The 72,089-nt window shown below is 35.7% G+C and overlaps 6 protein-coding genes across 8 annotated transcripts; 4 read left to right on the top strand and 2 right to left on the bottom strand.

The window, feature by feature from the left end:
• The first annotated feature begins 21,170 nt into the window (after positions 1 to 21,170).
• LOC107813650 (zinc finger A20 and AN1 domain-containing stress-associated protein 5) lies at positions 21,171 to 21,924 on the top strand. The gene is made up of 2 exons (XM_075221308.1): positions 21,171 to 21,620; positions 21,838 to 21,924. Exons 1-2 carry the CDS (start codon positions 21,171 to 21,173, stop codon positions 21,922 to 21,924), a joined length of 537 nt encoding a protein of 178 aa, XP_075077409.1.
• Positions 21,925 to 24,673: 2,749 nt separating this feature from the next.
• On the top strand, positions 24,674 to 27,694 carry LOC107813648 (uncharacterized). The gene is made up of 2 exons (XM_016638931.2): positions 24,674 to 24,813; positions 26,954 to 27,694. Exon 2 carries the CDS (start codon positions 26,977 to 26,979, stop codon positions 27,532 to 27,534), a length of 558 nt encoding a protein of 185 aa, XP_016494417.1. The 5' UTR covers positions 24,674 to 24,813; positions 26,954 to 26,976; the 3' UTR covers positions 27,535 to 27,694.
• An 866-nt stretch (positions 27,695 to 28,560) lies between these two features.
• On the bottom strand, positions 28,561 to 31,651 carry LOC107813647 (zinc finger A20 and AN1 domain-containing stress-associated protein 8-like). Of its 2 annotated transcripts, XM_075222196.1 has the most exons (3): positions 31,440 to 31,651; positions 30,340 to 30,392; positions 28,561 to 29,420 (listed from the first exon to the last, which is right to left on the bottom strand). In XM_075222196.1, the coding sequence occupies exon 3, from the start codon at positions 29,405 to 29,407 to the stop codon at positions 28,889 to 28,891; it is 519 nt and encodes a 172-aa protein (XP_075078297.1). In that variant the 5' UTR covers positions 29,408 to 29,420; positions 30,340 to 30,392; positions 31,440 to 31,651; the 3' UTR covers positions 28,561 to 28,888. The 2 variants fall into 2 exon arrangements, with proteins under 2 accessions (XP_075078297.1, XP_016494414.1); XM_016638928.2 differs by lacking the exon at positions 30,340 to 30,392 and having other exon boundaries at positions 31,440 to 31,647.
• A 1,838-nt stretch (positions 31,652 to 33,489) lies between these two features.
• Positions 33,490 to 33,828, top strand: LOC142164125 (uncharacterized). The gene has a single exon (XM_075221307.1). The coding sequence runs from the start codon at positions 33,490 to 33,492 to the stop codon at positions 33,826 to 33,828; it is 339 nt and encodes a 112-aa protein (XP_075077408.1).
• Positions 33,829 to 45,945: 12,117 nt separating this feature from the next.
• Positions 45,946 to 54,519, top strand: LOC107813646 (serine/threonine-protein kinase Nek6-like). Of its 2 annotated transcripts, XM_016638926.2 has the most exons (14): positions 45,946 to 46,087; positions 46,393 to 46,549; positions 47,220 to 47,286; positions 51,052 to 51,117; positions 51,232 to 51,278; positions 51,369 to 51,414; positions 51,575 to 51,655; positions 51,817 to 51,859; positions 51,949 to 51,998; positions 52,785 to 52,866; positions 53,079 to 53,128; positions 53,216 to 53,289; positions 53,384 to 53,435; positions 53,531 to 54,519. In XM_016638926.2, exons 2-14 carry the CDS (start codon positions 46,428 to 46,430, stop codon positions 54,428 to 54,430), a joined length of 1,680 nt encoding a protein of 559 aa, XP_016494412.2. In that variant the 5' UTR covers positions 45,946 to 46,087; positions 46,393 to 46,427; the 3' UTR covers positions 54,431 to 54,519. The 2 variants fall into 2 exon arrangements, with proteins under 2 accessions (XP_016494412.2, XP_075078296.1); XM_075222195.1 differs by lacking the exon at positions 45,946 to 46,087 and having other exon boundaries at positions 46,127 to 46,549.
• LOC107813645 (uncharacterized) lies at positions 54,369 to 58,269 on the bottom strand. Its single transcript, XM_016638924.2, has 3 exons — positions 57,569 to 58,269; positions 56,404 to 56,616; positions 54,369 to 56,309 (listed from the first exon to the last, which is right to left on the bottom strand). The coding sequence occupies exons 1-3, from the start codon at positions 58,170 to 58,172 to the stop codon at positions 55,885 to 55,887; spliced, it is 1,242 nt and encodes a 413-aa protein (XP_016494410.2). The 5' UTR covers positions 58,173 to 58,269; the 3' UTR covers positions 54,369 to 55,884.
• Positions 58,270 to 72,089: the final 13,820 nt, after the last annotated feature.

Genomic DNA, 72,089 nt, shown 5'->3' with positions numbered 1-72,089 from the left:
ATTATATACGCACCACCACCTGATCAGCTGATATACGATAATGATTTTGCCCACAGTGGCCGAGATGATATAATGGGATACCCTCAGAGGCTTGATGATGTTATGTACGTACAGACCTATGCATTATATGACATTTATACGTATATGTATGACATTATAAATATTTCATAATTTACAAAGCTATCCAGACTTACAGGTTGGGTCCTTTATTCCATGTTTCTTCCATGTCCTTTATATACTGATTTATATGCCTTACATACTCAGTACATTATTCGTACTGACGTCCTATTTCTCGGGGCCTGCGTTTCATGCTTGCAGGTGCAGGTAGACAAGCTGACGGTCCCCCTTCTTAGGATCCTTGATCAGCGAGAGTTGGCGTGCTCCATTTGATCCGGAGCTGCTTTTGATTTTGGTACGATATGCTTGTATACATATATGGGTATGGCATGGCCCAGTCCCGTCCTTTTACAGTTGTATATTCTATTAGAGGTCTGTAGACAGTATGTATAGTTGGATAGTATGTGGCCTTGCCGGCTTCCAGTTTTGGGTATATAGTTGTCTATAGCGGCCTTGTCGGCTCGCCCTACGTATTCTGCACGTAAATGTACATATGTCTTTTGGGCAGATTTCCCTCATGTATGTTATTTTCGTAATTCAGCAGATGTTATCCATGTTTACATCTTATATGCATGCTCAGAGGTGTTCGACAGGCAGGACTCGGGCACCCCTCGCGGCCCATCGGTTTGGGTCGTGACAAGAGTGGTATTAGAGCAGTTGTGTCCTAGGAAGTCTACAAAGCCGTTCCTAGTAGAGTCTCACTTATGGGTGTGTTGCGCGCCACATTTATAATTGAGAGGCTATAGGGTATTTAGGAAATATTACCCTTTTTTTGTTTCCAGATCGTGCCATAGATCTAAGTCGTAAGAAGTTAGTATGAAGCTTCCACCGGATTTTATATGCACCAGAGGTGCAGGTATCATAGTAGAGCTTTAAGGCGTAGATGTAATTTCTACCTAAGTGGAAAGGAGGTTATGAAAGTGACAGAAGATACGATGCGAGATTGAAAGGTAAGTAAGGTAAATGTGAAGAAGATATGACATACTCATGTACAAAAGGTTGTGAATAGTCCAGACTCCAGATAGAGATTGTGTTTTAGATTAGTTTACAAAGGAGACCTTAGCAATAATTTTGTAAATCTCTAAGAGTTAACATTCGAGGACGAATGTTTCTAAAGGGGGGAAGGATGTTACATCCCGTACTTTTCTACGTTGGATTTGTCATGAGATAATTGACATAAGTTCAATGACAAGACTATTTTTGAGGTTATAAGTGCTTATGATATTTATATCAAGTGATAAGTAAGTGTTATCAAGGTCAGGGGGTAAACGAATCGAAGAAAGCGAGTTTCGTTGATGTTTGATATTTTGGGGTAAAATATGGTCCAAGCTATAATACTCTGTATTTATGAACTAGTGCCATACAAGGTACCACACGATCATGATAGTAAGGTATATGAACTATATTAGTATTTAAGTGAATCGAGACCTAGAAATTATTGTGTGAATAATTGGTTAATTGTTGGTATAAAGTCATAGAATATGGAATTAGTTATAAGTGGATAAGTGTCATTCGTATAAATCCATGTGGAATCATGAGGATAAGGAGGACTCATGACTAATCAACTTTATAAGGATTAAGGTGGCAGCAAGTAGGGAATTCAATATTAACTAGGCAAGTCTTGGAGTTAGGTGCCAAGATTAGGGAGTTTTGGTGGCTTAGTAATCAAATTATTGGGGTGGATAAGTAATTATAATTTTTGGATAGGCATGACTTGACAAGCCTCCCAACGTGGCAGTCAAGAAAAGCCCAATAAATGACTCTTAATTCATAGAGCAAGATAGCACATTTAGGAAATTGGAAGATTATAGTGTAAGACTAGAAATTTATTAGGACTATTGAATAAGTGGTACGTGGACATAATCCATGTGGGATGTGGACAAGTGGAAGTAAGTGTTATATATCCATACATGCAAAATATGTGGTGTCGTCATGTAATGAAAGGTTGACCAAGGGATGACACATGTAAAGAGGAACTTTAATGGGCTGCCACATGGCATTAATTTGGCCAAGGGTAGCACTAAGTGTGCATATATGAGTCATAGCACTTAAAGTGCATGGTTTACACGTGTAAAGTCTGGTGATGAGTCATTAGGTGTGTACCTAGAGGATTACACGTGTAGAATGGAAAGGGGGTCTCTAGTGTATGTATTAATTTTATATAGTACCATGATTTATTATTTTAATAGTAGTACTTTTGGATAAGGGGAAGATACTTGGTAAAGGTGCCATATACGTGTATGTATATTAGTATCACTTCCTATGAATCATCCACTCAAAAGGGTTATTAAATTAAGTGGATAAGGATGGTTAAGAGGCTGCCACATGGCATTAAGTTAGGCCAAGGGTGGGACCAATGTGCACATGAGTCATAGCACTTGATGTGCTTTGCTTACACGTGAAAGGCAAGCCTTAAGCTTTCATGCTATTCTTTGGCAATTTGAGAGATAGAAAGGAGATTGCAATCTTTCCTTCCATTGTTGGAGTGGATAAGCATTTACGTGGCAGCTTTTGCCTTGGAAACATTGTGACTCTTCTATTCATTAAAATAGGTGGCATGAATCAAAATGAGACTTTGATAAGGGATAGTTGGCGGTGGCAGTATTTAAAGGAAGGGAACATAGGAGTTAATTCCAATCCCTTCCATTCACTTTAAATTTGAGGAACATCTTTTGAAGAAGGGAGATATTGTATTTTCTTGGGTGATCCGCAAAAACTAAGAGCAGACTCGTATCTATCTGCGGATTTCAACAATAGTGAGCCATAAATATTGAGATACTATTCGTGATGACGGAGCTAGTAGCTGACAAGTTCGTCTGAGCATTCAAGGTTAGATGTTTATCAAAAGGATTTACTAGTCATAGTCATTAAAAGAGAGAATTAAGGTAAGTTAAGGTTATCCCTTCTTTTCTTTTGGCATGATCCCTATGATGAAACGAGCAAACACACAACTTTCATAAACGACTCTATTCATAGAAGTACTAGAGTTGCCTATGTTCTTAATTCCCTATATGTCCTACTATTATATCGTCTGTTCATGGGTCTCATGACATTCCAAGTGATCTTATTGACTTACTTCATTATGCATTGCATTCATTTATACATATGCATTTACCCACGACCAGATGGCATTATATACGCATATATTATATGTATATGGGGTATGGGGAAAAAGGTTACGGCGTTATATACGCATCACCACCTGATCAGCTGGTATACGATGATGATTTTGCCCACAGTGGCCGAGATGATATGATGGGATGCCCTCAGAGACTTGATGATGTTATGTACATACAGACTTATGCATTATATGATATTTATACGCATATGCATGACATTATAAATATTTCATAATTTACAAAGCTATCTAGACTTATAGGTTGAGTCCTTTATTCCATGTTTCTTTCATGTCCTTTATATACTGATTTACATGCTTTACATACTCAGTACATTATTCGTACTGACGTCCTTTTGTTGTGGACAATGCACTCGTGCCTGCAGTTATATATAATTAGTTTGACGAGTCCTCATAGTAGACGAGGTTAACATCCAGCGTAGGATCGGTAAGACTCCACTTTATTCGGAGTGCAGCCGAGTCTATAAGTCATCATGTCAGAGTTTTGCTATAGACTTATGGGTAGGTCGGGTCTCTGTCCCGACCATGTTTTGATGTCGAATAATATTAGAAGCTTTGTAGACACACAGAGATTCATTTTATACAGTATGTCAGAGTCCTTGACAGCCTATATGTATTTACGTTATTGATACAACGTTTGCCCACTTATAGTTATACATTACGAGCCATAGCCATGTTGGCCCATGATAGTTGCAGAAGAAAAAGAAATGAGTTACAGAGTGGTTCGCTCGGGCCAGTATAGCACCGCGTGCTAGCCACCCCTCCCCAGGTTTGGGGCATAACAGATCATACGATCGATATTAGGCAAAGGAAAAGAATTCTTAAGGCATGCTTTATTCAGGTCTTTATAATCTATATATATTCTAAGCTTGTTCCCCTTTTTAGGGACTACCACTACATTTGCTAGCCATTCGGGGCACTTTACTTCCCGAATGGACCCTATTTTAAGAAGTTTTGTTACCTCGTCTTTGATGAAGGCGTGTTTGACCTCGGACTAGGGTCTTCTTTTTTTGTTTTATCGGGTGAAATCTTGGGTCCAAGCTTAGCTTATGAGTGGTGATTCCCGATGGGATCCCTGTCATGTCAAGATGGGACCAAGCAAAACAGTCTATGTTAGCTATAAGAAATTGAATAAGCTTTTTTCTGAGCTCGGGATCTAACCCCGTGCCCAGGTATACCTTTCGTTCTGGCAGATATTCGATTAGTATAACTTGTTCTAGTTCTTCGATTGTTGATTGGGTGGCGTCGGAATCATCAGGAGCCACGAAAGATCGAGGGATCCCGTGCTCATCATCTTCGTCAGCATTCTGATTCTCTAATTGGGTCGAAGCTGACGTTTTTGGTATTTCGTTCCTCCTTCGAATCCGATCCTTTTCCTGATGATGATATCAGAATTACTTCATCGATGGCAAACATTTCTTTTGCAGCCGGTTGCTCCCTGTAGACCGTTTTGATTCCCTGTGATATTGGGAACTTCAAAACCTAGTGGAGGGTCAAGGGTACAACCCTCATATTGTGGATCCACGGCCTTCCAAACAGGGCGTTGTATCTCATATCGCCTTCAATTATGTGGAACTTCGTATCTTGGATGGTTCCGGACACATTAACTGGCAGGATTATTTTGCCCTTAGTAGTTTCACATGCCATATTGAATCCGTTTAGTACCAAGGTTGCGGGCACGACCTGGTCCTGTAGACCGAGTTGCTCTACGACCCTCGACCGAATGATGTTGGCCGAACTACCTGGATCAATTAACACACGTTTAACTTGAGTTCTATTCATAAGTACAGATATTACTAGTGCATCGTTATGTGGTTGCATGATTACTTTCGCGTCTTCGTTATTAAAGGACAAGGTTCCTTCAGGGGTGTAATCCTGAGTCTGGGATCGCTTTTCTCTTACAATCGACATCTTAGTGCATTTAAGCACCAGTCCCTGGGGGGTATCGATCCCACTCATGATCATGTGGATGATGTGTTTTGGCTCTTCTTGTTCGTTTTGTCTACCAAAATCCCTGTTTTTGAAATGATTTTTGGCCCTGTCACTTAAAAATTCTCGATGATGCCCTTTATTGAATAACCGGGCTACCTCCTCTCTTAGTTGCCTGCAATCTTCCGTTCTGTGACCATGAGTGCCATGATATTCGCATATTTGATTGGGATTCCTCTGGGCAGGATCGATCTGCATAGGTCGAGGCCATTTAGTATCTTTGATGCGTTCGATAGCTGACATGATAGCGGATGCATCGATGTTGAAGTTATACTCCAATAACTGAGGTGCTTCCTTGGGTCCGGTATGCCTGTCAAACCCATTTCTGTTCACCAGCCCCTGAGACCCTTGGCCTCGATTATTTCTCTTTTCATCTCGTACGGGGTTGCGTAAAGGTTCGCTACCCCTAGGATCTCCGTTATACAGCCGATATCGATCCTTGTTTGACCTTGGTTCTCGACTTCGACTTTGTTATACAGCCGATATCGTCTTTGACTCTTATTTTGGATTGATACCAATTGTGCACATCGGCCCAGGTAATATCTGGGTACTCAATCAGGTTATGCTTCAGCTGCTGTGAAGCCATCGAGCTTCGTTCGTTTAGACCTTGAGAGAAAGGTTGAACAACCCAATCGTCTGTAACTGGTGGTAGATCCATTCGTTACATTTGGAAACGAGATACGAATTCTCTTAGCATCTCATTATCCTTTTGTCTTACCTTGAATAGGCCAGACTTCCTGGTCTCAACCTTTATGGCCCCAGCATGTGCTTTTACGAAGAATCTGCAAGCATAGCAAAAGAATCTATATATATAAACAGTAAATTATGATACCATATTATTGCTCCCTTTGACAGGGTTTCACCGATTTTTTTCAATAATACATATTCGATCTCATCGTCCTCTAGATCGTTTCCTTTGATGGCACATGTGTAAGAGGTGACGTTTTCATTGGGATCGATCGTTCCATTATATTTAGGAATCTCAGGCATGCGAAACTTCTTTGGGATTGGTTTAGGAGCCGCGTTGTTACACCCTGTGCGTTCCAAGGTGACCTATAATGAGTATGAGACTTATTAATCATGATTTGAATGATTTTAAAGTCATATCATGACTATATATAATGTTTGGATAAAACATATAAAGTTTGGGAAAAATCGGATTAAAGTTGCGGAAAAATCAACCAAGGATTTGCCCTGTAACAGAGCTTTTTGAGAAATACATTTCGTGTGTTATATGAGATCTTTTTGGGACATATTGTATACCAAATTGAATTTCTTGGAATATAATTTCCAACTCTCTTAACTTTTTTTTAATACGACATCCGGATAAAACGATATAAGCGTCGGAAGATGGGCGAATGAGAGGGTGCCAAGCTAGCACCTCTTTGACTTTTCAAAAGTTGATATATATGTTTTAACTCATCTCTCTCCCTTCATTTTTACATAGAATCTGACCAGAGGACACCATAAAAATGGTCCTTGAGCTCTTTAATAGTGCTTTAAATAATACTAACATCCCGGGTACAAAATCGAGAAGCGATAACATCATAATGATCCCTATGACGTAAGTATCGAAATGTCACTTCTCTTTTTTTTGTAGTTTGAGTTTTGGAATGTATTTAAAAGTTAATAAAATTTCTAATTTCTGTATTTAAGCTTTAAAATATCAAGAAAAGTTGATAAATTCGTTTCCTAATAGTTAGACCTCATGGGACGGTGATCGGAAGCCGTGAGTTCGAGTTATTTGACTGGTAGTGGACTGTTTTGTGGGCTGTTTCGTGTTGCTTTTGGGCTGTCTATTGTGCTGCTGATTTATGGAGTTTGGAAGGATAAAAAGGGCATGGATAAATGCCACATGTGGTAGGGTAGTAGATTGGTCACTCATCATTGTAGTTACAGGCTAATTGATAACTTGTTGATTGGGTGTATTATGGTATATTTGGGGATTTTGTTGTATTGAAGGCCCCGAATTGTAATTAGGTTGGTTTTGAGTTGCTTATTGTATTATGTTTGTATCTCGCCTATAATATGCTTGAGGGAGCAGTAAAATCAGGGGAAATACTGCCCGTTTTATTTTAGAATCGAGTTATCATTTGATATACGTAATATACTACCTCCATCTAAATTGTACACGTATTTATTTGTTATAGGGTTGGCGCGCTAGTTTCCATAAGCTTTTTGTTGATTTGCATTGACGACTTGAGGTATGTTAAGGCTATTCCTTCTTTCCTTTTGGCATGATACATACGATACAAACAAAACGAGTAAACGCACAACTTTCATAAATGACTCTATTCATAGAAATACTAGAGATGCTTATGTTCTTGATTTTCTATGTGAATTATTATTATATTTTCTGTTTATGGGTCTCAGAAAAATACGTAGTTAATAAAGTTTATCCGAAGGACATATTGATTTTATAACATTCCGAGAAATCTTATTAACGTATTTCTTATGCATTTCATTCATTTAGTACATTGACCCATGACTAGATGGCATTATATACGCGTATATTATATGTATATAGGATATGGGAAAAGGTTACGGCGTTATATACGCACCACCACCTGATCAGCTGGTATATGTTGATGATTTTGCCCACAGTGGCCGAGATGATATAATGGGATGCCCTTAGAGGCTTGATGATGTTATGTACACATATACCTATGCATGATACGATATTTACATGCACGTGCATGACATTATAAATGTTTCAGGATTCACAAAGTTTTTTAGACTCACGGGTGGAGTTCTTTACCTCATGTTTCATCTATGTCTTTTATGTACTGATTTTCATGCCTTACATACTCAGTACATTATTCATACTTACGTCCCTTTTGCTAGGGGACACTGTGTTTCATGCCCGCAGGTGCAGGTAGACAGGCTGACGGTCCCCCTTCTTAGGATCCTTGATCAACGAGAGTTGGTGTGCTCTATTTGATCTGGAGCTGCTTTGAGTTTCGGTACGATGTGTTTGCATACATATATGGGTACGATGGGGCCCAGTCCCGTCCTTTATATAGTTGTACAGTCTAATAGAGGTCTATAGAAAGTCATGTATAGTTAGATAGTATGTGGCCTTGTCGGCTTGCCCTACCATATAGTATATATATATATATATATATATATATATATATATATATATATATATATATATATATATATATATATATATATATATATATATATATATATATATATATATATATATATATATATATATATATATACCACATAGGTTGTTCTTATGAATTAATAGTTTATTTTCAGATGTTATGCATGACCTACACTTATTTCATGTTTATATCTTAGACGAATTCTTAGGGGTGTTCCAAGCTAGCACCTCTTTGACTTTTCAAATAGAATATGTTTTAACTCGTCTCTCTCCCTTTGATATATATGTTTTAACTCGTCTCTCTCCCTTCATTTTTACATAGAATCTGACCAGAGGACACAATAAAAACGGTCCGTGAGCTCTCTAATAGTGCTTCAAATAATACTAACATCCCGGGTACAAAATCGAGAAGCGATAACATCATAACGATCCTTACGACGTAAGTATCGCTATATCACCTCTCTTTTTCTTTGTAGTTTGAGTTTTGGAATGTACTTAATAGTTAATACAATTCCTAATTTCTGTATTTTAAGCTTTAAAATATCAAGAAAAGTTGATAAATTCGTTTCCTAATAGTTAGACCTCACGGGACGGTGATCGGAAGCCGTGAGTTCGAGTTATTTAACTTGTAGTGGACTGTTTTGTGGGCTATTTCGTGTTGTTTTGGGGCTGTTTATTGTGCTGCTGATTTATGGGGTTTGGAAGGATAAAAATGGCGTGGAGAAATACCATATGTGGTAGGGTAGTAGGTTAGTCACTCGTCGTTGTAATTACAGGCTAATTGATAACTTGTTGATTGGGTGTATTATGGTATATTTGGGGGTTTTGTTGTATTGAAGGTCCCGAATTGTAATTAGAATGGTTTTGAGTAGCTGATTGTATTATGTTTGTATCTCGCCTATAGTAGGCTTGAGGGAGCAGTAAAATTAGGGGAAATGCTGCCCGTTTTATTTTAGAATCGAGTTATCGTTTGAGATACGTAATATACTACTGCCATCTAAATTGTACACGTATTTCTTTGTTATAGGGTTGGCGCGCTAGTTGTCATAAGCTTGTTGTTGAGTTGCATTGACGACTTAAGGTATGTTAAGGTTATCCCTTCTTTTTTTTTTGGCATAATACATACGATACAAACGAAACGAGTAAACACACAACTTTCATAAATGACTCTATTCATAGAAATACTAGAGATGCTTATGTTCTTGATTCCCTATGTGAATTATTATTATATCTTCTGTTCATGGGTCTCAGAAAAATACGTAGTTGATAAAGTTTATCCGAAGGGCATATTGATCTTATAATATTCCGAGAAATCTTATTAACGTATTTCTTATGCATTTTATTCATTTATACATGTATATTGACCCATGACCAGATGGCGTTATATACGCATATATTATATGTATATGGGATATGGAAAAATATTACGACGTTATATATGCACCACCACCTGATCAGCTGGTATATGTTGATGATTTTGCCCACAGTGGCCGAGATGTTATGATAGGATGCCCTCAGAGGCTTGATGATGTTATGTACACCTATACCTATGCATGATACGACATTTATACGCAAATGCATGACATTATAAATGTTTCAGGATTCACAAAGTTATTTAGACTCACAGATGAAATTATTTACCCCATGTTTCATCTATGTCTTTTATGTACTAATTTTCATTCCTTACATACTCAGCACATTATTCGTACTGACGTCCCTTTTGCCTGGGGACGCTGCGTTTCATGCCCGTAGGTGCAGGTAGACAGGCTGACGGCCCCCCTTCTTAGAGTTAGTGTGCTCCATTTGATCCGGAGCTGCTTTGAGTTTTGGTACGATGTGTTTGCATACATATATGGGTACGACGGGGCCCAGTCCCGTCCTTTATACAGTTGTACACTCTAATAGAGGTCTGTAGACAGTCATGTATAGTTAGATAGTATGTGGCCTTGTCGGCTATGTGTGTGTGTGTGTGTGTGTGTGTGTATATATATATATATATATATATATATATATATATATATATCTTTTGGGCATGTTTTCCCACATAGGTTGTTCTTATGAATTAATAGTTTATTTTCAGATGTTATGCATGACCTACACTTATTTCATGTTTATATCTTAGACGAATTCTTAGGGGTGTTCTATAGGTAGAACTCGAGCACTCGTCACGGCCTATCGGTTTGGGTCGTGACAAAAGTGGTATCAAATCAGTTCTATCCTAGGGTTGTCTACAGACCGTGTCTAGTAGAGTCTTGTTTATGGGTGTGTTGTGCACCACACTTATAGACAGGAGGCTACAAGATATTTAGGATGGTTACTTTTCTTTCTTATCTTAGATCATGCGATATAAGAATTCATTTTCCTAACGATATGTTATGTTTTCAGCGATGCCCAAGAAGGCTATAACCACCCAGAAGGGCAAGTCCGTGGATGATGAGACTACAAGTAGAGCGCCACGAGTTACCAGGTCTCGGGGAGAATCGCATAGTGAGACTCCATCTCAGACATCACATACCCTGCCCTCTCCAGAGGAGATCTGAGGGGCACCAACTCCAGCACCCGCTCCAGTACCCCCAGCTCTTCATCTAGATGCATCGGGTCAGGAGATAAGAGATGTTATTCAGCTATTGACTCGATTAGAGGTCGCACAGGCTCGGTGCCGGGAGGTAGGTATTGGTCATGCAGATAGGGATATTAGTGCGAGGGTTCGTGATTTCATTAATTTGGACCCTACGATATTCACTGGAGCAGATCCAAACAAGGACCCTCAGGTATTTATCGATAGGATGCAGAGGAATTTGAGGGTAATGAAGGCCACTACGATTTAGTCAGTTGAGCTAGCTTCCTATAGACTTCGGTATATTGCAATTAATTGGTACGAGTCGTGGGAGTTATCCAGAGGTGAGGATGCCCTTCCAGCAATATGGCAGGATTTTACAGAGGCTTTTCTTCGTCATTATTTGCCACCAGAGCTTAGACGGGCCAGAGTTGATAGGTTCTTGACCCTTCGACAGGGTAATATGAGTGTTCGGGAGTATAGCCTTCAGTTTGATTCTTTGGCTAGGTATGCTCCCACTATTGTAGCTAAGATAGAGGATCGGGTTCACCGGTTCGTGATGGGGTTGGAGCCGCACCTGCTCAATGACTGTATGTCGGTCTCACTTCATCCAAGCATTGATATTTCTCATATTCAGGCATACGCTCAGGGTGTAGAGGAGCGTAAGCAGAAGTAGAGGGCCGATCGTGAGCATGATAGGAGCCAGAGTAAGAGAGTGAGATCTTCAGGTCCTTCTGGTGATTTCGAGGTGGTCAGAGACAGCAGTACCCGAGGTATCCAGCTCAGCCATCGGCTAGTACACCCCATCAGTTTTTCGGTAGGAGATTTGATCGTTCCATATATTCAGCGCCCAGTCAGAGTTCCAGGGCCTCTCATTCTCAGTATAGGGGTGAGTCAAGTCAGATGAGGCCATCTTTGCCACGATATGCTCAGTGTGGTAAGCATCATGTCAGGCAGTGCCTTGTGGGGTTGGGTGTTTGTTATACTTGTGGTTATCCATGCCACGTTATGAGAGATTGTCCGATGAGAGGTGGTGCAGGTATAGTTCAGCCAGCGGGATCTATAGCTAGTTTGTCATCATTAGTACGCGCCCCTAGGCAAGGATCACAAGCACCAGTCAGCTGTGGTAGAGGCAGTTCTTAGTCGTTCTACAGTAGCAGACCTGATTGAGCTAGATATGGTAGAATTTGATGTTATAATGGGTATGGATTGGTTGGCTTCTTGTTATGCTAACGTTGATTATAGATCAAAGATGGTTCGGTTCCAGTGTCCAGGGGAGCCAGTTCTAGAGTGGAAAGGTAATACTGCATCGCCGAGAGGTAGGTTTATTTCCTATCTCAAGGCAAAGGAGATGATCAAAAAGGGCTATATTTATCACTTAGTTTGGGTACAGGATGTGAAAGCAGAGTCGCCAACCCTTCAATCTATCCCAGTGGTTAATGAGTTTCCCAATGTTTTTCTCGATGAGCTTCCAGGCCTTCCGCAAGAGCGGGAGATTGAGTTTGCTATTGACACATTACCATATACTCAGCTGATATTTATTCCTCCTTATATAGTGGCACCTGCAGAGCTGAGAAAGTTGAAAGAACAATTGAGGGATTTGCTTGAAAAAGGCTTTATTAGACCCAGTACATCACCGTGGGGAGCACCTGCGTTATTTGTGAGAAAGAAAGATGGTTCCTTGCGGATGTGTATTGATTATACACAGTTGAATAAGGAGACGATCAAGAATAAGTACCCGCTCCCGAGGATTGATGATTTATTTGATCAGTTACAGTGTGCCAGGTGTTTCTCAAAGATAGACTTGAGGTCGGGGTACCTCAGGTAAGGGTTAGAGAGAAGGATATTCCGAAGACAGCATTCAGGGCCAGATACAGGCACTTTGAGTTTGGTGTTATGTCGTTCGTTTTGACCAATGCCCCAACGATATTCATGGACTTGATGAACCGTGTGTTTAGACCCCTTTCTAGATCTGTTCATGATTGTATTTATAGATGATATTTTGGTTTATTCTTGTTCAGAGGCTGAGCATGCAGATCATTTGCGTATTGTGCTCAGAGATCTACAAGAAAGGAAGTTGTATGCAAAATTCTCTAAATGCGAATTCTGGTTGAATTCTGTAGCTTTCCTTGGTCATATTATTTCGGGTGAGGGTATCCGGGTCGATACACAAAAGATTGAGGAAGTGAAGACTTGGCCTAGACCTACGACACCGACAGAGGTTCATAGCTTCCTGAGTTTAGCAGGTTATTACAAGAGATTTGTAGAGGGGTTTTCTTCCCTCTCAGCATAATTGACAAAGTTGAATCAGAAGGCAACTAAATTTCAGTGGACTGATGCTTGTGAGCAGAGTTTCCAAGCATTGAAGGATAGATTGACGTCAGCACCAGTTCTGACACTTCCAGAAGGGACCGATGGTTATGTTATCTATTGTGACACTTCGGGCATTGGATTGGGTTGTATACTGATGCAGCATGGTAAGGTTGTAGCTTATGCTTCTAGACAACTAAGAAACCACGAGAAGAATTACCCGACCCACGATTTAGAGTTAGCCACGGTGATTCATGCACTAAAGATGTGGAGGCACTATTTGTATGGCATTCATGTTGATATCTATACAGACCATAAGAGCCTTCAGTATATATTCAAGCAAAAGGAATTGAATTTACGATAGAGGCGATGGTTGGAGCTACTAAAAGACTATGATGTTGATATTTTATACCATCCAGGAAAGGCTAATGTAGTAGTCGATGCCCTCAGCCGTAGATCTATGGGTAGATTATCATATTTATAGCCAGAGAAGAGTGAGATAGCTTGTGAGATTCATCAGCTAGCTAATCTTGGAGTTTGATTACTAGATTCAGGTGGTACCGGAGTTACTATGCAGGACACGGCAACATCCTCTCTAATAACTGAAGTGAAGGAATGTCAGTATGAAGATCTTGTGCCAACTCACTACAGAGATACAACCCCTCAAAAGGAGAAGACATCATTGGATATTACAAGAGATGGAGTCCTCAGATATCGAGGTCGATTATGTGTTCCTAATGTAGCAGGGTTGCGCCAACAGGTTATGGGAGAAGCTCACTATTCTCGTTATTCCATTCATCCAGGAGCGACGAAGATGTATCATGATATCAGGGGAATATACTGGTGGGACGGAATGAAGAAGGATATAGCAGAGTTTGTTGCTCAGTGCCCTAATTGTCAGCAGGTTAAGATTGAGCATCAGAAACCTGGTGGATTATTGCAGGCTATAGAGATTCCGACTTGGAAATGGGAAGTGATTAACATGGATTTCATCATAGGCTTACCTCGTACCCAGCGTAAGTTCGATTCTGTTTGGGTTATTATTGATAGACTTACAAAATCAGCCCATTTTCTGCTTGTCAGGACTACATATTAAGCAGAGAATTATGCAAGGATTTACATTAAGGAGATAGTACGACTTCATAGTGTCCCTATATCTATTATCTCAGATAGAGGTGCTCAGTTTACAGCTAATTTTTGGAGGTCTTTCCAAAAAGGATTGGGGACTCAAGTAATTCTTAGTACAATATTTCATCAACAAACAAACGGTCAGGCTGAGCGTACTATTCAGACACTGGAGGATATGCTACAGGCTTGTGTGATGGACTTCAGGGGTAACTGGGATGATCATCTTCCACTTATTGAGTTCGCATATAATAATAGTTATCATTCCAGTATTCAGATAGCTTCATACGAAGCTCTTTACGGACAGAAGTGTAGGTCACCTATCAGTTGGTTCGAGGTTGGGGAAACTAAGTTAGTAGGACCAGAGTTGGTACAACAGGCAGTTGAGAAGATTAAGCTTATACGGGAAAGGCTATTAGCATCTCAGAGTCATCAGAAGTCATATGCAGATAATCGACGACGAGACTTGGAGTTTCAGGTAGATGACTAGGTATTCCTAAAGGTATCACCGATGAAAGGCATTATGAGATTCGGTAAGAAAGTAAATCTTATCCCTCGGTACATTGGACCTTATAAGATCATATGCAGAGTAGGCCAGGTAGCATATGAGTTAGACTTGTCTTCCAACTTGGAGTCAGCACATCCAGTTTTTCACGTGTCTATGCTCCGCAAGTGTATTGGAGATATTTCTAGAGTCGTTCCAGTTGATGGTGTTCAGGTCACAGAGCATCTATCATATGAGGAAGCTCCCATTGCTATACTAGATTAACAGGTTCGGAGATTGAGAACTAAAGACGTATCTTCGGTAAAAGTACTTTGGAGGCACAATAATGTGGAGGAGATGACTTGGGAAGCTGAAGAAGATATGAAGTCTAGGTATCCTCACTTGTTTCCACTTCCGGAGGAGGATCAGACTAAGACATCACAACCTTAGGTACGTATATGGTATTGATTCTTATGTTAGTTATTGTCATTGGTCGTGTGAGACCATTGGTGTTATTGATGATTGTGGCTCTGTGTGGCTTTGTATTGTTGGGTTTTCTGTCTGACAGGTTAATAGTTGTACCATTATAGAGGAGACTCTCCCAAAATTTCTATAAATATCTGGGAGTTTAACATTCGAGGACGAATGTTTCTAAGGAGGGAAGATTGTTACACCCCGTGCGTCCCAAGGTGACGTATAATGAGCATGAGACTTGTTAATCATGATTTAAATGAGTTTAAAGTCATAACATTACTATATATGATTTTTGGATAAAACATATAAAGTTTGGAAAAAATCGGATTAAAGTTGCGGAAAAACCAACTAAGGATTTGCCCTGTAACAGAGTTTTTTGAGAAATAAATTTTATGTGCTATATGAGGTATTTTGGGACATATTATATACAAAATTGAAGGTCTTGGAATGTAGTTTCCAACGCTCTTAATCGTTCATTCATATGATATCCGGATAAAAAGATATAAGCATCTGAAGATGGGTGAATGAGAGGGTGCCAAGCTAGCACCTCTTTGACTTTTCAAATAGAATATGTTTTAACTCGTCTCTCTCCCTTTGATATATATGTTTTAACTCGTCTATCTCCCTTCATTTTTACATAGAATCTGACCATAGGACACCATAAAAATGGTCCTTGAGCTCTTTAATGTGCTTTAAATAATACTAACATCCCGGGTACAAAATCGAGAAGCGATAACATCAGAACGATCCCTATGACGTAAGTATCGCTATGTCGCTTCTCTTTTTTTTTTGTAGTTTGAGTTTTGGAATGTATTTAAAAGTTAATAAAATTTCTAATGTCTGTATTTAAGCTTTAAAATATCAAGAAAAATTGATAAAGTCATTTCCTAATAGTTAGACCTCACGGGACGGTGATCGGAAGCCGTGAGTTCGAGTTATTTGACTGGTAGTGGACTGTTTTGTGGGTTGTTTCGTGTTGCTTTTGGGCTATCTATTGTGCTGCTGATTTATGGAGTTTGGAAGGATAAAAAGGGCGTGGATAAATGCCACATGTGGTAGGGTAGTAGGTTGGTCACTCATCATTGTAGTTACATGCTAATTGATAACTTGTTGATTGGGTGTATTATGGTATATTTGGGGGTTTTGTTGTATTGAAGGTCCCGAATTGTAATTAGGTTGGTTTTGAGTTGCTTATTGTATTATGTTTGTATCTCGCCTATAATAGGCTTGAGGGAGCAGTAAAATCAGGGGAAATGCTGCTCGTTTTATTTTAGAATCGAGTTATCATTTGATATACATAATATACTACCTCCATCTAAATTGTACACATATTTATTTGTTATAGGGTTGGCGCGCTAGTTGCCATAAGCTTGTTGTTGATTTGCATTGACGACTTGAGGTATGTTAAGGCTATTCCTTCTTTCCTTTTGGCATGATACATACGATACAAACGAAACGAGTAAACGCACAACTTTCATAAATGACTCTATTTATAGAAATACTAGAGATGCTTATGTTCTTGATTTCCTATGTGAATTATTATTATATTTTCTGTTTATGGGTCTCAGAAAAATACGTAGTTAATAAAGTTTATCCGAAGGGCATATTGATTTTATAACATTCCGAGAAATCTTATTAACGTATTTCTTATGCATTTCATTCATTTAGTACATTGAACCATGACCAGATGGCGTTATATACGCGTATATTATATGTATATAGGATATGGAAAAAGGTTACGGCGTTATATACGCACCACCACCTGATCAGCTGGTATATGTTGATGATTTTGCCCACAATGGCCGAGATGATATAATGGGATGCCCTTAGAGGCTTGATGAAGTTATGTACACATATACCTATGCATGACACGACATTTACACGTACGTGCATGACATTATAAATGTTTCAGGATTTACAAAGTTTTTTAGACTCACGGGTGAAGTTCTTTACCTCATATTTCATCTATGTCTTTTATGTACTGATTTTCATGCCTTACATACTCAGTACATTATTCATACTGACGTCCCTTTGCTTGGGGACGCTGTGTTTCATGCCCGCAGGTGCAGGTAGACAGGCTGACGGTCCCCCTTCTTAGGATCCTTGATCAACGAGAGTTGGTGTGCTCTATTTGATCTCGAGCTGCTTTGAGTTTCGGTACGATGTGTTTGCATACATATATGGGTACGATGGGGCCCAGTCCCGTCCTTTATACAGTTGTACACTCTAATAGAGGTCTGTAGAAAGTCATGTATATTTTTCCACGTAGGTTGTTCATATTAATTAAGAGTTTATTTCCAGACGTAATGCATGACCTACACTTATTTCATGTTTATATCCCAGACAAATGCTTATGGGTGTTCGATAGGTAGAACTCGAGCACTCGTCACGACCTATCGGTTTGGGTCGTGACACACGCTCGGGGGGAAAGGCTTTTGTATGAATTTTTTGGAATCTAGACCGTCAGCAGGTAGATAGGCTGACGGTCCCCCTTCTTAGGATCCTTGATCAACAAGAGTTGGTGTGCTCTATTTGATCCGGAGCTGCTTTGAGTTTTGGTACGATGTGTTTGCATACATATATGGGTACGACGGGGCTCAGTCCCGTCCTTTATACAATTTTACACTCTATTAGAGATCTGTAGATAGTCATGTATGTGTGTGTGTGTGTGTGTGTGTGTGTGTGTGTGTGTGTGTGTGTGTGTGTGTGTGTGTGTGTATATATATATATATATATATATATATATATATATATATATATATATATATATATAATAGAGGTCTGTAGAAAGTCATGTATATTTTTCCACGTAGGTTGTTCATATTAATTAAGAGTTTATTTCCAGACGTAATGCATGACCTACACTTATTTCATGTTTATATCCCAGACAAATGCTTATGGGTGTTCGATAGGCAGAACTCGGGCACTCGTCACGGCCTATCGGTTTGGGTCGTGACACACGCTCAGGGGGAAAGGCTTTTGTATGAATTTTTTAAAATCTAATCCCTTCAATATCGGTGGTGCCCCCGGGATCTGATCAACCCTGGAGTTATATGTTTCCATTTTTTTGTCGTTTGCCTCGATCCTCCTTTCTCCTAACTCTATTCGTTTTGTCAGTTCTTCGAGCATCTTAATAATTTTGGGATTAGTCCCCGATTCTTGCTCATTTGACCTTACTATAGCTGGACCCGTTTTGTGGGTGACTTCTCGGGATGAACTGGGCTCGAGTCTGGTCGGTGCTTGGGTTTGGTTCTACAACTGGGCTATTGCTACTTGTTGAGCTTGTAACATCTCAAAGATCATACGCAAACTGATTCCGTTTTCCTCAGCATTTTGGGTATTTCGAGCAGCAGACCGAGTTCCACCATGAATGCTATTTTTAGGGTCGGAACGTTTGTTCGCCTCGATGGCCGCATGTGAATTGACGTCTATTGGCTCTTCGACCCGAGCTCCAACAGGATAGACGAGTGGCCTTCCACCCCCGGGGGTTAAGTTGTTGTTCTCATCTTGAAGGCCAGCTTCGTTGTCGATAGGTAGGGCCATTAATTGAGAATTCGTCGTTTTCAACCTAAAATCAAATATACTCCCAAGAGCAAGTATAAAATTGTGTATTTTGTAGAGATTCGTACCAAACAGCCACTGTTATCCTTAGCCCCACGGTGGGCGCCAAACTGTTTACCCGAAAAATGGATAGAGTTAAATTTATACGTAGTTCTAAGGATACGTGGTATAACTTGGCACAAATCGGAAAGTAAATAGAAATATATTGAGTATTGACTATATAAAGAATGAAATACAAACAAAACTGAGTGAAAAATATTTTATAAACAAGCAAGATGAATCAATATACTAAGCCCCAAAAGGGATAATCTCTATATGAATAACAGTATGTTTTTCTCTGTGCATATCAATAATATGAGAGTATATGAATGCCTTGATGTCCCCCCTCTACAGAAATAATAACTATTCCTCTTATAGTGGAGGGATCCTGCTTTAGATATAATTAAAAATACATAGTGGAGATCCCATGATAGATTAGCTTTTCTCTAATTTTCGCCGAGATTCTCTCCCTTAGTGCGGCTGTAACGGCTCTTGTCTCTTGGCTCGATTTTGATCGGACTTGGTATTGATCGATTTCCAGGTTTAGAGCTCGATATTGGCTCGAGTTCGATATTGGCTCGGGGCCCGGTATTGACTTTGGCTCGATATTGGTCGGTCTCTGGCTCTTAAGCTCGATAACACCGCCTCACATCATAGTTCGATTTGGAATCGAGCTCGGTATTGACTTCAAGCTCGGTACTTAATTGGTCCCCGAAACTTGAGCTTGGTAACCTGCCTACGGATCTCATTTCTATATTATGAAGACGACCTTCGGTCCATTACGTTCCAATCATGACTAATCATTCGAAGGTCGAAAACCGGTTTTGACTGTATACAATATGTGATTGATTTATATAAATGAATTAAAACTTAAATTTGGATATGATTAAACATCAACTATAAAATAGAGTTGAACTTAATAAAGTCAAGGTTTTTAACTAAGATCAGACTAAGCAGATATAAATAAAAATACAAAAGGTTCACCTTATTATAAGCTAGCGTTTGGCCATAGATTCCCAAATTTATTTTGAAAAATTTGATTTGGGTGAAGTTTGGTTTGAAGATGAAAATGTGTCTGGACATTAGTTTTCAAAACATATTTCCCAAATTTATTTTGGAAAAACATGAAACATGACTTATACCTACAAGTTCTAAAAACTATCACAAATACCCAACAGTAACATTATCAATAACATTCATTATATTATCGCAAACCATAGTCCTGAACATAAATAAATTTGATACAAAATTATCATTTTTATAATGAACTACATGATACACTATCACATGACCGAGAAGACGAAGCAACATTGTTATAAAATAATAAATGGTGAGTTCTTTTATAAAATACAAAAGTTTGGGGCAATTTTTAAAAAATGTAATAGTGATATTTTGGCCCAAAACCAGCTTAATAGGATTTTGCCAAAATGTAGGTAAAATATATGGCCAAACATGTATTTGTCAAATAAAATACAAATTTATTTTGGCAAAATCTATGGCCAAACGGTCCTAACTTTGATCAAAGAGTATCATCGTTAATTCAGCCACAAACGCGTGTATGCCACGTTCCTTTCAAGGCCGCGTGCTCCCCCTGACCATTAGAAAAGCCGAAATCATTCATTCTATAAATAAATATAAGAGCAAGTTATATTTTGTATATACGTAATATACTTATTGCCATATATTATAGTTATGGAAATGTCATAATATATTTAAAATTATATATTTTAATAATTTTTTTATATGTGCTAAATTATTTTATACAATCACACGAAATCATTAAATCATGATCAAGTTGATATATATTTTCAATTTAGTATAAGAAAAATGACATTGTATAGTTGTTCTGAAAATAATAACTGAAAATATATATATTTTTTGTGTATATATACATTATGTATGTTATATATAAAAATTATACAAATTTTATATACTTTTTTTAGTTACTGAACGTAAATAGTTTCTGGCGCGGTCTAAAAAGTAAAAAAAAGTGATTTAATTTATGATTTGAAAATTAAGTATTTGATTTAAGTTAAATATTGATTAAATTTAAGTATGTCAGTAAAAGCGTAGTATATGAAGATTGAATTTTTGTACTATCTCTTTCTTAATCTAATTTCTCTATCTCTAATAACCCAACCAAACACGCCTTATCTTTCTCACCCATTCCTCTCTCTCTATTTTCTATTTTCATTTCCATTTCCATTTCGTCAACTCCAATCTTTTCCATTGAGCAAAAAGCTCAAAATCTCTCTCAAACATCATGGCGCAGAAGAGAGAAAAAGAAGAAACTGAGCTGAAGGTTCCACAATCCATACCTCTACCAAATCTACCAGTATCCTCACAACCTCACGCCGATAACCAGAAACCGACATCGCCGTCGACCAGTTCCGTTAAAACGCCGGAGATTTCAGATCTAAAACTCTCTGGAAGCGATGATTCGAGATCTAGCTCCGGAGCTATATCGCCGGAAAAATCGGATCTGGAGGAGATTAGACGGTCGGTGAAGAGACCGAGGGAGGCGAATCGGTGCTCAGGTATAGGATGCCGGAGGAAAGTAGGATTGATCGGATTCCGCTGCCGGTGCGGCGATGTTTTCTGCTCGGAGCATCGGTATTCCGATCGCCATGGCTGTAGCTACGATTATAAAGCAGTTGGTCGTGAAGCGATTGCGAGGGAAAATCCTGTTGTTAGAGCTGCTAAAATTCTTAAGGTCTGAGCGCTGGGGGCGGGGGGGTAAATGGGGGTGGGTGGTTGATTTTAGGTAGTTTTTACTTTTCTTTGCTTATTATTCTGGGATGGGGACTGAGGGTATTGTGTTGTAAATTTGATAAGCATACAAGGGTATTGTTGTCATTGGAACTATTACCATAAGTTAGTGAAAAGTCTTTTTTTGTTTTTTTTTGGTTTTGTGTTTTGGGAATTTTTAGTTGTACTTTTGCTATTATGACGGTAACCCCATGGGGTTGTATGTCACAGTCAGTGGTGGACCTAGTGGTAATGGTCACAACTTATGACTTTAGCCATTGTTTATTTTAAGTAGTATCTAATTATTTAGCTGTCATTTGGACAACATTTGATTGAAGTTAAAAGAAAAAAAGTTTTTGAAGTTGTATTTAGTTTGAATTTTACTTTAAAAAAATTGAAGATTATAATTATTTTATTTGATACATTCCTCAAATAAATGTTTTAAATATTTCACCTGAATTTTGATAATAACATTTCAATATGGAATATTGGTGGTTATCTATTTACAAATTTTGAATTTTAGTATTCAAATGAGTATTATTTGTGGATGATTGTATCATTTTTTACTCCCCCAATTAAGTAGCAAGAGTGGGCATACTAGTTTTAAATTTATGCGAAGATAGCAAAAAACATCTTTAATTGTAGTGGATATTCCTTTATAAAAAGTTATTATTTGTGTTATAGAGTAAGAAAAACATTTATTGGTAGGTGTAAAGTTTTGGAAGGTTGTCTTAACTCTTATGGTGTATGATTCAAAATTAACCTTTTTTTTTAAGCAACTATACCACTCGGTAGCACTTGTCTAGTGGCTAATATATAAATAAAATTCTAAAATGGGTCTAAAGCTTACAAGATGCCCAAACCAAAATAAGAGTTGCATGAAGCTACTAGCTATTCAAAATTACCTTTAGATTTTCCCCTCACAAGAATATTTTTTGAAAAGATTTAACCAAACAATTACACTAGAGCTTTTCAATTATTCTTCGAAATACTTCACGGTGGGATACGAAAATAATACAACAACAACAAACTCATGAAATACCACAAAGTGAGATTTGGAGAGGGTAATGTGTACGCAAATCTTATCTCTATCTTGTGCGGATAGAGAGGTTATTTCCGAAAAATTTACGACTCAAATAAGCATAGTTGTAGCAATAAACAAAAAAAATAAAGTAACGAATGCTTGGATAAGTGGTATTATATATATTGATTATTGGTTAAGCTGTGTTCATGAATGTCTTAAAATCTTGTACCTAACTAAAATGGTATTCCCTCCCGTCCACAATAAGTGGTCATTTCATATTTTTGGCACATCCATTAAGAAAATACGAATTCCTAGATAAAAAGAGATGTATTCACTAAATTAATCTTAATTAATTGTTACATTGACACATTGAAATATGTAAATAAGGGCAAATTTCGAAAAAATAAAATTAATTCCTTCTTGATCTTCAACATATCGCGTTTCACTTTAGCAATATTTTATTTTATATGATACGCTTATTATTTGAGAATCAAGAAATCTTTTTAGGTATGATTTAAATGTTTTTAATTATTATTACGCAATAAAAACATCTTTTATTATAAAACATTATAAATTTTATTGCATTTGTTGTCATTTCTAATTATCTAATATTTATGTTAAAAGGAAAATAAATATATATTTAATTGAGATATCAGAAAAATTTAGCTCAAAAATCATTTTTCAGTAGTTATATTTAACCGCCACACGTGTCCGTATTCTATTGGATAATTCTCTACGGTGTACATACTCCGGTGTCATAAACTGCCCTCCTTTTTCTTTTTCTAAACGGAAAAGGTCCAAATATGCCCTTATATTATACGAATTTGAGCATATTTGCCATTCGTTAATACTTTAGCTCAAATATGCCCTTACCGTCACATAGTCGGTCCATATATGCCCTTAGAGTAACACAGTTGGTCATATATGCCTTTTTCGAAACGGAATCCACCCAAACTAATTAGCTCTTTCGTTAATTGTATTAAATTATATTACAAACACTATTTTCTTTTTATTAGTACTTTTTTTTTCTTTACTTTTCTCTTTTCTTTCTTCTTTTTTCTTTTCTTCTCTTTTTTTTTTCCTTTTTCTTTCTCCCTTATCCGATTTCCTCCATTACTGATGTCTTCTCCATTTTCATCACCAATTTTACTTGACAAAACTCATAAATTCCAATTACTAAGAAAATTTTCCCATAAGAATATTTTTATAGATCATATGTTTTTCAATTTTTTAATTTTTACTGAATATATATTTAGTTCTAAAAAATTTAACAAAGTAAGATTGAAATAATATTTATGTAATAAAAAATCCGAAAATCAAGCAAAATCGAACAATCCAAACCGATATAATTGGTTTGGTTTGATTTTGATAAAAATCGAACCAACCCGTTCCATGTACACCCCTAATTTATATAGTTAATAAAAAAAATAGAAAATGTCCAGCTGAAAAAAGACTAACAATTCAAATTTATAACACTACAACTTGAACTCCAGGCTTTTAATCATTAAATTATCTTTTTGGAAACAATTTAAAATTTTTGGTCTTTTGAGTATTGTTAAAGGTTGAGATAATTTTTTTATTTTAAAGTTTAAACCATAATTTTTGGAATAATTTAATTTCATTTATTTAGAGGGCTAGTGAAATTGGAACTTGATTAGGAGAATTTTCTTAGTAATTGGAATTCATGAGTTTTGTCAAGTGAAATTGATGACGAAAATGGAGAAGACATCGGTAATGGAGGAAACGGATAAGGGAGAAAGAAAAAGGAAAAAAAAAGAGAAGAAAAGAAAAAAGAAGAAAGGAAAGAGAAAGATAAAAAAAAGTACTAATAAAAAGAAAATAGTGTTTGTAATATAATTTAATACAATTAAAGAAAGAGCTAATTAGTTTGGGTGAATTCCGTTTCGAAAAGGCATATATGGGCCAACTGTGTAACTCTAAGGGCATATATAGACCAACTATGTGACGGTAAGAGCATATTTGAGCTAAAATATTAACGAAGGGCAAATGTGCTCAATTTTCTATAGTACAAGGACATATTTGGACCTTTGCCAGCATATTACATATTACAGATATTAATACAGTTATTGGGTACAAGGCGGCTTTACAACTTGTGCAACAAGAAAGTTGATCGGTTAGCCCCTTTTTTTTTTTAAATAAAATTTAAATTGATTATTTTTTTTGAATTGTCAATTTATGTTTGTATCAATTGTTTGCTTCAGCTGCTGCATTGAAATTGTTGAAAGAATTGATTCGTATTTGTCTCCTTTTGAGGTTTATGTTTGATTCTTTTCAATTGTATGCTTCAGCTGCTGCATTGAAATTCTTGAGAGAATTGGTAAGAAATTACCTTTTTCGTGAGTGGATTAGTAATGGACGTGAAAATTCTTAATGACCCTTTTGAGGTTTATGTTTGATTTTTTTATTTTTTTTTCAAAAATTATCTGCTACAGCTGCTGTATTGGAATTATTGAGAGAAATGGTATAAAGTTGTCTTTTTTGTGAGTGGATGAGTAATGAGTGTGAAAATTCTTAAAGGTCCTTTTGAGGTTTGTGCTTGATTCTTTTAAAAAAAATTAATTTCTTGAATATCTTTTTTGGTATGGATTTGTGTTGTTGTGATATGGTTTATGGGTAGCTGCTAAATGATTTTCAAGTCTTACGGACATTTGTGGCTAATTTATATTTGAGGTGTTAAGCTGAATGCAGATGAATAATGTTCAAAATTTTAGCTTTTGCAATGAAATTCTTGAAAAATTGGTCTTGAATTAGTGTTTTTCTCTTAATAAATTAATGATGATAAAAAGGGGTAGCTCGGTGCACAAAGTATCTCACGCTCACGCAGGATTCAGGGAAGGGCCGCACCCCAAGGGTGTGACGTAGACAGTCTATCCTAATGCGCTGCTTACACAGTTCAAACCTGTGACCTTAGGTCACACGGAGACAACTTTACCGTTGCTCCAAGGCTCCCCTTCAAATGGATTACTGATGATGCTGTGAATAATTTTGAGGATCGCCCTTATGAGGTGTCTGTTTGAATATGAAATGTGATTGGTGTTATTTCACTTTGATGAGTTATAAAGGTAGCTTCAAAACCTCTAAAAGCATTATTTATATTTGCAAACATGTGGATGGTTCAGCTATAGCTGAGCTTCTTGTGAAAAAATGGATTTTGTGTTGCTATGAATGTTCTGGGTGTGAAGATTCTTGAAGGACCCATTTGGGTTTCTGTGGAAATTTGATCTTTGATTGTTGTTCTGTTAATTCAATTGGTCTATAAGTTGCTCCAAAGCTGTTCTTTGAAGTTTCATTTACCATATTGAATTCATGTTTCTGCGAGTTCATTAGCAATAGGTGTGAAGTTCTTGAAGAAAAGTCAATTTTGAATTTGATCTTGGTTTGTACTCTTGTTATTTTATGAGTCGAAGGTAGCCTTCTTGGTAATTCAAGTTATTGGAACATTTCTTAATTTTCCCTTCTTTTTTTGCATGCTCTTGATCTTACCTAGTAAATTGCTCAAACATCTGTGTGTGTTCTATTGTTCAGCTGTTGTAACAAACGCTCTGAAGTTCTTCCTGAGTTTGGTTTTATGTTTCGAATTTGATCTTATTTATGTTATTGCAGTTTGATGGTTCGATAGGTTAGCTTCATTAACCTTTTATAGACCCTTTCGTAATCTAGCATGATTCCAATTTGTTCTGTTTGTGCTGAGAATGATTTAAAAATATCAGTCACGTTTTCCTCAACTGGATTGGCCCTAAATTTGGTTTTTGTGAGCGGATTGGTGATGTGTGTGAAGCTTTTAAAGATCCTTTGGGGTTTCTCTTCAAAATTCATCTTTAATTGCCGTTTGCAATTTGATTGGTCTGTAAGCAACCCTTTTAGGATTCTCGAACCATTAGAACATTTCTAGATTCTCTGTCTTTTATTAGCATCTAATTTAGCTTTTAAACGTTCAAGCATCTGATATTCTCCTCTATCAAACTTAATAGATGTGTCTGATAATGTGTCTCTGGCTTTGCTACCAGTGTGCTCCAATTTTTGGGGAATTAATGTTATATTCTCATAAAACCATACTTCTGTGTGTATATGATTGCTCGTGGAAAGGAAGTCAAAGATGAAGTTGCTAGACAGTATATGCTTCTAAATGGCATGAGATGTGATTTAGAGTGAAACTTTTTTTAACTTTTAAGTATATATTGATTAGTTTGCAGCAAACTCGATTCTGCAACAAAATTTTGAATTTACATAAAAGCAATGCTTGCTTGTTCAAGTTTCAAACACCAAGAGGAACAAGATGGTCAGAGCATATTCACAAGAGCATATTTACAGGCACCCATGGGAACGAGTGACTTCTGCATCGTGGCGCAAGTTTGCTGATCCTGAGAACAAACGCGCCCTATCCCACATCCTCGAGGTTGATACTTTGAATCACAAGATTGATCCCAGCTCGGGGAAGCTCTACACAACTCGTGCCATCAATATTCATGCACCAGGGCCCTGGTTTATTCGGAAGATCATTGGTCAAGATATCTGCCACTGTGTTGAATCAACTGTTGTCGATGCACAATCTCGGTCAATGCAACTCTCTACTCGCAACATCAGTCTCGAGAACTTCATTGAGGTGGAGGAGAAAATTAGATACGATCCACATCCTGAGAATCCAAAGTTATGGACTGTCTGCAAGCAGGAAACCAGTATTAAGATTAAACCCTTGTCAGCACTGGCTTCTATGGCAGAGAAAATAGAGCAGAAATGTGTGGAGAAGTTCCAGGCAAACAGTGCGAAAGGTAGAGATGTTATGGAACGGATGTGCAAGTACTTAGAAGCTGAATCCAGTGGCATTTCAGTGTGATCAAGTTCTTGAATAGCTTTATGTTAATCTTCTTCAGTGAGTAGCATTTAGGATTTGCTCACTTTAAAGATGAGAGGTGAGTTTTTTTGGTGAAACATTAGTTGGCTGATGAGTTTTGCAAGTTCTTGTTGGCAACACAAGGAGGTTATATTTTGGTTCAATCTGTCGAACCTATTTGTAAACAGCTTTAGATATAATAATATGGCAATTCCCGAACTCGTTGAGAGGAGATTCTATTGGAAACAACCTCTCTACCCTACAAGGATAAGGATAAGGTCTGCATACACACTAACCTCCTCAGACCCCACTAGGTAGGATTATTAGAAATCAACTTGAAGATATACATTTGTTGTATGTCTGGCTTGAAGGTGCAGAGCATAATCATCTTAAATATTGTGAAAGACTCGAGGAGGTATTAAGAATTCATCATAAATTGACGAGTTTTAAGATGAATGTCAGCCAATCGCGTCCTTTCTTACTTATTTGAGGTGATATTATAATGAAAAAATCTACATGCACTCACTCGGTATTTACACCTAACCAATGATCCAAAATATGTATCTTGTTGCAATTTTATCACTTAACCATGGTTACACGAAATGTGCAACTGATCCATTCATTTAAGTTTTAAGTATTGCCCAACATTGATTATTTCAGCTTTTCACCTCCACAGTAGTTTGACTACTGATATATATATATATATATATATATATATATATATATATATATATATATATATATATATATATATATATATATATATATATATATATATATATATATATATATATATATATATATATATATATATATATATATATATATATATATATATATATATATATATATATATATATATATATATATATATATATATATATATAACTGAAAAGCAAGCTTATTCAAAACTCATGTGCACTCGCGAAACATGATTAGCCCAAAACACATGCACACAAATACTTCAACACCACTATAAGTAAATCCAGTAGCAAAACAGGTCTTTTAGAAAGATAAAAGCGACACAAAACACCAAGAAAGCAAGGTAAGTTAGAGATAACACACTACACACTGGAGCAAGTTAAGCCAGATAGAAGATCCATGCGAATAATTTACAATGCCAAATTACAATTTCCATGGGAACAAGAATGACACATAACAAACCTAATTCATATTGACCAAACCAGTACATACAAAGACTTGAAACTGGAGTCAACAAACAAATTCTACCTATGACAATGAACAGGAGTTCTTCCGCCTGTATATGTTTTTAAATTGCCTGTGATAGGTAGCCAATCAGAGGAAGTCCTCTTTTGAACTAAAAGGAAAGCACGAAATTTGAGACCAATAACCCATTCTAGATCTTGTCAAGTTTTTCAGCCTTCACAACAGGATTGGCCTTCGCTATGGCATCACGACCAGCAGAGCGGTAGTCAAACTGGCAGTCATGTTTGTCTGAGTAGCGGTGTGATCCACAGTAAAGGTTACCACAGCGGCATTTGAATCCAGTCAAACCAACCTTTTTCTTGCAAGAGCTGCACCGACTCGGGCCCACCTTAGCCTTCAATTCAGCAGCCTCACCAGCACTTGAAGATGGAGGTGATGACAAAACGACAACAGATTTTGTTTCCAGCATGGCAGGTTGCACGTCTACAGAGCCAACAACGACTGGCCCCTTCTCACTAGCAATTGATCCATTCACAAGGTTTTCAATTGATGTCGCTGCAAGCTTTGCTTGTTCCTGTTTCAAAATAGTGTCCTTGTAACACTTGGAGCACATATTCATGTTTGCAGCACTTCCAAAGAAACCGCAGTTGTTAATGCATAAGATAGGGCCTTCTGGATGGGATTGGCATCCTGTCTCATCATGCTCCATACCGTCAGCTTTCCTGCAAAAGATTCATCTACAGATAAGCATTAACAGGAAACTACACCTTAATCCTGAATAGTTCGAGAACTTGGAGTTGTTTATATAGATCCTCTATACGAAAAAATTGTATTTCAAGACAAATTCGAGGTTTTCTGAAACCAAATCTTCCTTAATCTCACATGTATCCTAACACGGATATATGAGTTTCTAACTGAAGGAAAAGCGCTCCTAATGAACACTTGATCTAACACTCTAACTTAAGTGTAACAATGATTAAGCCTTAATCCAACTAGTTAGTATTGCTTATATAGATCAGCCTTTGCTTCTGTTGTGCTCTATCCTTAGCTTTTGAGACAGCATCTCTTGAAGTGATTTTCATCACATTGTCACACTTACAGAGCACTGCATATGAAAGGTCTATGTACGACAGGACCAAACCATCTCAGCTGACGGATGAGCTTATCTCACTTTACCCTGTACATGCACTATTTGCACCCTCTGTCGGATGTGATCATCTATAATCTTTTTCGTTTAATCATCCTTGATCTTGTCGAATTTTATATGCTTGTAGATCCATCTAAACTTCCACATTTTGTATGGCATTCATCTTGTAGATATGTGCTGCCTTGGAGACCTAACATTCACACCCATATAATATTACTTGTCTCACAATTGTTGGATAGGACTTGCTTTCACTTTGTTAAGTATCTAATCCCATAACACTCTCATAGCACATCAAATCAACATGTTACATCACTGACAGACTGAACCTAGATTTGCATTGTCTGCATATAGGCACCACGATCCCGTCTAAACTCACTTCACCTCTTCAATAAAACAATTAAGCTTCCTGCACCTTCCTTTCCAGAGAAAAGAATAATATAAAAGAAGGAGAAATCCTCCACTTTGCCAGCTACGAAAACAAGCATAAATCTTACCAAATTTAGGTAACTACAGAAGATTATTCAATTAATCCTCAGCAAAAGCCCTTCTTCACACAACATAAGAACACAAGATAAAGAGAACACAGTCAGCTGCATCAGATACAACCAACAGAAAACTTTGCAAAAATCAAAACAAACTAACTACCAAAATTTAGTAAAAAGTGCAAGATTGGGACAACAGAAGTTGTGAAAGCCAAACATCTGGTTAGCAAATTTGAAACTGGATCAAATTCACAACTATGCTAATGCAAAACAAGCAACATTATCACACTTATACTCAAACGTTCTTTGAACACCGTCTTTTAAAATGTTCAGACTCATCTCACATGTTCAATTTGACAAAAAATATGTTTTAACAGCAAAACCTATCAAAGTAGAAGACCGAAAACAAGAACTTGGCTTTACTTTCAGAGTTAATATGCCTAATTCTAGCTTCCAATACACAACCACAAGCAATTCTCCACCTCCATGGCACGTAAACACAACATTAAACCCAATAAATCAAAAGGCTACTGATAAAACTTCAACATCCTATAAGACAAATGCAAAAGCACCATTTTTTCCATCCCAAAATACATAAAAAAACAAGGTAACACCCAAGTAAACAAAAAGGGGTTTCACAAAACTTCAACATCCTTAAAGATACCTAATTATTATGAAGAAAACAACTCCAAAGACTCAACTTTTTTTCTTTATTGTAACTCCAAAGAGGCAAAGACTCAATTTTTTTGTAGTTGTAATTCCAAAGACTCAATTTTTTTGTAATTATAACTCCAAAGACTCAATTTTCCAATAGTTTATGTGATACCCTTCTCAAAAAACCACAGACAATCATTTTATCCACCATAATATCAAATAATTCTCTATAATGATTCAACAAAGCAAAAAGATATAAATCCCCCAACATAAAATTAACCCAGCAAAGCTGATCTCTAAACAACAAACGAACTCACAAAACAATTAATTCCACAATTATAACAACAGAAAACCAATAATACCTAATTCTCGAAACAATTCATAGATCTATCAAAACAAAGGGAGAAAAATAAACTAAACATCAAAAAGCAGAAAAAAATGAGATCTTTGAAACTGACCTGAAGACAGAGAGATTTTTTCTTCTTGTTGTGATGAATGAAATTTGAAAGATGTTTCCTTTATTTATTATTTTGCCTTTGGCTTTGGACCTTTTTTTTCCTTTCTTTTTTTGGGGTTCTTCTTTTTTGCCCTCTTCTCAAAGCTTTTGGCTTTAGTTTTGGCTCAAAGGAAAAGGAAAGTCTTTTTCTTTGCTTCTCTGCCAACGAACGTTTCTTTGCTGATTTGGTGCGTCGTGTTCGATTCCTATTTGTCTTGCTCCCTTAATTAATTTTACTTATATTCTTTTATTTTTCCACTTTGCCCCTTTATTTTAGAAAATAGTAAAAAAAAAAAAAAAAGTATATTCAAATGGATTTTTGTCATTTTCTTCCTCAAAAAAATCCCATTAAGGGAAATAGAAAAGTTTGTACTTTTGAGGATGTAAAAAGATTATGCTATAAAAACTTATTTGTATTGAATATATACGTTAAATCATATCAACTTTTCATGAACAAGTGATTTATAAAGTAAAAATATATAAACTATAATTGATTGAGATAATTTTTTGCTCGAGTACGTGTCATGCTACTATAATTTAATATAAACATTCGATATGAGTAAATTTTTATTATGACGGGTTATGCCAACTTTAAATATGATTTTGTCATTGTGTGGTAAAAACAGAAGCAAAGATGAATGTAGAAACTTCATTTAGTTCGTCCAAATATATTACTATATACATATAATTGTTTATTTAAAATAATTATTCAACTCTTTTTTGTTCAACTATATCTACAGCTGAAAATGTGCTATTTTGCCTAATGCAGGATATGTAGCGTAGTACAAAATCTGGAGCACAAAAACAACCAAAGAGTCAAAGAAAAGACAAAGATGAAAAATGAAAGAAGGAAATGATAAGTTGTGTGAATTTATATTTTGATAGTTTAACAAACATTATGTGAGAACCAGACAGGGAACTTGTTACACAGCCTCAAAGTGCTCAGAACAACAAGTCATATGTCTGGCATAAGTTCCAATATTATCAGTCAAAAAAATGGCAGAGGGAACAGATGGCTATCAGTTCCTCCGGTCACAGTACAAGTCAACTCCATACAGTTGTTAAAATCGTTGCACTATTGCTCTGCACACGCAACAGTGCAACAGTCACTTTATGGAGCATGCTTGTACCAGCTACTTGCTTACATCATCCCAATGACCTCACTTATATATTACCAACGTGAGCCAAGGGAAAACATACACACTTGCAAACTCTAAATCATTAAGTCTCTTTCAAGTGTGCTACCGCTCTTCATTGACTCCAAGGCTTGAAGAACAAAGTAGCAACATAACAAAGGACTAGATCCCAGCACTGAGTTTATCGTGTGTCCTTAGTATTGTTGTATCTTTGTTAATGTTATTTACTTGTAATTCCTACTCAGCTTAGTTAGAAGCATCTTGTAGGATATCTTCTGTAAAACCATAAATCGTGTGTTTGTGTTTGGCTAGAGTTAGTCAAAGTGGTGAGCTTTGTAATAGAGTTATTACAAAGAGGCTTGCAATAGAGTTATTGCAAAAGGTGAGAGATTAAGAGTTTAATTCCTAGGTTACAATAGGTTGTAATCTAAAGTTTGCTCGGTTAGTGAAGTTGAAATCCTACGAGTGTAGGTCGTGATTTTAATCCCGTGAGTTTTTCCACATGAAATATTATTGTGTCATTTACTTACTGTTGTGTGTGTTCTGTGGGAACTGATAGAGAACTAGGTTCTCTATACAGTTTGGTGGACTCTTAGTTTACATCAATTGGTATCAAAACGAGTTCTTTCTATAAGGCTAACGCCTGAAAAAGATCCACATGGCTGCTCCACCAAACTTTGAAGAAGGTCAATCAACCTACAGACCACCAAGATTCAATGGACAATACTATAGATGGTGGAAGATAAGGATGTATGATTTTATCATGGCTGAAGATTCAGATTTTTTGGGATGTCATCTGCGATGGTCCTTTCGTCCCTATGAAGACCATTGGCGAGCCAGCAGTGACAGTTCCAAAGACAAGGAAGGAATACAACGATGCCGACCACAAAAGTTATAGAGAAAAACTTCCGAGCAAAGAAGATCCTCGTTTGTGGTATTGGACCAAATGAGTATAACCGAATTTTAGCTTGTCAATCTGCCAAGGAGATATGGGAGGCTCTCCAAACCGCACATGAAGGAACAACTCAAGTCAAGCAGTCAAAGATCAACATGCTCACTACTAAATATGAACTCTTCAGGATGAATGATGATGAGTCCATTCAGGACATGCATACTCGCTTTACTTCCATCATCAATGAGCTTCACTCTCTAGGAGAGATCATTCTAAGGAACAAACTTGTCAGGAAAATACTCAGTGTATTACCTGGTTCTTAGGAAAGTAAAGTAAATGTTATCACAGAGGCAAAAGATCTGCAAAAGCTTACTATTGACGAACTCATTGGAAATCTGAAGACCTACGAAATGAAGAAAAAGAAGAACCATGAAAGAAGAGAACCCAAAAAGGAGAAGAACCTGGTTCTCAAGGCAGTCAACAGTGACTCAAGTGGTGAGGATGTTGACATGGCCTATTTGATAAGGAGGTTTCAGAAAATGGTTCGCAGAAATGGTGGTATTCCGAAAAAGGGAAGCTCCAGTAGACCAAAAGGCTATGATTATTGTCATAAATGTGGGAATCCAGGACATTTCATCAAAGATTGTCCTCTCCACAAGCAAGACCAGCACAAGCACAACACAGACAAAACAGCCAAGAGGAACCCGATTCTTGACAGGAAATTCAAGAGAAAAGATGTCGTTGACAATGTTGTGAAACGAACTCTTGCTGTATGGGGAGATTTCTCCAGTGAATCTGAGGGAGATGATGAATAAGGCGAAACCCCCATGATGGCCGTTGAAAGCGAAGCAACTAAATATGGCTCCATCTTTGCCCTGATAGCAAAATCTGACGAGGATAAAGATGATGATGACACTGAGGTAAACTTTCTAGACGTTCAAAGAAACTTGAAGTCTTACTCTCAAAAGAAGCATGTATCCTTAGCAAATGTTCTGATTGATGCTTATCATAACCTTATCAATGATAAAAAAAAATGTGTTAACTGTAGAACTAGAAGAGGTAGAATGTGAGAGAGATGATTTGGTAGTCGTAGTTGTTGATTTAAAAGAAACCATTGAGGACTTAAAGAAAGAAAAGGATGCTCTAACTGAGAAAATTAAAAAGGTCGAGCATGAGAGAGATGACTTGTTGGTGATAGTTATGGATCTAAAGGAAACAGTAGAAGAATTAGAAAGGGAAAACAGTTCTGGAAACACTTTAAAGGTAAGAAAATAGCGAGTGAGGCACACCTTAAACTTGAAAATGAGCTCAAAATGGTTAAATTTAGTCTGTGTGCTGAACTTGAAAGAAATAGACAACTTCAGAAAGATCTGGGCAGGGTTAAAAATTACCTAGATAAATCTCTAAAGTGGACCTGGTCCTCTGATTCAATCACTTCCATGTATAAAAGCAACGGGGGGAGGGGGAGGGGAGGGAGGGGGGAACATGCAAGGAATTGGGTTCCAAAAAGAAAAAGTCCCTTACAACCCACATAGCAAGTATGTTATTGTCCCTGATAACTGACTTTACACTCATTATGGTAACACTAGGCATTTTAAAGACTCATGTAAAGCTAGATTTCAGTCTTAACAGAAAAATAAAGTTTTTGTTGAAAAATTAACTACTGCTAAGGAACATGATCTCTCCAATAAAAAATGTGTGATGCCTGCTTGGACAATAAGAAGTTTAATTCGCCTCTTTTCTCACTACAAGGGACCCAAACTTGTCCGAGTTCCTAAGTCTAATCTCTGATTTCCATTTGCATGGAGCAGTGAAAGAAAGCAACCAAAGATGGTGTATGGATAACGGTTGCTCTAAGCATATGACTGGAAGCACTGATGATTTTCTTTCACTCAAAGCCCCTGCACTGTGGGAGTGTGTCCTTTGGCAATGGCAAAAAGGGATACATTATGGGAGTTGGAAGAGCCGGGAAGATACTCACTCACTCAATTGAGAATGTATATTATGTGAACGGCCTCAAATACAACTTGCTGAGTGTCTCTCAAATCTGCGACAAAGGAAATAAAGTGGAGTTCTTATCAAAGACTTGCACAATCACCAATCTTGTGATTGGTGAAGTGGTTCTGATGGCAAAAAGATTTAAAAACATCTACGTAGCTGACTTTGTGTCCTTAAACAATGGAAATCTTATATGTTTGAGTGTTGTTGATGATGATGCTGAACTGTGGCACAAAAGATTGGGACATACAAGCTTCTCTTTGCTGAACAAGCTAGTTAAGAAGGTTCTGGTCCGTGGGCTGCCAAAGTCAAGATTCAAGGATCACAAAGTGTGTGATGCATGTGTGAAAGGAAAGCAAGTCAAGTCCTCATTCAAGCCAAAAAGGAAGTAAGCATCTCAAGGCCACTGGATCTTCTTCGTATGGATCTGTGTGGACCTATGAGGGTGCCCAATAAAGGAGGAAAGAAATACATTTTTGTCATTGTGGATGACTACTCCAAATTCACATGGACCTTGTTCCTCATAACTAAGGATGAAACTTTTCCTGTCTTTACTGCTTTTGTGAAGCAGATTTAAGTGAAAATGAGCCATAATGTTATAAGCATAAGATCTGATCATTGTACAGAGTTCGACAATGCAAAATTTGATGATTTTTGTGCTAAAAATGGTATAAGTCATAATTTTTCAGCTCTCAGAACACCCCAACAAAATGGTATTGTGGAGAGGAAAAATAGGACTCTTGAAGACATGGCAAAGACAATGCTGATCGACAGTGGTGTACCAAAAAGCTTTTGGGTTGAGGCAGTAAACACTGCTTGCTATTTGATAAACAGGTGCATGATCAGGTCCCTCTTAAACAAGACCCTATATGAATTACTAAACGAGAGGAAACCCAAGATGACTTAATTGAGAACGCTTGGTTGTAAATATTTTGTTCTCAATAACGGTAAGGAAGCGCTGGGAAAATTTGATGCCAAAAGTGATGAAGGGATCTTTCTTGGATATTCTTCACAAAGCAAATCATACAAGGTCTATAACAAAAGGACTCAATGTGTTGAAGAAAGCATACATGTAATCTTTGATGAATCACACCACTTAACTGAGAAAGATTCACATGATAGATGGAAAGCAGTCAAAGGTTCCTAGAGAAGTAATTGATATGGCAAATGGGAAGGAAGATCTGATAAGTCGGGTCAAGGAATCTAATAACGAAGATGTTGCAGAACCTCCAGCTGATTCAGAGGAACCTGTTCCCTCTATTATAGCAATTGAAGCAGAAAATAGAGTTGTTGATATCGTGCAAGAAACTCCTGATACTGAGCGGATAAGCGGTACTCACTCTTCCATGGATGCTAACGATAGATCCCACTCAAAGGAACCTGGGTCTTCTCACAATAATATTCAGGTGTCCAACTTGAAGAACAAAAACTCACATCCTCTCAAGAATATGATCACTCCTCTTGATTCAGGGATTCAAACTAGATCAAAGGCAAGAAGCATGTTTGCCTTCTCAGCCTTCCTGTCTCAAATTGAGCCCAAAAGTATCAAGGAAGCATTGAAAGATACTGACCGGATTGCTGCCATACAAGATAAACTTTATCAATTTGAGAGAAATAGTGTGTGGCACCTAGTCCCTCGACCTTCTGACAGAACTATTATTGGAACCATATGGGTGTTCAGAAACAAGCTTAATGAGTTTGGGAATACAACAGGAAACAAGGCTAGCTTGGTGGTTCAAGGTTATAATCAAGAAGAAGGTATTGACTATGATGAGACTTTTGCTCTAGTTGCATGAATAGAAGCCATCAGAATTCTCATTGATTTTGCATCTTATATGAAATTCAAATTGTTCCAAATGGATGTCAAGAGTGCATTTCTGAATGGATATTTAAAAATAAGAAGTTTTTGTCAAACAACCACCTGGTTTTGAATGTCATGAGTATCCTGAACATGTATTCAAGCTCGACAAGGCACTATATGGATTGAAGCAGGCCCCTCGTGCATGGTATGAAAGGTTGTCCAGATTCCTTCTGGAAAATGACTTTACAAGAGGGAAAATTGACAACACTCTCTTTTTGAAGAAACGAGGGAAGAACCTGCTGATTCTGCAAGTTTATATTGATGACATCATCTTTGGTGCAACAAATGATTCCTTATGTGAGAAGTTTTCCAAGCTTATTGGAAGCGAGTTAGAGATGAGCATGATGGGGGAATTAAAATTCTTCCTGGGTCTGCAAGTTAAGCAAACCTCTAAGGGAACGATGATAAATCAACATAAATATATTAAAGAGCTTCTGAAGAGGTTGATATGGAAAACTCAAAGACCATTGATACTCCCATTGTCACTATCACTCGTCTGGACATGGGCGGACTTGGTTTCCCCATGAATGAAACCATGTATCGGAGTATCATTGGTTCACTCTTGTATCTTACAGCCAGCATACCTGATATTGTGTTCAATGTGGGATTATGTGCTAGATTCTAATCAAGTCCAAAGGAATCTCATCTGAAAGCTGCTAAGAGAATTCTGAGGTATCTCAAAGGAACACAGTACTTGGTCCTCTACTATTCCTCAGGATACAATTTCGACTTAATTGGGTATGCTGATGCTGATTATGCTGGCTATTTGGTGGATAGAAAGAGCATATCTGAGATGACACACTTTCTGGGATCATGTTTGATTTCATGGGGTACAAAGAAACAAAACTATGTGGCTATTTCTACTGCAGAAAGTGAATATGTGGCAGTTGCTTCATGTTGTGCTCAACTGCTGTGGATCAAGCAACAACTGGAAGATTTTGGAGTGTTTTCTAATTGCGTGCCATTACTGTGTGACAACACAAGTGCTCTCAAAATGGCAAAGAAATCAGTTCAACATAAGAGGATAAAGCACATTGATGTGCAACATCACTTTCTCAGGGACAATGTTGAGAAGGGTCTCATTTGCATGAAGTTTTGATAAATAGAGGACCAGGTAGCTGATATCTTCAACAAAGTATTGATTAGAGAGCATTTTGAAAAGAATCGACTGAAGTTGGGACTAATAAAATTGAACTGAGCATCAGCTCCCTCAATGATTGGCTATGAAGGAATAAAAAGGGTAAACTGCTAAAAAGCATTTTTTGGTAATTTCTAACTCAATACTATACCGTTACAGGTAAACACGCATGTCAACTACAAAGCAACCAAATAGCTAATGATATTATATTTTGGTAGAAGGATGAGGCTCATATTTACAAAATTCAGTCAGGGAATCTGGTTCTCTTGACTTAGGTTAGTAGTTCCTTTTATACTCATATGCATATTAAACGGCTATAAAAATGACACATCATTAAAATGTGTTCGCCTTTTTTCTCATCCTTTTTGAGCTCAAATGTCACACCCGTTACAAACTGACCCGTCTAACCTGTCCGTTGCACCCATTTGTAACCGGTCCCTCATCCCCTCTAAATAACCTAAAAGACATCTTTCTCACAAATGTCTACATCAAAGCTATCAAACTTCTTTCTTCTCTCAAAAACCCTCTCTTTCTCATGTCTTTACTCCAAAAAATCACCATATCTTCCCAGAATCTAGAGTCTTCAAGTGTGCATCTTCGTCTCATGAAGCACTGTAGCATGAGCCTGACTCTAAACTGTCACCCAGTGAAAACCCCAAAAGGTTTGTCGCTACAACCTCTCCTTCTGCTTCGCCAGAAAAAATGGCAGACGACGAAATAATGAACAGAGAAGAGGGACCAGAGGTTTCAAGTCAGCAAGTTGGGGCGGTCTCTATAGCCCAAGGGGATGTTGCTGGTAGTGATGAAGCATCAGAAGTGCCTATCACTCCTTCTGCTCCGTCATTTGATATGAATGTTACCTCTTCGTCAGGTAATGCCTCTCTTGCATCTACTGATTCTACATTGTTGGGTGTGAGTGAGAGAGAAGCTCTAGAAAATATGTAACTTATCGCTACCGATGGAGGGTTGGTTGGGGAGTATGAGCATGGTGATGTGACCGCCGGGTCTCGGGGGGAAGGAGAAGGAAATAGAGTTAGAAATGGGGAACCGGTGCCTCATGGTAACTTGGTACTAATTAGTACTACAAGGGAAATGACAGAGGGACCTACTCCCTCTGCCCAAGAAGAACACTCTGATCCTACTTGGGATAAAACCCCATGCTTTACAAAGGAGCCCCTAGATAGTACTGACCATGATCCTTCTCCTCACTTTGACGCAGTGCCATAGACTCTGTAATTCCTTAGATGAGACCTTTGTCTGAGGAAGAGAATGATAGCAGTGAGGAAAACTATGATGATGTGACTGTGGCAATTTTTATTGTTGTTAGAAGTGGTAGGGCAATTCTCGAAGAGCCCGTTCTTAAAAGGCCCACTACTAGGCAGCAGAAGAAAGAACTCTTGAGAGTGCTTTGAAGAGAAACAAGAAGAAAAAGAAAAGAAGAAGGTTGGTGAAAGGGGGAAAGTTAGTGAATGAGGAGGATGTGCCTCCGGCAAACATTATGAATGTTGAAGATGAAGAGGTAAATGAGGAACCTGCTTCCTTGGTTCGTAAATCCTCTAAGAAATCTGTGCTTGCAAAGCCCAATAGAGGATCGTCTGTGAAAGGGGTGGAGATTGATAAAGAGAAGAGTGTTGAAGAAAAGGAGTCTGGTGAGAAAACTAAGTCTGAAAAGAAGGAGAAAAGTGTGAAGAAGTCTCAGAAGAGGAAGGCAAGTGATAGAGAAGAACCTGATTCCTCCAAGAAAGTCAAAGTAGAAGTGTCTAAAGTTGAGAGAAGAGAAAACCTGAAGAAGCAAAGGGTACTATGGGGCAAAGCATTTGACGCTGACATTCTTGAAATGTCAGGCATGAGACAACTGTTTATAATCTGTGAGTTTCAGAAGTGGGCTCATCTATTTACCATTCAGAGTCCCAAGGTTTATGAAGAGGATGTTCACAGTTTCTACACAGATCTGTTTACTGTGGAAGACGACAATATCTACCCGAAGGTTAATGGAGTGGATTTTGTGATAGATGAAGCTGTTTTAGGAAGTATCTTGGGTGTGCCCACTGAGGGGCTCTCATCTATCAAAGGGAACTGTTCCCCTGACTTTAGAAAGATCATTCTAAAAGCGTAGGCTGTTCAGAAAGGGGAACGGATGCACAAGAAGGCCCTCCTTCCAGAGCATCAACTTATGTTTGAGATGGTGAACAAGGTCCTGCTCCCACGCACAGAGAGGCGTTCTATTATTTCAAAAGCGGGCATGTTCCTCATGGAAGCAATGGATGCATACACTACCATCAACATTCCTAGTATCATGATTGAACATATAAAAAAAGTAGCAGACTTCAAGGGCGGGAACCATGGTTTGCCTTATGGGTTCTTGCTCACTAGAGTGTTTGAATACTTCAAAGTCCCTTTGGGAAGAGCAGTAGTGGAAAATCGAAAGCAAACTTTCTCAATAACAACCTTGGAGGAATGCGAGTGTATAGACAAGAAGGGGGTGTTGGCAGCAATTCTACTATTTCTCAGTTAATTGATGCTCAGACTACTGCTAACGAGGAAATAAGGAGGCTGAAGGCTAGAAATGTCATTCTTGAAGGACAACTCAGTCAAGCAAAGGAGGAACCTGGTTCTAGCAGTACACAAGGTGCAGAGGTTACCCGCTTGACTATTGAAAATGCACACTTGAGGAAACATGTTGAGTACTTAAAAGAGCAGCGGTCTGAAAATGCTCGAGTGGATATTCTTCTTAAAGCCCTTGCCTCTTCATCCTTCCCTCCCTCTTCCAGTACCCCTTAAACAGTTCCCTTTCTCAGTGTATAGTTTAATGATGTTTGCCTTAATCCCAATGTCCTTTTTTTTGTCTTATTGTTGTTATGACTGTGGTACTTTAAATTTGTTTTTTGTATGGATGTTTTGTAAACAATGGTACTACTACCTCTGTTTTCTCCTCAAATTAATCAATGAGCATATCAGTCTTTTGCTATGCATGTTATACTCTTGTGCTATATTTTTTAGCTATGTTGTATGCACACAAGTGGCATGAGTTAACTGTGCTGGACTTTTTTTTGTGTTTACTTGCATATATTCTTTTTATGATGCCAAAAGGGGAAAGAAAATTGAAGGGGAGGGGGGGGGAGGGGTAGAAAGGGAAACAAGTTCTTAGGGGGAATCAAACTAATCTGCAGGGTGAATTGTATAGAGATCTGATTCTCAGGGGGAACTTCAATTCTAAGTTTGTCATCATCAAAAAGGGAAAACTAATAAGTTATGTGCCTGTGTATTTTGATGATTTAACAAATTTCATATGAGAACCAGATCGGAAACTTGTTACACAACCTCAAAGTACTCAAAACAACAAATCACATGTCTGGCACAAGTTTCAATATTATTAGTCAAAGAAATGACAGAAGAAACAGATGGCTATCAGTTCCTCCGGTCACAGTACAAGTCAACTCTTTACAACTGTTAAAGTCATTGTACTGTTGCATTGCACAGCAATAGTGCATCAGTCACTTTGTGGAGCATGCCTTGTACCGGGTACTTGCTTACATCATCCCAATGACCTCACTTATATATTACCAACATGAGGCAAGGAAAACACACACTTAAAAAATCATTAAGTCTCTCTCAAGTGTGATGTCGCCCTTCATTGACTCCAAGGCTTGAAGAACAAAGTAGCAACAGAATAAAGGACCCGATTCCAGCACTGAGTTTATCGTGTGTCCTTAGTATTATTGTATCTTTGTTAATATTGTTTACTTATAATTCCTACTCAGCTTAGTTAGAATCATCTTGTAGGATATCTTCTGTAAAACCATAAACAGTGTGTTTGTGTTTGGCTAGAGTTAGTCAAAGTGGTAAGCTTTATAATAGAGTTATTACAAAGAGGCTTGCAATATAGTTATTGCAAGTAGGTGAGGGATTAAGAGTTTAATTCCTAGGTTACAATAGGTTGTAATCTAAAGTTTGCTCGGTTAGTGAAGTTGAAATCTTACGAGTGTAGGTTGTGGTTTTTAATTCCGTGAGTTGAGAGTTTTTCACGTAAAATACTGTTGCGTCATTTACTTAGTGTTGTGTGTGTGTTCTGTGTGAACTGATAGAAAACCAGGTTCTCTATACAGTTTGGTGGACTCTTAGTTTACATCAGGAAAGCTTCACTGATATTTTAAGCCTAATTCCCATTTTAATTGTCACAAATTCTAAAATGAGTACAAACTCACGAAGTTTACTTGCAAGTAGTAATGTTTGTCCTCAATTTGAGCACGTTTTCATGAAAATATAGTTATCTAGCTAGAGATCCATGAAGGGGAGTTTCAGAGCAATGGTAGAATTGTCTTTGTGTAATTTATAGGTTACATGTTCGAGCTGTTAAAGCAATCACTAATACTTGTATTAGAGTAGATTGTCTACATAATACCCATTAGAGTACGGGCCTTCCCCAAACCCTGTGTGAATACGAAATTCTTTGTGCATCTTTATATTGATTGTCTTTGTGCGAAGAGTATATGATAGATTGATGATCTTTTTTGGTTTATTCAAAAATATTTCGGGTAAGGAATCATTTTAGGATTTTTTATGTAATAATAGAAATTTTTCTTTATTATCTTTATTTTTCAGAGCTCGAATTAAAAATCTTTAATTAAGAGTGGAGGAATTATATTTATCCCGCCACAACGATTGATGGTCCATTAAAGATCTTTGGTTGTCATATCAAAGAGCTTAGAAGAAAATATATTAAGACCAACTGTTAATAGATATTGTTTTGCACTACCGTATTCTTCACATTTTAATCAAGTTTTGATTGATGTTAATAATTGCAATATTATGGTATTAATAAAATCACATCAGTCTACCAAACCTACTTTAGTCAATTATGTCTCGTTAATCATATTAGACCCTTTAGCTAATAGCTACAAACTTTTCAATCTTTATAGCGAGGCCAAACGCCTTCCACCAAGATTGCAATCTAGTATCACTAATTCTAGCAATTTTGCATCGTATGGCCTTTTCTGAGGCTACTTTTTAAATTATGTCCATGTTTGTACAATAGGCCAAATTTTGCCTTTAAAACTAATTGGAAATTGGGATGAATATTTTATTCATTGACAAATTTATCCCACTAGCAAACACTAAGGGGTCGTTTGGTAGGGTGTATAAGAATAATGCGGAATAAGGTGCATTAGTAATGCATGGATTAGTAATACATGTGTTATTAATGCAAGCATTAGTTATGCAGATATTATTTCTTATCTACTGTTTGGTGTGGTGTATTAAAATTATAATGCATTGCATAATTTTTAAGAAAAATAGTTGTTTACAAAAATGCCCTCCACATTCTCAAGCTTTAAGGGACTTTAAGAATAATTTTATCTTTAACCAACCTAATGCATGCATTAGTAGCCTTGGTATTACTAATGCCATGGTTTTCTATGCATTACTTATATATAGGATAATACCAAGTATGATGTATAACTAATACAAGTATTAGTTATACACAAACATGGGGACTTGGGGGAAGGGAGGTGAAGAGAGTAGCATAAAAATTATTTTATGCTCTCTAATCAAACACTAGAAAATATTTTCCGGAAAAAGTTTTCCACTCACCAACCAAACAAGAAAAAATAAGTGATAAACCACTCATTTTTTAGAAAAATAGAAAATATTTTCCTTCGTAACAAGCACACCTTAAAGCCAATTGATACAGTGATAGGCCCAATACATATGAGGATACAATCTTTTAGGTCTTTTAGGTAAATGAGAATGACAAACCAAATATTCATTGTCAGAACTTACAAGAAATGAATGAAGAACAGTTCGGTGCACAAACTATTTTGTATTTACACATGATTTAGGGAAGAACCACACTGCAAGGGTTATAATGTATTACAGACAGCTTACTCACCACTTGAACCCGTGACCTATAGGTCACATACAAAAATTTTTACCATTACTCCAAGAGTCCCTTCTTATAAGAAATGAATAAATTAAGAAACAATGAAACCAACCAATTATAGGATAATCATAGATTAATTAATTCTCCATGTAGTATATATTAACCAAGAATTAAGCAAGTGGATCTTCTTTTGTTAAGAGGTCAAGTGCATGTTTAAGATATTCTGATAAAGGAGACTGACCTTCCAACCACATGCTATGGTAATAATGATTATAAGTTTCCCAAAAATCAGAAAACATAAGCAAAAGCAAAAGCAAAGGTTGCTCCTTCTCTTTCAACTTTTTTCTTTATTCAAATATTTGGTATTCGAAATTCATAATTGTTTCGACTAATTCAAATTCATAGTGATAAGTTCACTTAAGAAATAAAACACTTCTTATCATGAAATTTTTTATTCCCGAGACTCGAACTCGAAATCGGATTAAGGGCGAAGAGATCTCATCTATTTTGTCACATTAATTGGTGGTCCTTCTCTTTCAAATAAAATTTAGCTGAAGAGCTTTTTGCATATCTGTCCCAACAATTCTTGCACACTTTGCTTTTGCCTCAAATCTTCCCTCCTTTTTCTCAATTAAAATTCACATACACACATGCGTGGCTCCTTTTCTTAATTCCCATCATGATTTCCTTGAGCTTTTTTGATGAATTTAATAAGAAACTTCTTTTCTCAGCTTTCCTATATAGTAATTTTTTTAGAATTTGACTTATAGTTAATATATATAATTTCGCTTTTTAGTGAATGGATAATTTTAAATTTGTAATGAGTTCAATAATAAGAACATAAATATGAATTCATTAAATTTAAATTCTGAATTTTTCTTTGTTGTGGACAATTAGTTTTAATATCTTTAGGTGAATTGATTGTACAAAAATTCTTTTACACCATATGCGTACATAAGTTAAACTAATTTTTTAATAGAAAATACTCAATTGTTGGATCTACCACACATTTAATGTAATACGGGAAGAAATAACTACTCTACATAGCTCAAGGATACAGGACAAGGTCTGATATTTAATTGTTAAGTGACTCAAATAAATTACTTTCACTAGTATTTCCTCCTGTCCATTTTAATTGATATTTTGATTACTTTCAAACATATTAAGGAATTTATTAGCATTAATTAATAATAAAATTGATCATATTAATCTTAATTTGTTCATTGAAAATATAACAAATACTTCTAGGCTCTTTACTCCAAGGACAACTTTTAAAAAAAGAAGATAATTCCTTCTTGATATCTGAAAAAATCAAATATTATGGAATACAAAAAAAAGACAAAAAAATCAAATAACGTGGACAGGAGGGAGTAATTAGTATCCTGTCTTTCATGTTCTAAATAGGAGGAGAGCTAGAGAGACGGAACAGGTTTATCTTAATCCTTTTCATTATTTTGGACACAAATTACTAATTTTATATATATATATATATATATATATATATATATATATATATATATATATATATATATATTAAATATCAAAAACCCTTCCACTTCTATTTGCGTGTTTATTTATTTATTTTTTAAATCTCCTCTATAAAAATACTACATCTTTTCAAAGCACTAATCTTCTAGTTCCACAAATACAAGAACCAAAACCTTGTTGGTTTATTGGCAATCTTTTTAACAACTCAAAATCTAATGTGTATGTACTACTAGTGTATTGAATACTCTTCATTTGGTCATGTTTCATTCATGATTTCTTGATTTATTTATTGTCCCTCTTCTACTCCCAGCCCCTACTTCCTCCTAATTCCAATTTTTTTTTTTTCTGATCTTATTCTGGCTCCAAACCTGAGTTTTACTGTGATTTCATTTCCTTCTGTTGATATTTCTGAAACAGCCATAAATTCCATTCAATGATCTTGTGATATGTAAAGGATTTCATTGGCTAAGTGAAAAAAATTGACCATTTAAATATGGTGTAAATAACATCTATTTTTTTCTCAGACTAAAGCTGAGGTCCAAAAATAAGAAAAGCAAAAATGGAGGTGAGAAATAATGAAGTTGAATATTCAAAGATGGAAGATTATGAAGTGATAGAACACATTGGTAGAGGAGCTTTTGGAGCTGCATTTCTTGTTCATCACAAGTTTGAGAAAAGAAAGTAATGTTTCTTTTTCTTCTTCTTCATCTAATAATAGTTCAAGGTTTCTGCTTCGATCTTCTTCATTTTCCCTTCTTGTATGGAACCGATTAGATTGCTATTACTACCTAGAGTTTAACTGCTTTGTCGGGTTTTTGTCTTTTTTTTATGTTGTTGTTATTCTTACTTGTTGTAATTACTTTTTCACCCGTTCTCCGGCCGATGGTTCATCAGAAATAGTCTCTTTACCCTTTCAGAGTAGGGGTAAGGTTGTATATATCATACCCTCCTCATATATCACTTCTGAAAAATTATTCAATTTGTTGTTGTTATATGAAACTGACTATACTGCTATAAAGAACATACTTTTATTTTATTTAATTATGTCTCAACACGCTCTCTCTCACATACAGAGCTGATTCTTTTTATGGGCTAAATACGTACATTTTTCTAGATATTGGGTGCCGGTATGTGATCACCCTGTCTAAAAATTTAAGCTGTCACATAGAATATACTTTTTTCTTAGTTATGTCTTAACAATTGCTATATCATTAACCAAATAGAATAATCACATGATTTCCAGCAATGCTCATTAGTAGTAAAGATTTTCTTTGTGTCTTTTTTTTTTTTTTTTTGGTTTTTGATTTGTGGTTTATTCAACAAAAAAAAAATCAATTATGTTCAACTGTAGGTATGTAATGAAGAAGATCCGTTTGGCTAAACAGACAGAAAAGTTCAAGCGTACTGCCCATCAAGAGGTTAGTCACTTTAATTAAAACAATTCTTTCATTCCTCTAAATTAACACTAACCTTAAGAGAAAATGTTAGTATTACATTTAAATGAATCAGGTTCCGAAATGTAGAGAAAATTGCCTTTTTAAACTATTAATCTTATTGCTAATTAATACTTATTATAATGATTTAGTTATAATTATCTTATAATATGTAAAGAGAAAAGAACCTAACATCAGGGGCATAGGCGCGCCCTTGCTTGAAGCGGTGTCACGTGACACTGCTTTGTCAAAAATTTTCCAATATGTATGTATAAGTAATAAATAAAATTAAAATATCAGGTATAAATATAAAAAATAATACCGTTTGTTATTACAGTAATTTATTTATTTGTTCACTACTTTAAATATTGACACCGCTTATGAAAATTCTAGTAAGCATATTCCTAACATGTTCACTTTCTTTTTCCTCACACGAAAGTGGTAGATGGCTGTGATAAATTAACTTTCCTATTATTGCTACCAAGGAATGTTTCATTTTTTAGGCACACCTAACTTGACCTGCTTTGACCAAATGCATTCTGGTGTAACAACCTCCCTGTCAAATATATAAAAACAAACAATGAGAAATAAAAAAAAGTAAGATGTAAAATGTTTGGTAGAGAATATAAATGTAAGAAATAACTTCCAACTTCTTTTCCTTACTGTCAAGTAATTATTCTTTCTGTCATAGCTTTCAATGCTATTAAATGAGAAATGTTCATGTCCTTGCACTTATTTTCTAACGGAGAAAAGATTTCGTATATCCGTTCTTAAAATAATAGCCGATATATATATAAATTATACAAATTCTATACACTTTTTCGATTATCGAATATAAATAATTTCTGGCGCGGGCTAAAAGTGATAATACCCCTTTTTTAGCATACTCTTTCAGGCGGGGAAGAGATTTTACTACCCTTAGCACTCGTTTGGTTGGTGGGGTAAAGGATAATAATATTGGGATTAGATGCAAGATTGTTTTATCTCGCGTTTGGTTGAATTTTTGAACCCGAAATTAGCAATCTCGGGATTAATTTATACTACAATTGTGGTATTATTCTATCCTACATCGAGGATATGATAGTAATTCGGGGATTACTTAATTCCGGGATAAAACACTATAACGACAAAAATGCCCTTTTTCAAGGCTCTTCCCCAAAGTCCTTAAAAAAAATTAAGGTTAAAATCGAAATAAAAATTTATCTTATTTAGTATACACAAAACACATATTTTATATTACTAGTCTATAGGTACATTCCAACTTTTAAATGTTTAACTGTGATGTGGATGGTGTATAGTCACTTGCACTTTCTATCCTTAACTTGATATATACCTTATCAACATTTTATTTTTGGATCTTTGTGTTTGAAGAACCATCAACATTAATTCTTGACTTTTATCAACCACTCTTCTCTCTCTCTTTAAATTACATGCCAGTTTCGAATACAATACCTATCGGTTGCGCTTAGTGGTAAGTTACCGTTTTGCTGGAATAGCATCATCTCTTTCGTATTCTTAACTATTTTCTTAGTTATTTTTTTAAATGTTGAGCGTAGCTTTTAAATATTATTCAAATATCGATAAGGAAAAAAATATTGATTGAGGAAAGGAGTTCAAATTAATATGAAAATTAATTATAGTTCATATACATAATGGTATAAGTATTTTAAACTCCAGATGAACAAAATTATTTAAGACTTTAAATTTTACCACAGTATACATTTTCACTTTGACTTTCATAGAATTTTTTTACCTTATCAACAAAACACAAGAACTCTATCTCCTTTTCAAAATAAATCATTTTGGAGTTAAATATTGCCAACGCAATTTAATTCTTCGAAAGGTAGAAGTTAAAGGTTGTTCATTTAATTTTTGTGATGGAAAAGATAAAGTATTTTTAATAGATTTCCTATGTTTGTTGTAGATTAAGCCTCATAAACGTATTTGTTCTAGTTGTATGCACGTTATTGTTAAAAGGTAATCCAAGATAATAATGATTGATTGCGTTAAAAATACTTTATACAATATAAATAAGGAAACATTAGTTGATTTTAGAATCCTAAATATTAGGAAAACAATTAAATGATTGTTCCTAAATATGAGAAAAATAATTGAAATGACTATTTTGTCTAGTATGAAATATATTTTAAAGGGTAAAAAAGACGAACAACATTTCGCTAAGGGTCTTCGTGCTTTTAATATAGTACTAGTTTTAGGATACGCGCGTTACGCGTGCATCATGTCTTAATAAATATATATTTTTTGAAAAATTACATAAATACTATATTAACAAAATACGTTTGAGTTATAAAATGAAAGTTAAACAAAAAAATGTGGGTTCCTAAAAATGATGATTATTTATCTAACTCGGCAAATAAAAAAACGGTGATAATAGAAGTCCTCAATCATCTTAGTCAATATTTTCAACTTAAGTTTTATTACAGCTTTATAATTTCATTACTATAATTTCACAAGTTGTCATTTTTTTTCCCACTTTCACTAAGAAAATATAAACTCTGGAAGATTTAAGAGGTTTTTTCTGATTTTTTTTAAAAGCATATACTCTTAAATTTATTTTAGAAAACACAAACAGATTCAGTTAACTAACAAAGTAGTTTTTGTCACAAGCAAAATGTAAATATCTATTTCTTTGATCAATAAAAAGTACTATAGGAATTATAAAATAATTCAAGAAAAAGAAATGAATTTTGAGGATTTGGCCAAACAGGCTCTATGTTGGCGAGATAAGGGTTGCGGAACATTATTAAGGAGATTAAAGTCTTATATTCAGTTGGAAAAATCTATTATATAGCATTAAGGTGCAGACGTAGACGGCAAATGTTAGATCGATAGCAATTATTACTGACATCCATATTCCAAGATTATAAATTTTTAGTGACATTCATATTCCTAGCATAATGAGGTCAATTTCATCTTTTCTATAGTTTTTCCATGCACTCTATCAATTGTACCTTGTAATATCTTTATATATGATTGATTTTTAGTAAATATTTAAGTCTTATGTTTCTAATTTTATGTAATTTTTCGTCATTTGGATTTTTTTTTTTTTTTTTTTTTTGCAAAACAATATATTGCATGTTCACACAAAATAGATATTTCTCATGTACTATACATAAAAAAGTTTATAATAAAAATATAATACTTATAAAAAAGCTACAAGAATATCGTTCAACTTGACTTGTAATTCCGCATTTGAATCGAAAGCTATGTAGATCTTGAAGTCGTTTATTATCACAAAAATACTCGAACAATCTAAGAGTTAAAAAGTTTACCTCAAATATTTTTTTCCTTTTTTAACTACGGTAACAGACTAAAAATTTGGTGTTGCACTCTTTGTTAGTATTAATCATTAAGGATACTAATTAAAGAAGGAGTTTCTTACTTCTTCTCTTCTTGTTAATTATTTTCTTTATGCTACGGCTTTATTTAGTTTATTTATATTTACTATTTTATCCAGTATAAAGTGCATTAACAGAGGGTAAACAAGGCGAACGACATTTCGCTAAGAACCTTCGTGCTTTTAATATAAGTATAGATAGATACTCCGTATATCCCATTTTTAGTCAATAAATCAAACGTATTCCAATAACGTGACTGTGTAATTCCCGTATTATTATCCCAGGTATTATAAAAGGAAATTATTCCATACATGCAACACTTTTTGTATAAACAATTATCCAATAGAGTAAGTAATTATTCTTATCTGACCTTCAACTTTAATTATTGCAGATGAATTTGATAGCCAAGCTAGATAATCCTTATATTGTAGAATACAAGGATGCATGGGTAGAGAAGGTACATAAAACATAATTAATAAACATTGTGAATCTTTCCAGGGACTGAATGTTGCAGTAAATTTAATTTCTTGTAGTAAACTTTTTTTTAAAAATTTTTTTGGTTATGAATTAGGACTCTTTTGTCTGCATTGTGACAAGTTACTGTGAAGGTGGAGACATGTAAGTCTACCAAACATGGCTTTGTAAATTAGAATATTTTTTTTTTCTTAATATGCTTTTGTTGATAGATCTTATTGTACTTATTTTCAGGGCTGAAATTATTAGAAAAGCCAGAGGAATTTTTTTCCCTGAAGAGGTAATTGAAAAATGAGAATTTACTATTATAGTAGGTAAAAATTAGTTGTTTTAATATGTCAAAATAATTGTGACACTACTATTACCATAGATAAAATTCACTAATCACACTTAAATTAACCCTTGAAATTAACTCAAGCTCACCTTTGTTCTTCCCACAGAGACTTTGCAAATGGTTGACTCAGTTGTTGCTGGCTCTTGATTACCTTCACTCCAATCGTGTTCTTCACAGAGATCTTAAAGTATGAATTTTATTATTATTACTTTTTTTTTGTAAATTTTGGTACCTATATTGTTCGTCCCAACTTTTTTGGAACTGAGACACAGTTATTGTTGTTGTTGTTTATGTTGTCATTGATCATTACATTAGAATTAACAGTTTGATTTGTTTGCTTTGCTCCAGTGCTCTAACATTTTCCTTACCAAAGACGACGAAATCAGACTCGGTAAAAAGAATTAAACAGTCCTTTTTGGTATCTATTTTATGTTAGAATTCTGCAAATTTTCTGTTTCTTATGAGATTTATGTTTTGCAGGTGATTTTGGATTAGCCAAATTGCTGAATAAAGATGACCTTGCCTCTTCGGTAATGAACCCTCCCTCTCTTTCTCTAGTAGGGCAACCCGGTGCACTAAACCCCGCTATACGCGGGGTCCGGGGACGGGCCGGACCATAAGGGTTTATTGTACGCAACCTTACCTTGCATTTCTGCAAGAGGCTGTTTCCACGGCTCAAACCCATGACCTCTCGTTCTTTAGTAATAATGCTATTTTCTTCGGTGGTTCCATTGTTTCCAAATTAGTATAATTTTTATCATCTGTTGGTCTTTATATATATACCACTGTAATATATAGAAAGCTTCTAGTATATTTTATCTTTGTTTTTATTGTGTATAATATTGATATGACATAAGCTTAAATGGAGTGATAAGATCAGTGAGAATTCATATAGTCGATCCGGACTTGTTCAGTGAGATTCATATAGTTCTTGTTGATGTATTGGCGTTTTAAAATGTACCACATTTCAACTTTTCTACGGTTAGTGTATTTTCAAAAAAATATGGTAGCCCGATTCATGAAGCATTCTGCATGGGCTAGGAAAGAGCCGCACCCCAGACGGTGTAATGTAGGCATCCTATCTTGATGCAGATATCTGTGGCTGATTTCAGGGTTCGAACGCGTGACGTATATGTCACACAGAGACAATATTATTGTTGCTCCGGAACTCCCCTTATGATGAGTGACCAATATAACAGATGAACCAGATAAATAGAGGGATGCAAGAAAACTTAAATTTCATCTAACAAAGCTAATAGAGAACTGGAGCATCTTGAGTAGTACTAATCTTATTATGATTCTTGAATTTGGTATAGATTGTGGGAACTCCAACATATATGTGCCCTGAGCTCCTAGCAGATATACCCTATGGATACAAATCAGACATATGGTCTCTAGGTAAATAATCATCACGCTATACCTATATTGCTCGGACTCTTCAAAAATACCGTTGGGTGCGTGTCAGATCCTCTAAAAGTAATGCATATTTGAAGGATCCGACACAAGTACGGCATCATTTTTTGGAGTGTTTGAGCAACATAGCATTATACTACTTTAACTTCTTTTTTACCCTGAATTGCTTGCAATGATATAATGATTTGCTTGTCCAGGTTGTTGTATGTTTGAAATTGCTGCTCATATGCTTGCATTTCGAGCTCTGGTAAGTTACATAAGAACCTATATATCTTCTGCAATTTCCCTTCTACTCATTGAAAGAACAGGATTTAATTTGAAGTTAACCAATTAGGATATGCCTGGACTGATCAACAAAATAAACAGATCCACTGTCTCTCCACTTCCAACCATATATTCCTCCACATTGTAAGACAATACACACCGATAGATTTCTCATTTCCATGATACGTTAAGCTTTAGACTAATTCATCAGCTTCTTGTACTGATTTGTTCGTTCCAGGAAACGATTGATCAAAAGCATGCTAAGAAAAAGCCCCGAGCACAGACCTACGGTCAGTTTAACACACTCGCATTTTGTTGTATCCCATAATAACGTTGCATATACATATATAACTGATTTAATACTTTTTATGCCGAATAAATTCAGGCTGCAGAGTTGTTGAGGCATCCACATTTACAACCATACCTTGCTAAATGCCGGAATTTGCCACCAGCGTTTGTATCAGTAGTTTCTAACAAAGAAGCAAAACATAGTAATGAGTCAACTTCCAAGCCTACATTAGGAAAAGACCAAAGGCTTCTGAAGGAAATTAGACAAGCCAAAAAACAAGACAAGGTTGCTGCAGTTGATGGAAATGTTCATGAACTCAAAGGCGAATCGCCTAATACATGTAAAATCAAAAAAATTAACCTTCAGAGCATGAAAGTAGAAAATCCGGAGAATGAAAGATTCCAAAGCATATCCGTCAAGAAAAGTGGAAGTACTAATTCAAGAAGCTCCACAAGAAGTACTTTGACTGATCAACATGAAGCTGATACGAAAGAATTCTTAGCGGAGACTTATAACATAATTGAGGGAACAGATCAAGAAAAGCATAAACCAACCGATCATAGGCCTATTGAGAGCAAGAAAGACGCAAAATCTCAACCAGAAGAGCAAAAAAAATGCACATTGAAGAAACCAGGAATACCAAAACCATATAATGAAGTTGCAGCAAAAGCCATTGATCATCTAAGTACTAATCGGGATACAGAAAAACACGATGGTCATGAGCGTGCAGCGAGTGAGACGTCAGTAATGGCTACACTGAATTTGTTACAAGGGAAGAACAATGTGGGAATTGGTATGAGCAATGAAAGGGCAGAAGCACTAGAGTCATTACTTGAATTTTGTGCAGAGTTACTTAAGCATGAAAAGATAGAAGAATTAGCTGGTGTGCTGAAACCATTTGGGGAAGAAGCTGTTTCTTCTAGAGAAACAGCAATTTGGTTGACTAAAGGACTAATGAATCTTCAAAACCAAGGTGAGGAAACTGAGAGTGCATAGGTTTGTTGAAAAAATTGTAGTAAAATGTAAGCATTTGATTCTTGTTTTTGAATTGATCTTGAATTAATGCTTGACTAAACTTTTAAAAACTGCTTTTAATTGTATTTTTTTCAAAAAGGAAGAAATTACTTTTTTTCTATTTTTACTTAAAAGTACTTTTTTTTCTACCTCTCAAGAATAAAGAAAAATGTTATAATCATGTGGCACTTAGCATGTCATGTCATTGTACAAGAATAATTTTACATTATATGGAACGGGTCTGTTTTGACGTGTAAAATTAGCTCTTCCTGTCCTTGTCCTCCACTTGGTCGTCTCCTTTCCTTTTCAAAGACAGCTATTGCAGAAATAGAAAAAAAGAAGAAAATGTTAGACATTGAGAATAAGACAAGACGTGTAGACCTAAATCCATGTAGAACCTTTTTTGAGCTTTTAGGACATTTTCTGAACCTTTTTTGCACCCTTTATCTCTATATATATAAGGTTGTAGTACCGAAAAATATCTGAAGCTTGAAAGATACTATGTATGATAAGATTGAGAGTCCGTTTGGATTGACTTTAAAAAAGTGGCTTTTCAAAAGAAATAGCTTTTAAGCCAAAAAGCAATAAGTTGAGGTTGCCCAGCTTATTGCTTTTAGCTTGTTTTAAACAGTTTTTAACTTATTTTAAGTACTTTTTGACTTTGACAAACACTGAAAAAGCTAAAAAGAGCTTAAAAACTTATTTCACCAGCTTAAAAGCCAATCCAAACACCCTCTCAAACCGGCCGCGAAGTCTAGGGATCTCTATACCAGTGGCCGATATTGATGCTGCGAAGTAGAACTGATCTATTTCCATCTCGGTTGCGAGCTTATTTTGCTGATTCAGAAGCCAATCAAATCAGGCTTCAGGCAACGGATATGGGCGAAAGCAGTCCAAGATTTGAATTTTATGGCTTCGAGTTTAGAATTATATCACAGCTCATTAGACGGATCAAGAAATTTGAGTTTATGAGTTCTGAATTTTAGAAAAGGCCGTTTTCTGAATAAATTATTTGTATATATTAGGTGGATTTTGGCTAAAGTTACAGGTTTTACTGAAGCTGTAACTAGAATCTCGCTCCGCTCGTGTATAAGATTGACAAGTTATTGTTTTTCTTTGTATCTCAAAGACAGCAGAGAATAGCATCAAAAACAAGGAGTGGACAGGGGGAAAAAAGTGAAGCAGAAGATAGAAAGAGATCTTAATTGCTGCTAGGAATTAATGTTGTTAATACCATGTGGAACAATCTTAAGAATACAAGAGATACATACTTAGTAATACTATCTTAGGACATCTAATACCAGTATAACAATTACAACCCCATAGTACGTAAACCACTTGACTCAAAAAAACTTGTCATCATCCGGTGGAAAAAAAACACTCTGGTGAATACTAAATATTGGAAACACGGCAGAGGCGGATCCATGATTTGAACTTTATGCATTCGAGTTGGGAATTCTATCACATTCTATTTGATTTACTAAGTTTATCTTCATTGTAGTTATGCCCTTATTTTTTAAGATGTGCATTCCGTGATGTAAATCTAAATCGCAAGTGATCAGAATCCAATCTTTATCTTCATCTTCGTACATGATAGAAAAACTTCCAATTTGTATTCCAAATCTTGTCTCAACTTCTGCTTCCAAATCATTTTTCCCTGATGAAAGAATGAGTGGAAACCTCACATTCACACCATTGTAAGACACCTTTAAGCTCATGGTGTTGTCACTCTGAAATGTAGCCATACTTTCCACCACCCTTTGAGTTAAGGTAGGAGTTGTATGTGGCTGCACTTTCAATTTACATGACCACTTGGCTAGGCCATTGGCTCTACAGCAGCGCTTAAATGTACTTGGACTAACTGCAAGAAATAAAAGATTAACAAAACAATCGGAGGAGGGTAGTGTGTACAGTATAACGAAACAATATTGTAAGTGATAGGGCCGGCTTCTTACCTCCTAAACTTTCTGCAGCATCATTACGTTTCTTTCCAAATTGTTGTTGTAAATCACCAAGACTAATTCTGCAATAATCTTTTTCTTTACTCTTGCCTCTCGGCCGTGAATAATTCTGGTGTAGTACTGTAGTTTCATTGACATGCACAATTTGCATTTGTTTGTCCTGCAGTGGTTCATCTGGCGGTTCTGTAGTAATTTCTCCTCTGTTCTCTAAATGTAGTAAGACAGGTGAAGTCAAAGGAACGTCAATACCAAGTAGCAGTATTTGATCATCCGAGGAAACAATTCATGTTTTAGAAACTGGAGGTGCTAGCTTTCAGAAATCTTCTTTGATTTGGATTATGTTCATAGAGTATAGAAAGGAAAATAAGCTACTTATAAGCAGTTATAACTCTTAATGGTATGAGCTCTTTTAGGAAAAACTATGTGAGCTTGGCCCAAAGTGAACAATATCACACCATGTTAAGCGAACAATATCACACCATGACAAGAGTGGGTTGCTCTAGTGGTGAGCACCCTCCACTTCTAACGAAGAGGTTGTGAGTTCGAGTCACCCCAAGAGCAAGGTGGGCAGTTCTTGGAAGGAGGGAGCCGAGGGTCTATCGGAAACAGCCTCTCTACCCCAGGGTAGGGGTAAGGTCTGCGTACACACTACCCTTCCCAAATCCCACTAGTGGGATTATACTGAGTTGTTGATGTTGCTAAGATTATCTTTGGATCGTTTTAGCCCAATAGTATAACGAAACAACAACAACAACAACAAAAAACCCAGTGAAATCCCACATGTGGGATCTGGGGAGAGTAATGTATACGCAAACCTTAAACCTACCTTACGAAGGAAGAACGGCTATTTGCGATAGATATTCGACTCAAGAAAAGTGAAAAAGACACAATAAACAAACAATAACAACAGCAAGGAAATAAGACAACGGAAGCAAATGGCATAACGTGTAATAACAAAGATTTAGTGGATAAGAATAGTGCGAAAACTACCGGTAATAGTAACACAAACAAGTAACTAGTTATCCGGTAATAGTAACACAAACAAGTAACTAGTTATAGGAGAATACTAAGACTAGTACTAGTACTGCTAGTACTACCTACTGGTATGACCAACAGTATAACGAAACAATATTGTAAGTGATAGGGCCGGTTGGCTTACCTCCTAAACTTTCTGCAGCATCATTACGTTTCTTTCCAAATTGTTGTTGTAAATCACCAAGACTAATTCTGCAATAATCTTTTTCTTTACTCTTGTCTCTCGGCTGTGAATAATTCTGGTGTAGTACTGTAATTTCATTGACATGCACAGATTGCATTTGTTTGTCCTGCAGTGGCGGCTCTGTAGTAATTTCTCCTCTGTTCTCTGAATGTAGTAAGACAGATGAAGTCAAAGGAACGTCAATACCAACTAGTATTTGATTATTCAGGCCCATTTCGGAGGGAAAACAATCTTCTTGAAGAGAAGTATTAATAATATCTGCAAACAAGTTTTGATCTGAATCATCAGCAAAAGCTGCAAATGAGTCTGGATCGGGATTGGCAAATAAACTATCGGTGAGATAGAGGTAACATAAGATCAGACAAAACAAAAGAAAGGCCCCGGACTGGGTTAGTTGAAACCCAGCTCCAGCGTCCATTCCCACCGCCGGTACCGGTGCCGGTGACGGAGAAAAATCACTCTCTTCAGCTGTGATTTTGGCGGCTGCTACATACACCACTGTTAACATGGTGAAAATACTCAAGTTTACCAGTACTGTTCCCATTTCCTAATCCCCATGAGTTGTTTTTTTCTTGATACAGAGGAAAAATATAAAAGGGAACCACTCAACCACACCTTTGATTGCTACAGAAACCTTCAAATGTATTTATACAATCTAACAAAGAAATCAACGGAGTCAATGTATAATATATGTAATTTTATGACGAAAGGGGTGTCAATTGACTCCCCTCGCCTATGATTGGCTCCGCCGGTGAGTCTAAACTTCTCTATAACAGTATCGTTTGTTCTGATATTTTTTTATTTTTATAGTGAATAGTTATTATACACCTATAATAATATTTGATGTTTAAATATTTTTTGGTTGTTATAGATAAAAATTATTCAAATATCAATTATTTTTTCTTTTTTAATAAGAAAATTATTCAAATTTAAAATCTTAAAAGATATGCATATTTCACTAGTTAAATATTGAAGAAAGGTAATAAATTATTAATAAATTCATAACTAAATGATAAATATTTAAACTCTAAGGCGCACATTTAAAGTTACTTAGAAAAATAAATTCTTTTAAGATTAATAGAAGAACTTTTGTAATTGTAGCTCGTTTAGTAGATTTCATTATCTTATTAGCGATATAATCTTTGAATTGGCGAAGATTCGTATCCAAATTTTCAGCAAAAAGGTATCCAATAGCTTTCACTTAAAGACAATCTAAGAACTTTAGAGTTAAATCTTGTATCTAAATATTTTTTTGGCATTTTGTCCAATAGAATAGATATCATGTGCAAATTTTCAAATCTTATGTCTTATGCAAAATAGAAACTTTGCGCAGTGAAAAAGATTGTGTGCATATTTTTAGAATTATTATTAGCAACCTCGATTCTATATGGTTGTTATAGAGGGTAATTTTACAAAGAGCACTCTGCTATAAACACGGTTGTTGATGTTACATGTATAAAGCTGTTATAGAGAGGTAAAATATAACTTAAAAAATCGGTTCCGAGAAAAGCTTGACTTTTATAGTGAATAATTGTTATAAAGGGAAGTTATTATAGAGAGGTCTGACTGTATAAGAAAACTTCCTGTGTTTCAATTTATGTGAATCTATTTGACTGGGCACAGAGTTTAAAAAAATGAGAAGACTTTTGATCTTGTGGTATAAAATGAGGCACATATATTTTGTGTGGCTATAAATTATTACATAAAGGTAAATTGTTTCAAAATATGAATATGCGTCATTTTTTTTGCACAAACTAAAAAAGAAATATAGTCACATAAATTGAAACGGAGAGAGTAATAAGAACTTAACCAAGTTCCATTGACGAAGGATCAAATCCCCAACAATAGACTTTTTCTCCTCTTACATTCCATTAATGCCGATTTTGCCTTTTTTTTTTAAAAATAAAAAATTATCAATCCCCGCGACGTAATTTTTTAATATTGTAATATTTTAATTATTAGATATTTCATATGGATATATTAAAGTGGGGCCTATATATTCCTAATTGTAGAAATGAAGCATTATTATTTATATATATAATTACTCAATGACAATATTTGTAAAGGTTTCTTATTTAAATTGGTTTAAGATTAATTATTGGTCTAGGCTTTTAGTTAACTAAGAGTCTCTTTGGCCAAGCTTTTGGGATGTCAAAAGTTTTTTTTTTTTGTCAGAAAAAAAAAATACTTTTTTAGAAATTTAAGGGGTTTGGCCAAGATGGAGAAGAGCAGCACAATCAGTTTTTCTGCTTTTGGGAAGAAGTTATAAATTCTAGCTTCTTTCAAAAAGTAGAATTAGAACCAGAAAATTAATTATTTTAAGACAAAAACATACTTACTATAAATTTATATTTTTCAAATTATCCTTTAGTAATTTTATTTTATCCTTTTCCTTTTTTGTTTCTACCATCCCTTTCTTTTTATTATTTTATTTCTATCATATTTTTATTCTCCTTCTACTATTCTTCTTTGAAATAATCTCTCCACTATAAATAAATCTCTTCTTTTATATAGGATTAATGAAGTAATTTTTTAATTTAAACTTAATGATTATATTTTGATATATTTAAATCATCGTATAAATAATAAGTAATATTGGATGCCTTATTTTATTGCTTTGGATAACTATTATATTGATTGAAATTTATATATATATTTTTACTTTATATTTTATATTCCAATTAAATAAAAGAAAAAATAATTAATTTTTTTTTGCAATAAATATTTAAATTCATTTCTCTTTTACATAATATATTACTTATAAGCTGAATGTGTACTGTGGTTTTTTCGTAATTTGATACTCAAAGGTACTTATTGAAAAGATTGTCCAAACACAATTTAATTACTAAAGTACTTCTCGAATGAACTGGCCTAACACAAACTATAATTTTTCAAAAGTACTTATTAAAAAAATACTTATAAGCAAAAGTACTTATCAAAATAAGCAATTTTTGGCCGCTGGACTAAATGGACTATAATACTTTGATTGGAATGGTTATAAGACTAATTGATCGTGAGGTTTTTTTCGACCGCCACGTTACAGCCTTGAAAATAATTATAAAATTTAATTTTTTGTATGTTTTTATCTACGATTTTTTTGTAATTAATTATCATGGTGGAAATAATTCTAGATTCCATTATGTGTCACTCGTATATTTAAAGATTATAACATATGTGTTTTTGATTTAAGATTTTACATTGTGGTATCAGAGACACAACTTATGCTATTTTAATTGGTGCAGACTAATAGCATAAAATTATTTACACTTATTTATTGCTAAAAGAGAAACCTCTTTTGTCGAAGTAACGAAACTTATGGCTAAAACAATTTGAGATGTGCACAAATTAGTTTGAGCATCGTCAATAAACAACAATGACCATTACGGTCCGATGTAACATAGGTATTACGGCTTCACCCAACTCATTACTTTTAACACAAATCATATATATATATATATATATATATATATATAAATTATTAAAATTTTAATTAATTAGTTTAATTAGTGATAATACCAATTGTCTCCAAAAGAACATAAGGCTAAACACATTGACTTTAAATATTCAGGCGCATGGGTGTATGTAACATTAAGGCGACAGGTTCAACTGAACCCATAACTTTCTATGCGAAACATAAATTAATGTGCAAAAATCTATTAATTATTGCAACAAATAGTAAATATGAACTCATAACATTAAAAATAAAATAAGCTCAATATTAAATTTTTTAAATATTTACCTGTAAACTTTAAATCCTGGATTTGATGCTGTTGCGGATTAACATGTGTGATGTAAGAATAAAAAAGAATAAAAACGAATTGTGGTGCTATAAGCATGAAAGAATTCACAGACTGTTGAATAACGTTGGCTTCTTCTTCATTTTCGTCGTTTCCTTTCATCCAAGCGTTAACAAAGAAAAATACAGCTTTTGGACCCCAAGCTATTCGACCTTTGAACCCTTTTTATTATACTTTATTATATATATATATATATATATATGTAATTGTCTTACCTCAATTTGAATCATTCCTGAACCGCGATCAGGTTAACGTTCTCATTTCTCACTTCTCATTCCAATTTTCTCATACAGCGCTGAAACTTTTTCATGTTTTGTGTGATCTTTTTTGCATCATATTTATGTATAAAGTACGATCTTACGATTTTGAACAGTCGATGGCTTAAACTTTGTTGCTCCAGCCACTGCAAAAGAAACTGTAATTAGCTGCGATCTTTGTCGTTAATCAATCGCGAAATCGCTCGAAACTAATAAAATTTCTTAATAATCTGTTGCTAATCCATCGCTAGATAGGATTAGCTACGAATTTTTCTATTTAGCTACAAAATTTCTCCGTCGCTATTTTCAATTTTATTTTAGTAGTGAGCGTTTCTTTGAGCTGTTGTTAATTTTTTTTAATTTTGGTTATCTTTTTTCTTGGGTGAGTTAGGAAGTGGCATTTAAATGGTGAGTTTGTTGCTTAGTATGGAGATTGATTCTAGTTTGTGTATAATTGCTTGGCTTTATTCCGTAATAATGAAACAGTATAGTTTTAAAGGGAATTTTATTTTGGGAAAATTTCTGAAAATTTAAAGTAAGAAAACATGGGGTGGGTGGGGGTTGGGGGCAGTGTTTTAAAAGGCGTGGGGCGTAAGGCGGGCGTTTTACATATGCCTCAGCGAGGCGTAAGCCCCAAGGCACGGGGCGTAAGCCCCATAGGTATTTAATTTTTAATATTTTATAAAATAATATAATGATAGTAAATAATTATAAATATGTAAAATTGCATAAAAATTGAAGAAAACTATAAATATGTGATATATATATATATATATATATATATATATATATATATATATATATATATATATATATATATATATATAAAATATCTAGCATGATTCTTAAGTATAACTAATGCATACAAATCACGTATAACGTCCTTAATTTTCAAATAATTAAAAACTTACAATTTCTTTTAAAAAAATGATCAAACTCCACATTTTACCTTCCTAAAAGTAAATAATTAATAAAATCTTATTAGTACGATAATTAAAATATTACTCCTTCATGAATAAATACAAATTAGTTTAAGATATCAAATTAATAAAAGTGTATAACAAGGAGGGACAAATGAACTAAGACACGACCAATAACAAGTGAAGATATAAATTCGCAATACTATGTCTCATTATTAGAGCTATGCTCCATCTTCATATTTCTATCGATGAATAGAACTTTTATCATTAATTTGTTAAAGAATTTTGAAGGTCATCGATATTAATTAGGAAATTCGACACGTGATTTGCATTAGAACTGTTAGGCGAGCCCCGAGCGTTGGGCGTTAGGCGTGTTTAGGGCGCACGGTCGGGCGCTTGGGGCGTAAGCCTCATAGAACTAAGCCCCATACATGAGCTCCGGGGCGTTTTGCAAGTGCCCCGCCCAGGGGCGAGCCCTGAGCGAGTCCCAGAAATACCTTTTAAAACACTGGCTTGGGGGTGATGTTGGTTGCTGCCACTTGAAACTCCCTATTTCCGCCACCGTAATGTGGTGAGTTTACATCTCTTATGTTGTACGTAGGGGTGACAAAATGGTTAAAAGAAAACATTAACCACTCATATTATTTATTAAAAAATAGATTGGATAATGAACTACTCAAAAACGGGTCAAATATGGATAAGAACCATATTATCCATTTAGAAAATGGATAATCACTGTGTTTAAACTTTTACATTTGTAAAGCTCAAATTGGGGGTTTCTCAAGTTTGGAAGACTAGGAATTCTCTCAAAAGTGATCATATTCAAGAAGTCATATTATCTGCCGGTTAACCCGTTTTTTATATGTATTAAATATGGGTCAGGTCAGATAATTTATTCGTTTCATTACCCGTTTTTGACCCGTCCCATATCCGACACACCCGACCCGACTCGACCCACCCGTTTGCCAATCATAGTTGTATGCCTCCCAAAATTTGAGTTATTTACCTGCATTAAGTTTTACTATTCATGACTCAGTTCGTGATGTAACTGCTCATAAACTCAAAGGGATGAAAAGCAAATGTATTGTATCACCTAATACGTACATACCTAACATGTTACGCCAAATTTCTAAAACTAACTTATTTTAAAAAGTTTTTTTTTTAAAAGTGTTTTTCAAATAAAATATTTTTGGCAAGAAGTAATTTGTATTTGACTAATTAATTTTAAAAAAGTACTTTTGAACGGCAATTAGTGTTTGGCCAAATTTCTTAGAAATGCTCAAGTATATTTTCTCAAAAATGTAACAAAACAGAATACTAGTTACACATTAGCTTATGTACTACCGCTTTTCAAAAATTAATTTTTTTTACTTCTTAAAAACTATTTCTACTTTTACTCAAAAGTATATTTTTTCCTTTTAGAAGCTTGGTCAAATATCTTAATTTTGTAAAAAAAAATACTTTTAATCCCAAAAAAAATATTTTTGATTAAAAAAAAAAGGTGGGGCAAACAGGAAAGTGGAAATACTAATTCAAGAAGCTCCACAAGAAGTACTTTGACTGATCAACATGAAGCTGAAACAAGAGAATTTACACCTGAGGGTGCTGATAATACAATAGAAGTAACAGATGAAGAAAAGCATGAATCAAAGATTGATAGGCCTATTGATCAGGGAAAGGAAGTGGCAAAATCTCAAGCAGAAGAGCAAACCAAATGCTTATCATGCTTCTGTTTTCTTTTTCTAGACCTCAAAATTCTTATTTGAATCAATGTTTTAAAAAGCGTAAGGTGGGGCATTTTACATATACCTCAGCAAGGCATAAGCTCCATAGATATTTAATTTTTAATATTTTATAAAATAATATAATGACAGTAAATATTTATGAACAGCTAAAATTGTATAAAAATTGAAGATATCTACATATATATATATATATATATATATATATATATATATATATATATATATATCCCAACAAAATATTAGTCAAAATAATCTATTATACGCAACTTACAAGCACAAGTAACTTGAGTCTAAAAGAATAATGTTTTCTACATGGAGGAACAAAAAAGATGATTAACCAGCAATTTGAACTTTGAACTTGCTGCTATAAAGGAGAATGGAGTTCTCTTTGTATTTGTAAAAAAAAATTTAAATATTCGTTATTTTTGGGAGATACTAACAGACTAGCGGACAAGATAAAGAATTGGGAAATACCATGAATTAGGGCTTCAATTAATAAAAATGTCTTGACTTTTAAATTTAATACTTTTGAGTAATTACCAAACTGACTTTTGAGAATGTTGGTATTATATGAAGAACTTATTCAACAAATTTTATTTTAATTTGAAAAAGTCTATTCCTCACTAAAAAAACGCGCTTCAAACGCGCGGGCGTACGCCTCTTGAGACTTTCGCCCCACACTATCGCCCCGGGGCTCACCCCGAAAATGCCTTTTAAAACACTGATTTGAATATGACTTTAATCATATTTCTTTTTTATCATCTAATGTTAGTTTCCATTAATTTCAAATAAAGAAATAAACATCTTCAATTTGGTTATCGTGTTAAATATTGTGATTGTGATGACCCGATGGGTCATTTTGATTTTTAGCCTTTATTTTTGTGTTCTGAGACCTCGATCAACTCCGTTTAGCGTTCTCGATTTGCGTGCACAGTCCGTATCTTGTTCCGAAAAGTTTTTAAGTAAAAATTTTAAGAAAATGTGAATATTAGTCTTAAATATGATTTGAGTTGACTACGATCAATATTTTATGTAAATGGACCCGTTTCAGTATTTTGACGGTCCCGGTGAGTCCGTATCGTGATTTTAGACTTTGACGTATGCCCGAAATTGAATTCGAAAGTCCCTAACTTGATGTAAAATGATTTGATGAAAACTAGTAATTTGAAGATTTAAAGAATTCCTAAGTTTGATCGTAGATTGACTTTATTGCTATCATATTCGGATTCCGATTCCGGGACTTGGTATATGTTCATTTTGCTATTTACAACTTGTCAGCAAATTTTGGTGTAAAACGGAGTTGATTTGACTTTATTCGGATTCTCGGTTGTAATTTGAAAGTTCTTGAGTTTCATTGAAAATTTCATACATTTCGATATCCTATTCGTGGTTCTAGGTGTTATTTCGGTATTTTGATCGTGCGTGCGATTTCTCATATTGTTATTACAGTTGTGTGCATGTTTGGTTTGGAGCCCGAGGGGCTCGAGTGAGTTTCGGATAGGTTACAAATTGATTTTAGACTTGAAGTTGTTGGTTTCAACTATCTAATGATGTCTGGTGCTTTATGTTTCGCGACCGCGAAGGGGAAATGGGGCTGGGAAGGAATTTCCTCCACGCGAACGTGGGGACATGGTCGTGAACGCGGTCGTTCCCTCACGAACGCTATGAGTTATGGGATCTGGGGGTAGGTTAGGCGGTGACTCTACGTGAACGCGGGCTTGGGCTCGCAAATGCGAAGGCAAGGGAGGCTAAGCCTTCGCGAACGCAAAGGGTTGATCGCGATGGACATTTGGCCAGTGCTCTTCGAGAATGCGTTAGGATCTTCGCGAACGCGAAGAACACCTAGCGCCCAGGTATTAAACAGTTCCAAGGTCGGGACTTTCTTCATTTTTCACCATTTCTAAGATTTAGCTCGGCCTAGAGGCGATTTTGTAATAACCCAACCGGTCGTTTTGAGCAATTGCACTTCCGTTTAGCTATTTGAAATGTTGAGTAGCTTCGTTATGTCATTTATGACTTATGTGCAAAATTTGAGGTTAATCAAAATTTATTTGATAGGTTTCAGCGTCGTTTCTTCAAGCATAAGTAGTACCACATTAAGAAAATGAGCTTTAGAATTAGTTTTGATTGAAGCATTAGATCCGTATTGAAATTACGGAGCCATAGCAAAACGAATCGTCGAATTCGGACATCGTATGAGAGAGTTATGCCCATTTTCGTGTCGCGAAAGATTGCTATTTTTCTGGGGCAGAGGCAAATCGCTATCAAATGCGATTTATAAGTCTCAGGTGTCAAATGCGACTTGCTTGGACAAATTCTAAAAAGGGAGTTTCAGACATTTTTAACGCATTTGGAGTCTAGCTCGGATTGAAGCGATTTTTGAGACGATTTCTATCATATGGATTGGGGTACGTGATTCTAACTTAGTTTTGGTTAAATTACATGAATCTATTGTTGTTTTTATCAATAAATTAGTGTTTTGGGTTGAAAATGGTAAAAAGTTTTATAGATTTTAATTGAGGATTTGAAGGCCGAGTTGTGGTCGGATTTGAAGAATTTTGGTATGGTTGGACTCGTGGTTGAATGGGGGTTCGAATTTTGAAATTTTGTCGGATTTCGAAACGTGGGCCTCACCGTTGACTTTTGGTTGACTTTTCGAGCGGAGTGGAAAATTTTTATAAATTGTTAAATTATAAGCATTGGAGTATATTTTGATTAATTTGCATGTTGTTTGACTAGTTTCAGATCGTTTGGCTTGGAATTGAGGATATATGAAGGCGTTCAGAGGTTGGTACGCGCAGAATAGAATTTCCAGAGTATTGTTTATCTTGCTCGACATTGGATACGGCTTGTATGAGGTAAGTGTTTTGCCTAACTTTGTTGAAGAAATTTTTCCTACTAATTTTCATTATTTTCTACATGCGGGGGTGATACATATATGAAGTGACAAGCATATATGCATGTGCCATGGTTAAACATGCTCGGGGGTAAATTATAAGATTAATTGTGCTTTGTAAAATTATATGATATTCTTGTTTCATGTCTTCTTTGACTTCTAGTTTTCTATAGATATGAAATTAAATTCTAGAAACCATGATTTGGCTTATTATAATTTGATTAAAATACTGACGTACTTTTTATGAAATTATTGATGTGCTAAATTCGGTCGTTATTATACTTAATCACAAATACACCGCTACGATCATTATTCTTGAGATTTTGAATTTTATACTTGAGTTGAAGATTATTTTTGAGGCTTGTTGAAATACTTGAATAATTAAGTACTTGAGGTTTATCGAATTATTATTGGCTTGAAAGCCGTGATTGATGATCAATTGGAACATTAGCTTAAATACTCTCCTTGATATTATTTATGCTTCCTACCTTGCTTATTAATGATATACATGTTCTTGGTAAGGAAAAGTGTAAAGCACGAAAGGTGATGCAGTCCCATTTCATATTTATTATTATGTGAGGAAGAGTGTAAAGCACGAAGGGTGATGCTGTGCCATTTTAATTATATTATTATGCCATCATGCACATTATTATGTGAGGATAAGAGTAAAAGCACGAAGGGTGATGCCGTGCCATTTCATATATATTATCATGTTTTATATTATATATTTTCATGGCATGAAGGGTATTTCCGTGCAGGCGAGGATGAGAGAAATACATTATATTGTGATATCATTTCGTTGTGTATACATTCATGCCTTTATATTGGGCTGTTATTGTGCATCTATATTTTCTATATGACTCGTAGTCGTTCTATCTGTGTCCTCTACCCCAATTGTTGTTGTGCTATCCATGCCTTCTATCTGTTTAACTTGCAAATATTATGATTTTCTTCTTCTTTGTTATATTTGCATTTAATCTTTCTATCATGCTAGTTAGTAAAATTTATATTCTTCTTTCCTAATTGTTGTCATAATTTCTATACCTTCCACCTAGTCTGTTACCGTTGTCCATATGTACTGTCTTGTTCAATATTACTACATGTGTGTTTTCTACTTTATTGTTATTGTTAAAGGCATTTCTTCCACCTAGTTGGTATTGTTATATGTATGCTCGGTGAGAAATAGATAAGTGCACGAAGGGTGTTGCCGTGCCAATTGATTTGATCTACAAACATATATTGGGTGAGAATGAGATAAGTGCACGAAGGTATTACCGTGCCATTCAATCTGGTATCTTGAATATATTACTCACACTAGAAAAATTATGAATTTACTACTGTGATTTCTCCTACTAATCATTTACTGCCTCACATAGTTGTTTTATTATACCCTTATTTGTTATGTTCTATAACTGCTTCTATTGTTAGTATACTGCACATGTTGTAACAGTGAATATCTTTTTAACTAAAAATTCTCGCCACTACTTCGGCGAGGTTAGACAAAATACTTACTGAATACATGGGGTCGGTTGTACTCATACTATATTTTTGCACCTTGCGTGCAGATTTTGGATGCTAATGTTATTGTGTATAGCGGGAGCTGACATTGAAGATGTATCTGCGATCCGGTTACGTCTACCTCTTGTCGTAGGTAGCTTTGGAAATTTTTAATCTGTTCACGTTTATTTCAACAAATGTATTTTATTTCATGCCAATTTTGAAAATTCTGAATCTTATAAGCTCATAATTTGTACTACCCGTCCTTGAAAAAAGTAGAAAGGTTCAATTATTTTATCATTTAATTTTCTTGATAAATCTAATTAAATTGGATTGTAGTTAATTGGCTTACCTAGCCGGTTGGGTTAGATGTCATCACGACTAGTTGGATTTTAGGTCGTGACAGGTTGGTATCAGAGCACTAGGTTCATATGTTATATAAGTTATGAGCAAGTGTCTAGTAGAGTCTTGCGGATCGGTATGATGACGTCCATACTTATCTTCGAGAGGCTACATGGAATTTAAGATAAACTTCCCATCTTTCTTTCTTTATCGTGCGACATTGATTCAGCTTGAAGCGTATATCTTTGAATTTCTTCCACTCACTCGTATGCGTATGTAAAAACTCGGTATCAGTTATGCATCGACGCCTTGTGATTCTATGAACGAGGTACGAGATGTGTTTTTTGTGTTTTGGTGATGGGCCAGTTTGGAGGACTTGAGGCCAGGTTTGGACCTCAGCTTAAGCTCGGCAGTTTCAGTTATGTGAGCATATGGTTTTGGACTTCTATGTACAACGGTGTCCCTATGAGTAGGACTGGTGGCTCGGTGAGTGGTTGGATGGCGGTATGATGAGTATGATGTGATTGCGAGATGTGTTCAGATAGTTGGAAGGTGACAAGGAGAGTTCACTTGGGATGTAAAAAGGGCTACTAGGTTCTTGATTTGTGGGTGTGTATATGGTCCGAAGTTAGGAGGATTTTGAGGAATTCTTTCATGTTATTTCATTAGTGGGACGAAGTAGATTTTCAAGCCTTGTTAATGAGTTCAAACTCAGGAAGATTAAGTGATTGCGTAGTAGTTGTGATTGTGAAAGGGTATAGAGAGATGTCAGTTTGAGGCTAAGCAAGTGGGTTATCTCCTGCGGGGTGGTCTAATAGAACTATGATCCTTATAATGATGTATGGAGGCCTTCTCTTCTACCAGTGGGTTATAAGTATTGCGAATTGAATTTGGATTGGTCGGGGAAGTTGACTAGACTGTCGCGAGAATGAATGCGAGCTTAGCGGATGATTTAAGGTATTATGGGGTTTGTGTTACATGAGCTTATGAAGGATTTAGATGAATTACATCGCGAGATTATGGTAGTAATAAAGTATGGGTATTATGAGTTATTAAATGTTTTGATCAATGGCTTTGAGCCAATTGGGGGAGCCTGCTATCAACGGATTGATTGTGTGGTTATATGTTAAGTTTTAGTTTTGGTTTGAGGCACACTTATGGATCCGTTATGACTTGCGGAGGTTGAGATTGAGGATGACTCAAGTAAGAAAATTCCTGAATACGAGTTATATTGCACTTTATGAGTATATAAAAAGTCATGGGATGATTGAGTTGTTATTTGTGAAGGATGTAATGCGCATGGAGTATGGATCTGATCGGTTGCGTATGGGTGATATTAACTTCTTTGGGTGTTGTTTTACTAATGGGGCACATGTCATTCGGCTCTTCTGGGCGGTGCAAATGATATTTGAGCAGAATGGGTGACTCTTAAGAAGGTTCTAATGGGTTTGAGATTTATATGTAGCAATTGAGATTTTTTCGGACTTGTGTATGTTTAGAATCTGAGATTTGTGTTTGATGGTGCCGGGACTTGCGGTAATTCTGTATGACTATGGATTCTACATTCCAATATGAGAAAGGTAAATGAACAATTTTAAGTTCACATAAGGTTTTTTCAGAATGGGTGTCTCGGTTGTGGTATTTATGGGGGGTAATTATGATGTGGTGAGGCTTTACAGTTATTTTGGTGGCAATATTCTTGTGTTTGGTGACCTGCGTGGCTTGGTCAAGTTAGAAGAATTCAGTTCGATAGCTTGGTTATGGGTAAATAAATTTAAAAGTGTTCTTGATGGTTTCTACCACGATTTGAGATGGATATTTCTCACCGACGTGAGTAGCATGCTGTTTATTGTGATTTTTTACTGGATGAGATCATATGAAAGGTTCCTGGACAATTGAGTATCTTATTTAAACTCAGTTGAGGCACTAGTTGCGTGTGTGGTATTTGTGATATCCACGCGCTATGGGTGCGCATATGTGTGGGGCTAGAGCCCATGTGCGAGCACCAAGATATTTATTCACGCTCGGGGGAAATGCTCAGGCTATGACTGTAAGCTTAAAGCTATAATTTTCTTTTTTTCCCATAATTGTACTATCGTTGTGAATTATTTGAGCCATACTTGAGGTTACGAAGAGGTTAACACCCTAAATAAATTGGGTAATTAAAATTTTTGTGTTAACTTGCCGATTTGAGTTATGATAGCATATATTGCACATGCCTACACTTTCGCATGACATTTATATCAGTCTAGGAGCGTGATAATCTTATTTCATTCATCGCATATGAGTATACTTGTTTAACTGCTCCTGTATGATACGTTTGGACTGGAGGCCTGTGACTATGCAAGGCGGACTATGTTACTATAGCACGTGAGTTGTCCGTGCGGATCCAGATATTGTTGCTATAACACGTGAGTTATCCGTGCAACACGTGAGTTGTCAGTGCAACACATGAGTTGTCCGTGTATCACTTGAGTTGTCTGTGCGGTTGATATTAGTGTGATCTCTGGGAGAGCCGGTTACTGTTATTGGATCGGGTTGCGCGATGCAACTGTACTATGATGAGATGTAATTCTTTATGATTATTTCTTGTGTTTTGCTCTTATTTGTTTAAAAATAGTTCATAAGAAAATGTTAAAATTTCCCTGCATGCTTAACTTGCTTAGTAGCCTTTTTATTAACTTTCTTACTATTATCTGTCCTGCCTGAATTATTGCCTGTTGGTATACAGAACCGCGTTGTGTGGGGCTCTATATAGTTTTTGGTGAGACTTGTCGGTTGGGCTGCTTGTATTGGCTGAGATGAGGTTTCTAGACCTGAGATTTGCACTATCATATTGGGATAAGGAATGTTCGGAGAAATGATACCATATTTCTGCTAAGAATTTGGCCATTGACTATGGTCGGACGAGTGAGCTTCACGGATTATTTATCAGATAAGTGGTTAAGAGATTATGCTTGTTTCTTTCACCATCGGTAGTGTGCGAAGGTTTTGAACGAGGTTTTAA

This window comes from Nicotiana tabacum, chromosome 9 (genome assembly GCF_000715075.1).
Source record: "Nicotiana tabacum cultivar K326 chromosome 9, ASM71507v2, whole genome shotgun sequence".
NCBI lineage: Eukaryota > Viridiplantae > Streptophyta > Magnoliopsida > Solanales > Solanaceae > Nicotiana > Nicotiana tabacum.
This window is presented reverse-complemented; position numbering and strand designations above follow the sequence as displayed.

What these genes read in the sequence shown, in the direction of transcription:
- LOC107813646 (XM_016638926.2), top strand. Translation starts at nt 46,428, where the DNA reads ATGGAGGTGAGAAATAATGAAGTTGAATATTCAAAGATGGAAGATTAT. An exon ending in AGCGTACTGCCCATCAAGAG is followed by an intron (nt 47,287 to 51,051) that starts GTTAGTCACTTT and finishes TAATTATTGCAG; the next exon opens with ATGAATTTGATAGCCAAGCT. An exon ending in AGACGACGAAATCAGACTCG is followed by an intron (nt 51,860 to 51,948) that starts GTAAAAAGAATT and finishes TATGTTTTGCAG; the next exon opens with GTGATTTTGGATTAGCCAAA.
- LOC107813647 (XM_075222196.1), bottom strand. Translation starts at nt 29,407, where the DNA reads ATGGAGCATGATGAGACAGGATGCCAATCCCATCCAGAAGGCCCTATC.
- LOC107813650 (XM_075221308.1), top strand. Translation starts at nt 21,171, where the DNA reads ATGGCGCAGAAGAGAGAAAAAGAAGAAACTGAGCTGAAGGTTCCACAA. An exon ending in GAGCTGCTAAAATTCTTAAG is followed by an intron (nt 21,621 to 21,837) that starts GTCTGAGCGCTG and finishes GGGAATTTTTAG; the next exon opens with TTGTACTTTTGCTATTATGA.
- LOC142164125 (XM_075221307.1), top strand. Translation starts at nt 33,490, where the DNA reads ATGCCGACCACAAAAGTTATAGAGAAAAACTTCCGAGCAAAGAAGATC.
- LOC107813645 (XM_016638924.2), bottom strand. Translation starts at nt 58,172, where the DNA reads ATGGGAACAGTACTGGTAAACTTGAGTATTTTCACCATGTTAACAGTG. An exon ending in TGCTGCAGAAAGTTTAGGAG is followed by an intron (nt 56,617 to 57,568) that starts GTAAGCCAACCG and finishes TACTACATTTAG; the next exon opens with AGAACAGAGGAGAAATTACT. An exon ending in TGCTGCAGAAAGTTTAGGAG is followed by an intron (nt 56,310 to 56,403) that starts GTAAGAAGCCGG and finishes TATTTCTTGCAG; the next exon opens with TTAGTCCAAGTACATTTAAG.
- LOC107813648 (XM_016638931.2), top strand. Translation starts at nt 26,977, where the DNA reads ATGGTCAGAGCATATTCACAAGAGCATATTTACAGGCACCCATGGGAA.